This window comes from Crotalus tigris, unplaced genomic scaffold (assembly GCF_016545835.1).
Source record: "Crotalus tigris isolate CLP2741 ecotype Arizona unplaced genomic scaffold, ASM1654583v1 scf7180000024328.341495, whole genome shotgun sequence".
NCBI classification, from domain to species: domain Eukaryota; kingdom Metazoa; phylum Chordata; class Lepidosauria; order Squamata; family Viperidae; genus Crotalus; species Crotalus tigris.
This window is the reverse complement of record NW_024100499.1, coordinates 1-55,988: the sequence shown is the minus strand read 5'-3', so window position 1 is coordinate 55,988 and position 55,988 is coordinate 1. Positions and strand designations below refer to the sequence as shown.

At 51.2% G+C, this 55,988-nt stretch overlaps 1 protein-coding gene across 1 annotated transcript; it reads left to right on the top strand.

Annotated features, from left to right (window-relative positions):
- Nucleotides 1-9,243: 9,243 nt before the first annotated feature.
- LOC120299952 lies at nucleotides 9,244-46,025 on the top strand. Its single transcript, XM_039325328.1, has 6 exons — nucleotides 9,244-9,298; nucleotides 11,927-12,174; nucleotides 41,268-41,393; nucleotides 41,964-42,176; nucleotides 45,316-45,420; nucleotides 45,882-46,025. The coding sequence occupies exons 1-6, from the start codon at nucleotides 9,244-9,246 to the stop codon at nucleotides 45,909-45,911; spliced, it is 777 nt and encodes a 258-aa protein (XP_039181262.1). The 3' UTR covers nucleotides 45,912-46,025.
- The last annotated feature ends 9,963 nt before the right edge of the window (nucleotides 46,026-55,988 follow it).

Sequence of the window (55,988 nt, the reverse complement as noted above, 5' to 3'; positions counted from 1 at the left end):
CTGGGAGCGGGCATTGCAATAGCTGCCTCAAGAGCTGCTGAGGGTCTGCGAAGAGGGCTGTCAATCCCACCCTCCGCCCGGTGGTCTTTTCTCAAGGCGGAACCGCCCAGACCCACTTCTGGCCCCTCCCCAGGCTCTGATGATTCCAACCTCCTGGCCTCCCACGTGGCCCTTGGAAGAAGCTCCCCGACCTCCCCGTTTCTCCTTGAAGTCTGGAGCCCAGAACGGGGCAGGGTGAGGGGTCTCATCGTCCCGGGGGGGGAGGGGGAGGGAGAGGGCAAGGCACCAAAAGTCGCCATTTTCCTGCTTTGCGGCCACATCACGCTGCACAGACCGAGATCTTTCTCATTAAGTCAGGAATCTCCACCCGGTCCCTGAATGCGGCACCTGATTCCGCTGGGAAGAACTTTGACTTACGCTCCGCTAACGATCCCTCTCCCCCCCACCCCCACCCCCCCACCCCCGTTGTCCCGGTCGTTTAGCGCGTCTTTTTTCCTGGGACCTTCGCTCCCCCTCGCCCCTCCTTTGCCCAGGTCATTAATGCGTGGCCCGACTTTTGGGGGGGGCGCCCTTTCTCCTTCGGCATTCTCCGACCCAGAAGACCCCCCACACGGCCAGGGGCCAAGATGGAGGGAAAGCGCCTCCTGCCGGCCTCAAAGGGGGGGGGTCGGTTAGAAGGCAGCCCGACGAGGCGACTGGTGGGGCGAAGGCTGCCTCTCGGCTTCAGCCCCTCGCCCTGCTCCAGGCTCCTCCGGCGCGGCGGAGGCGTTCCGGGCACCAAGGCGGGCGCGTCCGGTCGAGGCGGGAGCTTTGCTTCCCGACAGCGCCTGACTTACCAGGTGCGCCCAGAGACAGCTCACGGCCAGAGCGCGGCCCGGAGCAGCCTCCCGGCCCCGGCCAGACGGCAGCGCCCCGCCCCTTCGCCGGCGGTCTCGTGGGCTTTCCTCGTGGTCTCCGATCCACCGGTTCCTCCTGCCGGGCAGCCGCTGCCGAAACCTGCCCAGCCTCGCCCCCCTCGTGGCGAAGCCAGCGAACCTTTCCAATTGGGTGGGTAGGAAGAAGAGGCGGGGCCTGTCGATGCCCACTTCCCCGGCCCCGCCCCTCTCCGCGGCAGGCACGTGGTCCGATGAAAGCTGGAACGGAAAGGAAACGCGGCAGGTTAAGTGGGCGACGTCAGCGAGTGGGACTCTCCTATTACCCCGCCCGTCAAAGACTCAAATGTCCCTCTGGTTCAAGGCCTTCATTAATGTTCGGAGGGGGCTTCGAGTCACTATATTTAGCTGATTTAATGGATTGGTGGCTTTGCTCATTTCTTTCCTTTGGCCGCGCCTCCTGTGGGACTGCTCCCCCCCCTCCCGAAACCCCTGGGGTCCTCAGCCTGAAAAGGTCGCCCCTTCCTCTCCAGAGCTCGGCCAGGCTTCACAGGGCACACTTCACCGATCCACTCGACAGCAATAACAGAATCAGAGGCTGGGAGGGGACCTTGGAGATCTTCTAGTCCAGCCCTCTGTCCAGGACAGGAATCCTCCTCCTCCTCTTTTGTGTATGGGCCTCATACACACACACCTCAGTGGGACTAGAACTCCCAGCTCATGGTTTTTATCCTGGTGCCTTTACTACCTTTACTTTACCTTTACTATCCTGGTGCCTTTACTAGCTCCCTATCCTTATGCTATCCCACATAGGTGGCTGTCAATCTTCTCTTTAAAACCTCCAGCTGTGCATCATTTCCCCCTCTGTGCACCCCAAGAGGCAGGCTATTCCACTGCCTCAAGTTTCCCATTGCCTCCTTATTGCAGCCTCTCTCTCTCCCAGTTGAGTTTCCACCCGTGGCTGCTTGCCTTCTCTTAGGGTACCTGCTGGATAAAGCCACCCCTCCTCTCTGGGAGATACCTTTGTCCCCACTCAGTTTTCTCTCCAAGGCAGGCCCTTGTCAATATGACTGGGGTCCTTCCCGTTACAGGGGGCTTCCAGGAGGGAGCCGAGCTGGGAATGGTGGGGCGTGGAGGCCATCAGCTGAGCAGGAGGGAAGCAGTGGTCCTTAGACTTATATACCGCTTGACAGGGTTTTGACAGCCCTGTCTAAGTGATTTACAGAGTCAGCATTATTTGCTCCCAACGATTTGGGTCCTCATTTTACCGACTTTGGAAGGATGGAAGGCTGAGTCAAGCTTGTGCGGATCAGGATCGGACTCCTGGCAGTGGGCAGATGTGGGCTGGGAAGGCTGGGGGCTCCGTGCTGGTTTTTCCTCGGCTGCCCTCCATCTGTGCTCCAGAGGCGGGGGGTGGGCCTTCCAGGCTGGGTTAGGGGTAGGGAGGGCCACTGTGGCTCCGATGGGATTTGGCAAAGAGTTGCTGGGTTGATCTGCCCACAAAGGGAGGGAGCAGGGGGCAGCCTCTGTTGTGCTTCTTAGCTCTGTTTCTCCCACTGGGTGGCATCCAGAAGTGGGCAGACTGTCTGCAGTGCGCCACAGAACAGAGCTGTCCTCTCCTGGGATTTTGACATGGCGAGGTTGGCAAGTGCTGAGACAGGTTCTGCCCGTCTCGCACCCGTCAAACACGGTTTCCTGCCTAATGTTGAACTTTGCTAATTTTTTTTGACATTGAACTGCATTTTGTTGGGCAGGGCCCAATGCTCAAAGCCAAACCTTGAGCTTCTCTTCTGAGCAACTGCACACACACCCTCCACACACACAGCTTGTGTAATCTGAAAATCCCATTCCCTCATCCCAAGTCATAGATAAAGACGTTGAAGAGCCCCAGGACCAGGACCGAGCCCCAGGGGAACCCTCCCCCTGTCTCTCCCCATGTCCTGCAAATGCGTTGACAGCCCCCCCCTGTCAGGCACAGCTGTCCAACCACCTGCAAAGCCGTCTTGCAGGAGGACCACCCTGCCCAGGTGTTCCGTTCTGTCCCCAGGGAGCCAACTGCTTCAAGTGTCTTATCAAAGTCTGCATTCATGATATTCAAAGCATTGCCTCGGCTTATTAATTCAGAGAAACAAGATTGGTCCGGCATGACTTGTTTTCAACAAATCGATGATGGTTTAACCCACTAATTACTGCCTTCCATACCTTTTAAAACTCATTGTGTTAGCATATTTTCAAGGATCTTCTAGATACTTTTCTTCCCCAAATGTAACAATTAGAAGGGAACTTGGAGGTCTTCTAGTCTAACCCCCTGTTCAAGCAAGAGGGGCCTATACCATTTTGGACCAATGGCTGTCCAGCCTCTTCTTAAAAACCTCCAGGGATGGAGCATCCATGACTTCTGGAGGGAAGCTGTTCCACTGGTTAATCACTCTTTCTTAGGAAAGTTCTCCTTAGTTCCAGGGTCTTAAACATGACAGGGGTTCCATTTGGGGTATTTTGGAGGAGCTGTGTGAATACGGTCACTCAGAGGAATTTCACAAGCCAGAGAGTCACAGATTCATTGAGGTGGAAGGGACTCTGGGGAGCTTCCTCCTGTCTTTTGAAAGTACTTCTGTCCAGGCAGCCTTCACAGCTGAGCTGAAGATCAGAAAAAGTTGGTCTGGCAGCACCTTTTCAGATTAGCACCTTTGACTCAGCGGCCTCAGCTTCCATGAGCTTCCGCAGCTCCGCAGACCGATGGGGAATTTAAATTGTGTAGACGCAGGGGAGGTGCGTGGGACAGATTGCTTTCCCAATCCACAGCCAGCCGTGATGTTGCCTGAGGCCTTCTGAGATGGGCTGAACCCTGGGGGTGGATGCTGGCTCAGCCTCCTCCCCCCCCCCCCCGTCCACCTAAAAGAGCTTTTTCGCAAAGGTCGTCCTGGGTGAGTCCGGAGGGACGTTGCCGGCAGGTGGGTCGCGCTGGAGGAGACAGGACACCTCTAGTTGTGGGTGGGTGTGAGGGTGCTGCTGAGGTGGACGTGGGGGCAAAGGAGACAGCTTGCTTTGCAGCGGGTTCTGCTTCCGCCCTGGCCTGGTTGTCCTTGAGTAGCTTGTGAGGATCTGCTTTGGTTGTGTGGCTGCCTGAGTACGATCCGGCAAGACACACACACACACACACACACACACACACACACACACACACACGTGTAGAGTGGTTGCCCAGCATGGGCTGCGACTCATTAGTGGTGCAGCTGAGCGGTTTGAGCTGTAAGTGAGACGTGGCGGTGTCTGCCCTGTTGTGCGGTAGGCCTTTAGTAGGTCATCTCCAGGCATTGATCCGGCTCTCGGTTTGTCCATCGGTCACACTGAGTGGGCAGTTCAGCCTCTGCCTGTCTGTTCTAATCAGTCAAGTGGGTCAGGATCCCAACAGGGGCAGCTGAGGGCCTTCCCTTCCCTCGGTGCAGCGGCTGAAGCGCAGCTCACAAGGGCCTTTTCACGAAATGGGCTGGTCAGCCAAGCCGCTCTCGGCTCCTGGTTTTTGGCTACCTTAGATTAACTGGGCTCTCTTGCAGTTTGACCTGATTGCGTCTGAGCTGACAGGAACCAGCACAGAGGAGGAATATAAAGGGGGGGGGGTTTAGATAGTTGGAGGAAATGGCCATCTCTGTCCAGGGCTATTGTGAAAATGCCAAAATGAGTCCTGAATGTTTTGACTGGGGCAACATTTGTCAAACACGTGTCAGGAATCGCTGGGAAAGGAAGCACAAATGAAGGGAGGATATCTGAGAGCTTTCGTATTGATCTGTTGTAAAAGGGACCCTGAAGAACCAGAAAACATGGAGGAAATGATCTGGGCCCTTTGGGAAGAGCTGTGTGTGTGTGTGTGTGTGTGTGTGTGTGTGTGTGTGTGTGTGTGGTCTTGAAGGGCACCAGAAATAATGACAGCAAAGAAATGATCTTCCTCGGCTTGAAGACACGGCTCTCCAATGAAGACCAACGACGGAGATTTAAGACAAACAGAAGGAAGGATTCTTGCTCTGTTAAGCTTTGGAATGACAGCCCAGCTTGGCTTGTTTGGAAGCTCCCCAGATTTCCCTGAAATATAGTGAGAAAATAGGCTGCCTGGGGGCTGGGGAGAGGCCCCTCCCAGGGTGGAAAGGAGGCCCCCCCCCGATCCGTCTGTCAGAGGGCCGGAGGACCCAATTAGTGTCAGTTGCCATCGTCTGGCTGAGCAATTCGCATGGAGCTGGCAGAGGGCACGGCTGGCCACCCTCCCGGAGGCTCTTGGGAGGTCCTGTGCTGCGAGGGGGGGAGGAACGGGGTTCTCTCTGCTCTCAGCCCCGCCCCTGCGGATTGGGCCCTGGCGGACTAGGCAGGTGGGCTGCACCCCCTCCTGCTCAGACACCCAGGCCCAGATCCTCCCCGGGTTACTGGCTCTGAGTTAATCTAGCGCAGTGTTTCTCAACCTTGACAATTTTAAGGCATGTGGACTTCAACTCCCAGAATTCCACAGCCAGCATTGCTGGCTGTGGAATTCTGGGAGTTGAAGTCCACATGCCTTAAAATTGTCAAGGTTGAGAAACACTGATCTAGCGGCACCATTAAAAACAAGAAACCGTGACCCAGCACGGCAACAAAGCTGAAGGCCCCAAATACGATAATGCAATCAATTCATTTCTCCTTTTTAACTTCTTTGGGTACCTTAAATATGAAAAGGTGAAGTTTTCTCCTCTCCAGTCGTGTGCAAACAGAGATTCAAGTCATCCATGCTCCTTCTGCAAAAGGGATCTTGCCGGAAGAAAAGATGGGGGGGGGGGAGGAAGGGCGAGCTGGGCCTCTCTTTCCAGGGAGGTCAGCAGCAGAGAAGCCAGTGTGGCCAGGGGTGGGTGGGGGAGGCATGGGCACCCCTGGGGGAAATCCAAGGCAGCCCGAGCACCCCTGCTGCCTGCCCACCCATGACCTCTCTCTCTCTCTCTCTCCCCCTCCCTCCCTCCCTCTCTCTCCTGCTAAACAAGGGTGACCTGCATTCCCCAGGAGAAGGGATCCCTGGCTAGCTGACCCAGGAGGCTGCCATCCAGGGGGGGCTGGATCCAGAACTGGCCCCCAGGATCCAGTCCGTGGGCCCCTGGCTCTGGATGGCCAATCTGCTTTTAATTTGGGCCAGTCGGGTTTTTGTCTCCCATTTGCCTTGTGATGAAGAGGCTGGGGCACATGCCCAGGGATGGGCAGCCGAGAGCCAGGTGCTCGGACGGTGCCAGGCCCATGCTGCCGCCTAGCCCGGGCTTTTCCCTGACTGCCACATCTCGTTCTGAGAGGCTGAGCCAGCTGGAGAGATTGGTGGACATCTGGAAGGGTGGAAAAGAGGAAGAGGAAGGACGGGCTGGGAGGGAGGAAGGAGGGTTAGACAATGCAGGTGTCTCTCAGATGAGGCAATTAACAGACAGAACAATTAGTGCTAAACTCAGCTTGTTTGCAGACAACAAACACAGGGAGATGAAGGCGAACAATGAACAATATTGCTGCAATTAACATTTTCTTCCACTTAACAGCTGTAAAATTAGGCTCTTGTGGAGAAGAAAGGCGGGTCCTCCCCACTTGCCAGGATCCGTCCCGCTGGGCTGCAGATCCCTCAGACTCAGCTGCCCTGGGAAAGGTGGCCAGTGGCTCTCCGGAATCGGTCCCTACCTGCCTCCAGGGAAGCTGCACAATTTGCCAGAGCTGACCAGGCGTTGGCAGGAGGCCCGCCTTGGTTTTTATCCATGCAGCCCTATCAAGGTTAGTGCACACCGTGCAGCCATTTAAAACAACAGTGCCCCTAAAATCCATGTGGTTAAAGCAGCAATGAGTAAAAATGGCACATTTAGGAAAAGGACGAGGCGAGGCGAGAGGCGGGATCCGGCTAATGCTGGGCCTGTGGATCTCCAAGACTCTCTGACCTTCACTCAGAAATGGTCCTGACTGCCCTGGAGGGACGGTATGGAGGTGGGGGGAGTGCTTGGGAGTGGAGGCCCCTCTGCTTCTCCACCTGCTCGTCCTCTGCTTTTGCTGCTCCGGTTTGCTCCTCTGCCTCGTCTCCAGCCCGTAATGAGCTGCCTGCCACTGGGTAAGGGCACAGAGGCCGGCATCCTCTATGTGGGCCTGGAGCTGCTTACTATGGTGGAGCAAAGGGCAGCCCGTAATGGCTCCAGGCGTGTGGGGAGCACTTTCTGGAACCGATCAGGGCAAGCCTCACATGTGTGTGCCTGAGAGGTTTTTCTGAATGGCCAGACCCCAGGGCTGGGAGGGGGGCCTGAGCATTTGCCCCCTCCCCATAGAGCAGTGGTTCTCAACCTGTCGGTCGGGACCCCATTTGGGGTCGAACGACCATTTCACGGGGGTCGCCAAACAAGGCTGTCCACCATTTTTTCCCCCTTTTCTTTGGCCAGGCCCCTGGCACCGGTGATGTATAAGTGGTTGGGGGTCACCACAACATGGGGAACTGTATTATGGGGTCGCGGCATTAGAAAGGTTGAGAACCACTGCCATAGAGTGTGTGTGTGTGTGTGTGTGTGTGTGTGTGTGTGACATCAAAGGGCCTGTGCCAACGCAGGGCTCCCTCCATAAGGGGGACTGCCAAAGAGCCCCAAGGGGTACGGAGAGGGTGCCAGACCAAGGGGGGCACAGCCATGGCAGCTGCAGGGTCCCCCCCAGTGGGCCAATGACAAGGAAGCAGCAGAGCCAGGATTCCTCAGCTGGGCTTCCCTCCCCAGGGGAGAGGAGGGAGGCCTTGAGGACTTCCTCCTGGTTTTCAGGAGGTTGTAACATTAGTTACAAAATTGCATAATTTAGCAAGCATCCAACTAGAAGAACCAGCAGCAGAACAAAACCTTGAATTAAAAAAGCATAAGGGAGGGGGGGGCAAATCTCAGCATCTCCAACCTGCCCAGCTCACAAGGCAGCAGCTGCGTCTGCATCACCTGAAAAAAAATCAGGCTTATTATTTGCTTGTTTGTGTCAAGCCCCCAAAGGCTTGCCATATGAACGGGGACGGGGGAGCACAGATACCAACCCACCAGCCCGGCCGGCAGCTGCGCAGTGTACCGCCACACCCCACGGCCGCACCGGGCGAGCCTCCACCGCACGGCCGTTTTCACAGGCTATACGACTGATACCAACAACATCGGGGGTGTTACCGAACTCGGGAGCGCCCGAGGGCCGCCTGCTGTCGACGAACCCGGAAGTCTGTGAATTGCGACGGCTGCCTGCAAACGGAATACCGGCGGGCTGGACCGTCTGGGAGAAGGAGGCCTTCGCGATTCGTTGGGCTCTGGCGATATGGCGGCATTTATTGGAAGGGGCCCAGGTGCCTTTCGAGGTGTGGACAGACCATAAGAACCTGGAGGCACTTCAGACCCCAAGAGGAGACCACTCCCACTGCTGACTTTGCCTTACTCGCATAATAAGTGCTTGTTGGATGTCAGTGTGTGCCGCTCTTCTTTGTTCCCGCTCTACCGGCGACGGCGGATACACTGATATATGGATTTTGTTGTAGAACTACCCGACAACCGGGGCTACAACGTAATATGGACCGTGATAGATCTATTCTCCAAACAGGCGCATTTTATCCCATGCAGAGGCCTGCCATCAGCGCGACGTTTGTCATAGAAGTCCCTATGCTGATGGGGTACCAGGACCGATCTCGGGGTCCCATTATGAGGTGCAGGAGGTCCTAGACTCACGAAAGCGGTATGGTAAAATCCAATACCTCCTTCGGTGGAAAGGATACCCGCTATCAGACGCAACCTGGGTGGGGGAGGAGAATATAAACGCACCTAACCTAATCCGAGCCTTCCACCGTAAGTGTCCGGCAAAGCCAGGGCGGAACAGGTGTAACACTGTGCATTCAATCCCTTCCTTTTCTTTTCCAGGGGGACCCGTGGTAGAGGGGGCCGCATGTCGAGCCCCCAAAGGCTTGCCATATGCCCGGCCGGCAGCTGCGCAGTGTACCGCCACACCCCACGGCCGCACCGGGCGAGCCTCCACCGCACGGCCGTTTTCACAGGCTATACGACTGATACCAACAACATTGGGGGTGTTACCGAACTCGGGAGCGCCCGAGGGCCGCCTGCTGTCGACGAACCCGGAAGTCTGTGAGTTGCGACGGCTGCCTGCAAACGGAATACCGGCGGGCGGACCACCTGCGGACCAGAGGGCCATACTCCGGTGGGCAGACCCAGCGTGGGAGAGCGGGGGGTTGTTCTCTAGCAGCCAGGACGTTCGGCAGGGCGAGTTTAGCGGCGGGCAGCTGGCGCGCGGACCGGACGCTCGGGCGACGGGGTGTGGGGGCGGTGCTCCGTCGGGGAAAGGGAGAGCACAGGGAAAGGGTGGAGCATTTATGCATATCGACCAGATGTTGGTTTGGGATCGGGGCCGGGTCCACAGGGTGGAGCACGTCGATATATTGCGTTGGGAGGAGACCACTCCCACTGCTGACTTTGCCTTACTCGCATAATAAAGTGCTTGTTGGATGTCAGTGTGTGCCGGTCTTCTTTGTTCCCACTCTACCGGCGACGGCGGATACACTGATAGTTTGTTTATTATTTATTAAACCTATTGGCTGCCCATCTTACCACAGGGTAACTCTGGGCAGCTTAGTTCCTGAGGACCTTGTTACCACTCGGTGCGGTAACTGGGTTAACCTCCTAAGTAACTAGGTTAATAAAGGAGAATATTTGTAGCTCAGGGTTGAAATGAGGTTTCCTTGGTGTTCTCTGAGCTTGGTTGCTTTCTTGCAGACGTATCTTGCTCAGCACGGATGATGTTGCCTAGCTGGGTAATAAAATGTCTGCAGGAAAACAACCAAGCACCAAGGGCCCCTCGTAACTCGGCTAACCTCGTAAGGCCAAGTGGCCGTGGATTTTGAGACAACGTGGGTCCAGATTTTCCATGGCTGATTCTCTGGAGAATTGCACTGCCCCAAACACTCAGTGGTAATTTGGGGGTCTCATGGGTGCCGCTGAAAAACCAGGCGGGCAGCTGTGGCCTGGAAAGCCTTTGCCTGGGATCCTCTTGTGCACTAATTGCATCAGACAGCGCCGGTCACGGACACCGCTCCTGCCTCGGTCCCCTCGCCACTGCATTATCTAATGCTTTCCACGTCGCAATAGCTGTAATTGCTCTCCATGGCTACTCCACACATGCTGCAGTTTGGAAGCATTTCCCCCCTTTACCCCTGTGGCGCTCACTTCCTAAGCTGCACTTCCCGCTATAGTTCCAGGCAGCCCTTAGCAAGGGCCCTTAGACTTCATGCTCTCTAAGGGGTTCACAGAGTCAGCCTGTTGCGCCCAACAATCTGGCTCCACCTTTTATTGACCGCGGAAGGATGGAAGGCTGAGTCAACCTTGAGCCAGTCAAGATCGAACTCCTGGCAGCCGGCAGAGTCAGCCTGCAATGCTGCATCCTAACCCCTGCACCACCACCTCCCCTATGTTGCTGTTGTTCTTGGCTATGAAGCCCTTCCTGGTACGGGCTGAGGCTACTCTTAGGCCTGTCTACTTACCTGTCCAGTAAATGCTGACCGCTTGCATACTTCAAGCCCACTATTAAGACCACGGGTCCTCAAACTTGGCAACTTTAAGATTTGTGGACATCAACTCCCAGAAACTGCATTCACACACGTTATACCTGCTCAGCACTAACTCTCTTAAGGGTGTGTAGAAGTAGTGCAGGAGCTACAGAAAAAGGCACCCCAAATTAAGAAATTCTACGGTGGCAGAGATGAGCAGCTGCTCCCCCCCCAAGTGGTATCAACTGTTGAAATGTGTCTCCCTCTTGGGAAGGGCTGCTGACCAAAGGGAGCCTCTCCAGTCCTGGATCGGAAGTCCTGGGGCTGCATTCTCCCTTCGCACGTTCAGGTTCCCCTGTGGCAAAACCACCATTCTGAGCAGAGTCCTTGGGGTGGATGCTTCAGCCCCTCCCTTTTCCTCCAGCAGCCCTGAAGAGCTCCCAGCTTCCACCTTCAGCTGGCCTGGTCTCTCCCTTCACCCACCCAGGGATGTTCTCCTTCAGGTGGCCCTTCAAGAGCGGAAGCCACCCAGCATTGGTGGGGGGATCAGAGGAGGCCCCTGAGTGGGGAAAATCAGCCTGGCTCCCTCAAATTCCTTGGAGAGCCGTGAACCAGCATCGCCTCATCTCTGGTCAACCCTTAGGGCTGGGCTCCTGTGATTGACCGAGGGGGCACAGGCCGGCCGGCCGTTCTGCTAGAGCAGGATGGGGCCAGTCTCAGGGCCAGGACCTGGAAGAAGACTTCAGGCTCTGGACTCCATGGGTGGACTCAGTTGTGATACAGAAGGACAGCGAAAGGTTGACGGGGGTCCTGGGGGGGGGGGCAAGAGGTGGTCCGTCTTTCCCACCTAAAGCCAAGCTCTTCTCCAGAGCCCTGGTGCCAGTCAGCCAGCCAGCCAGCCAGCCAGCCAGCCAGCAGAGCAGCAGGGGTGGACAACCACATCCTAAGGGCTGGAGTGGGTGAAGACTTCAGGCCCTCTAAAGCCCTCCTGGGGTCTTTGGAAGAACAGCCAGCAGGGCCAAGACTCAGCCCCTGCCAGCCCCGGGCAGGGAGGTGGAGCCTCTCAAGGCTCACCTTCCCCGTGGGGTCTTCCATAGCTTTTCCCCTGCTGGCTGGCTCAGGCCCAGGAGGCTGCACAGGCCCCACACTGCTGCTTGGAGGTCGAGAGGCTGCGGGGGGGGGCGGGGGGGGGACGCTCATCTGCTGCGGCCTGCCTGGAGCAGTTGCCTAGCCCCGAAGAGACTCGGTGGGGCTGGAGGCGGTCCGGGCAGCCCAACACCTACGGGACAGGGCTAGCAGCCTCCAGCCCGACTTCTGTCCGCCCGCGGCCGCCCCCATGGCTGCCTCCGCCCGGGTGCTCTCCTTCCTCCGGACCCAGTCCCCCCCCCCGCTGCCCCACGACGGTCTATCGGCGACTCCACTGGCCAGTGGCTGCCGGCTGCCTGTCCGGGGCTGACTCGGCGGATTGCTATTTTTAGCTGCTCCGTGTTTCCAGGGGAAACCTGGTGACGCAGTGACGTCAATGCAGGTCAGGAGCGGACGGGGTGGAAGCGCCGCCGCCGCCCGCCACCCAGGCGGAGACACCTCTCCGCAGAGACGGCTTCGGCCAGCGGACGAGAGGGTCGGGCTTCGGCGGGCAGCTCTGCGCCGGCCAGCTTTCCCGGACGGGCTGGAGAGATCTTCTTGCGCACCCACCGGCAAGGGCGCAGGAGAGAGCGGTGGGCAGGGTCGCCGTCGCGGGCGCCCGCCTCTCCGGCTGGATCCGTCGCCCCGAAGGTAGGTCCCCCTGGGCTCGGGCGGCAGTGTCGCTCTGCCCGAAGCAGGGAATCCGCCGGCGCGGCCCAGCCTGCCCGCATTCCCGTCGGGATCCTGTGGCTGACAGCGAATTTGGAGAGAGAGGGAGGGGCGCGAGCGGGGCTGGCGAAGCGCGCTATTCCAGCGGTTCAAGAGGGCTCGACGAGCAGCTCCCGGGGGTGGGGGACTCGCCGGCCGCCCCTCCACGCCTTCGTCCGCTTGAGGCTCGGTCCGGCGCCAGAGAGTCTCTCCCGATGCCCCCAGTCCAGCCACGCCTCGCGCCCTCACAGAAAGCCTGCCCCCCCCCCAGCGATGCTCCTCAGAGATATGGTCGGGGGGGGTGCATCCTTCCCGGGACTGGGCAGCCCGGAGCCTCTGGCAGGCTCCACCCCGCCCCGCCTACCAGGGCCGTGCCCGGGGCTGCCGGCCATGTCGGACCGGGAAACGGGCCAGCAGCTCCCGCAAAGGGCGAGCCTCTTTCCGCTCCCGCAGGGTCGGGGAAGGGCTCTCCCGCCCGCTCGACCGCTCCGCTTCAGCACCACGGGCGAGGACAGCTCCGCGGTGGCGTCCGGTGGGAAGCTGCGCCCCGCCCTCGGCAGAAAGGCGCTTTCCCCGCCGGGCGCGCTCCGCGGTCAGCGCCCGAGAGAGGCGGCCGCGCCGGACACGGGCCTTTCCCCCCGGGGGGAGCAGGGAAAGGCGCAGCTGGACCGGAGGCCTGAGCGCCGCTCCCTCCGCCTGCGCGCAAAGCGGGCGCCGCTCGGGCAGGACCCAGGCAGGGAGAGCGGCGACTTCAGGCAAAACTCCGGCTCCGCAAAAGCCGCTTTGGAGCTCAGGAGAGGCTCCTGCTTTAGGGACGGGCTCGGACACTGCCAGTTAGTGGCATTCAGGGCCCAATTCCTACGCGGCGCCTTTTTCATCACCTCGGGCCCCCCAGGCCAATTAGCACCTGACCCAACGGTGACCAGCGAGGGTCACTTCAGGACGCTCTGGGAGCTCCGGGGCAACAGGTGAAGGGCGGCCTGCAGTGGAGGAGCTCCTGAGTTGTGGTGGAAAGCCGAGGGGAGGGCAGCAAGCTCTTCTGGAGACCCCAATCCAGCCTGGGAACAATGACAGGGTCTCCAGTGGGAATCCTGCTAGTCAGCCCTCGTCTGGGGTCCCGCAGGCTGCCCAAGGCCTGGGATTCTCCCCTGAAACCCCGAGGGCTTGTTTCAGAGGGAGGTTTCTGGGCCCCCTGCCAGATGCAGGTTTGTTTTCCTCTCCTGCAAGAAGCGTCACCTCTGAGCAGGCGGACTGCGGTCCAGGCAGGCAGAAGAAAGGAGCAGGCTTCTGCCAGGGGCGTCTTCAGGCCTCTCGGGTGACATCGGTGGATGCTGGCTGGAGGGGTGGGGTGGGGTTGAGTGAAACGTGACTCCCAAATGTCATTTCTGGCTGCGTGGAGGGCCTTTCTCGGAGGCAGCCTCGCAGCCGGGCACCCCATCCTCACCTGTGGGGAATCAACCATTTTGCCCAGGTATGCAGTGACATCTGCCTGCGATGTGGGTTGCTGCTCCCCACAGAAGGGGCTGTGGTGCCTTCAATGCCACCGCTTGTTCCACCTTCAGTGAGGCTTGGCATGGAATGGCTTCTGCAGGATCTCAAGTGCCACCTCCCCGTCCAGGGAGTCGTGGTTGCCTTGCCCACGTTTTTCTCCCGGCTGGGCAGCCGCAGAAGCCCTTGGGGCCGCTCTCCTGGGGCTTCATGTTGGGAGGAGGGAAGGGCTGACTAACCGCTCATCTGACCCGTGGAAATCCGAAACCACCAGAGCTCGGGACTCCGCTCAGCTAGCTCCACCCTTGCTAACCCCAACCATCTCTGCCGAGTTTTCCTTCTCAGCTTTCTCCACGCAAGAGCGGCTGCAGCAGCCTTCGGAGCGAGGTGGGTTTCCGTTCATAAGTCATAAAGACTGATGTTTCTCAAGGAGGAAAAAAAAATCTTCTTTCAAAAGCTCCAAGCAAGCCTCTTGAAATAATTCAGGTGATAGCAGCTGATTGTGGCGGCTTTTCCATAAATAAAGAAAGGGATCCGTTCTTCCTTTTCCAGTTGACACTCCAGAATGCAGCAGCGTCTCAGATGGTCTTTGCAACGGAGCCGGATAAGAAGGAGGAATTCCAACCTTTGGATATATACATCCTTCCCGTAGATGAGCAAATCAAGGGCAGCTGATTGGGGTTCTGGGACCCCCTGATATAGGGCTTATCTAGGGTAGAAGAAGCACAATCTGCCTGATTCCCTAATGTTTCTCAGCATCTGGGCGGATTAGCCGGGCTCTCCTTTTAAGGGACGCTTCTGTGCAGGTTCTGTCTCTACAGGAAGTGTGGCTGGAACGTCAGCAGGACCAAAGAGATCGCCCTTCCTGTCTACTGACAGGAAGTCCAGTGGCTGGCCCATGGTCCTCCAGAAAAGGAGAGTCCACATCTTCCCAGGCAAATCACTTTCATCCCTGGCCATCAGAGGGTTCTCTCCAGCATGAGGTGGAAGCCATTAATGTTCGTTTATTGCATTTGACTGACAAGCCAGCTTCATAACCACGTCACAGTGGCAGGCACCAAGCCACTTGTCATCCTGGACTCTGTTGAAGAACAGCCACTGCACTGTCAAGGACACAAAAACTGGTCGCTCTGTGAAAAGGCACTCGGGCTAGTTGGGCCTGATTTATTCTTAGTAAAGCCATTGTGGTTTCTTCAGAATGCTTTTTCCTAAACACTATTGGTTAGTGATCTGCTCTGGAGTATTGATCTGCAGCTGATCAGCCTTTGTCATCCAGAGGCCTCCTCCCCCACTTTCCCCTTTGGACAGAAGACGACATTTCTCCTACGGTCTCTGGCACTCTGCTTCCCAGGCTTTCTCAGAGATCACCAAAAGCAGCACCAGTGGAGACATTTATTTGTTCCTGGGCCCTTAAATTCATCACAGTAGTCAGAGAAGCCCACTTCTTCTCTAGTCTTGCTGAATCTGGTCCTCTCGAAATCCTGGGCTGTGCTTCAGCTGTGTTTTCTGTAGCCTCTTGACTCTGAAGACGACACAGGGACCTTCCCCCAAAGTTCCCAGTGTTTCCCTCCCCCGCTCTCTTCTCCAGCCTCTGGAAGGTCACAGAGTGATTTCTGGGGCCTTCCAGTCTTAGATCAGGTGGTTTTATAACCAATATCTGGGTAAAGTGGTCCATTATGAGTCCGTCTCTGCTCCTTGGAAGTTCTGCAGTCTGACCTAAGGAGGCCCCATCCAGGTCTTCGGCCTGCTTGGCAGTCTAAAGTAGCTTCTTCAGCCTAGATTGCTTTCCCTTCTTTGTCTTCTTGCACAAATTCCCCCGTCGTCGCCTCTCACACATCTCTGCAGTTCCTTCACAGGGGAAGCTGCAGCTGCCACAGGCTGCCTTGGGTGCCAGTCTGCTGCTGGTTCACGTCAATGTGCAGGTCGTGACCTATCAGGCCCTGCCTGGCCTGAGGCGGAGCATTGAGGGACGGCCTCTCCCCAGTCACATCTATCCCTTCCATCAGGTCTGCTCCAGACTCAGCCTGCTCGGAAGGGCCGACCCTCCCCCAGAGATCAGATTGGCCACACCCTCGCTTGGCCCTTGGCTAGACCCTGAACCCCAAGTGTGGGGAGCCAGGTGTGTGCTGGTTGTACAATTGATGGTTGCTCTCTTTTCACCTTGTGTGTGTGTGTGTGTGTGTGTGTGTGTGTGTGTTTATTGTTTAATAGTGTTTTACAGTGTTGCTAGCAACCCAGAGCATTGAATTTGAGTTGGGAAACCCATATCAATGGAATAAATAAATACCCTCCTCCTCCTTCTCCCAGTTTTCCTGGCCTGTTCTTTTCAGATCAGTCATTGTCTCCATTGCTGACATTCCTCTTGTGTTTATTGTCACTGGCAATAAAGCCTATTTGCTTTCCTGCCTTCAGGCTTCTAAGAAACCTGCTCTTTGTTCCCCAGAATTCTCCATATCTCAGCCACATCTGCTCAACTCTTTGCGCTTCTTGATGTTGCCCCTCCAGACGCCACCTCTGTCCAGCTCAAGAAAGCCCTCCCCATCTCTGATTAGCTGAGGAGCTGAAGGCTCTGGCTTTTTCCCTCCGCCTGTCAATTGGGAAAGCAATCAGGTTGGCCTCTGATGCATCTCTGAGGAGGATTCCCAGTTGTCCCCTCTCAACCTCCATGTTCTTCTGAGGAAGGAAGGAAGGAAGGAAGGAAGGAAGGAAGGAAGGAAGGAAGGAAGGAAGGAAGGAAGGAAGGATTCCCATTTGGCCTCCATCCAATTCTAGTTTGCTGCCTCAACTAGCCAACCAACAAGCAATTCTCCAGCCACACAAAATGGGCCATCACAAATGCACCAGTGATGACAGGCTGGCCCATAATTGCCTGAATCTCCCCCCCCCCTTTGAAGACAGGGGCAACCCCCCCTTCTGATACGTGTTATTGAGAAGGATTTCTCAGTGATAACACATAGAAGTTTAAACAGAACATCATCAAGTGTCTTCAGTATCCGAGAATAACTTTTTCTGGAACCCATTTGGAACGAAGGAATCCGTTCACTGAGTTTCTTTCTATCCAGCCTCTCTCCTCCTTCTTGCTCTTCACAGTGCTGGGGGGTCAGGATGGTTTTACTGGAGAAGACCAGGCCGAATCATTTCCTTTATTACCCGTCTGTTTTTTCCTTTCCTCACAGATGGGCTGATTCAGGGATTCCCTTCCTTTTATCTGCAGCATAAAGGCAGCTGCCTCTGCCCAGGGTGAGCTGCCCTTCGGGGGGCCTGGCCACGGCTCCGTGTCAGGCAGCCTGCAGGACAGAGAACGGGCTTCCCTTTCCCCTGCTTTGCAGATTTTGAGAAGGACGAGCACCTTCCTCTCCCACTCAGATCAGTCGTTTTCAAGGCCCCCGCCCCCAATTTCTCCTTGTGAATTTCCACTTCTCAGATCCTTTTCTTCCTCATTTTCGGTGGTTATCCTGGCAGCTGCTCAGCAAGGAATGGATCTTGTGAAGAAGCCCTGGGGCTGCTCTGGGGCTCCCTGGATCCGGGATAGCAGCGTGGCCCGTGCGTGTCGGGATCGGTTACTCTCAGGGGTTGATCTTTGCAGGGAAATTCATTTGCTTGGGCCTCAACATTCGTGGACTCCAGTTCATTCCTCAGAGCAGGGATCCCCAACTCTGACTGACTTTAAGACTTGTGGACCAACTCCCAGCGTGGCTGGCTGAGGAATTCTGGGAGTTGAAGTCCACAAGTCTTAAAAGTGGCCAAGTTTGGAGAGCCCAGCCTTAGAGGCAGGACCCATTTGCCTCAGCCTCAAAAGAAGTGGAAAAGGAAGTCAGGAGCCTGTGAAGGGCGAAAAGGACGGAGAATAAAAGCTCCCCAGTGACCAGTTTGTGGTTTTGGCCTCTCCTCGGCTTTATCTTGCCCTCAATGTGTTTCACAGCAGGAGTATAAAGATGATGACTGCCCAGAAGCCTCTTTGGCGATAAAAGAGTTGAGCTGTCAGAGGACTCTTTATGGAGCCTCCAGCAGCAGCAGCAGCAGCAGCAGCAGCAGCAACAGGAGAGTCCGGGGTCCTCCTCAGAGTCCGGGGTCCTCCTGACGCAGACCCAGGGCTGGACGCTCTGAACCCCACAGGCTGCCGAGAAGCCTTTCTTCAGCACAGATGGATTGGAAAAATAACAGGCTTGCGAGTTTTCTGACTCTCCTGAGCCGATCTCAGAATTACAGCCATGCATCAAAATTTAACGGGAAAAAGCCAAAGCCACATCCACACATTAAGCACCGCACAATCAGCCAGTTCCATCCATAACAATTAATTCAGTATCATCAACAATAAAATTACCAGTCTGTAACCATAACACGTTGTGCAACAAATATCCATTGTTCACAGCCACTAAAAATGCAATTAATTTTAATTCATACATAATAAAACACTTCTACCAATAAATCAAACGGGGGTGGAAGGAGATGGCTGGCGCCTGAAGAGGCTGCTGCTGATACACGGCCCCCCTCCCACCCTTCCTGTATTTCATGCACCCCCCCCAGGCTGCCACTAGCCCCCCTCCACTGCCCTACCAGGCATTCAGGGCCCCCCCCCAAAGCGTCTCCTCCTATCAGGGCAGATCTGGCAGTGGGGAAGGGGCGGGGGGGGGCTGTTTCTGCTGACCTGCCAAGGCTCTCTGCATGCCAGTCAGGCCTGTTACTCTTCCCATTCGATGGCTGTAGCCACTCACTTCACAGCCCTTTGGCTCATCACCAAGCCTGGGAGCCCCAAGTGCCTCACAAGGAAGAGACCAGATGGGGGTCATTCCTAAAAAGGGGTGGAGCCTGTTAGAGCGGCTGAGTCTCAGCGTGGGAATCCCTGCCGTCCTTTGCCCATCTCGGCAGCGGCCCTCTGCCCGCTTCCTTTGGCTTGGCTGTGCCACATTAGGATCCCCCACCCCCAGATGATGCTAAACATCGCCCACGCCTTGCGTGGCAGGGCCCACGTGATGCAATCTGGGCTTCCTCTTGGGAGCCCTGCCACCCCACTTCGCTTGAGTGGGCAAGACCCTCCCAGGCTCTACCCAACCGAGGGACCCATACTTGACCTGCGGGCTGAGAGGCACCTTCCTGGCAGGTGATTGACACCGGGTCCCGTGTTCGGTTGGGGTTCCCTCGTGTTCCTCCTGGCCAGAAGCCTCTCCGGCCTAAGACCCCTTGTATGAGGGGGTTAGTTTATGACAACTCACCACAGCCAATTCCCCAAGGCCAATTCGCCACGGGACAACTGGCCACAGGACAAGAGTTACACTAATATCAAAAAAATAGTGCAATGGAATCATTAAAGAAAAGATGACCAAAGGAGGGACGAAATGTGAATGACAAAAATTTTAAATTTTTTAAAACTATTTTAAATAATTAAATTGAACTGTTGAATTGTCCCATTCCATTCTGGGGGATGATCCTTGCGCCCTGCGCTTGTGGCTCAGCGCTGGGCCGAGGCAAAGGGCCCGGCCTCGAGTGACAGCTTTGCCAGGATGGGCGGCCCGTTGCAGACCCTGACGGAGGCAGCAACTGCTTACTTTTTGGGGGTGCTGGAGAAGTTATGGGCTGCCCCTGATGGGGGACGTGGCACCTCAATTCCCTCCAATCACCAGACAAAAGGCTTGGTGGGAAAAATAGTTCCCATCCATTGTTTCTTATGCTGCCTTCTGGAGCTTTGGAAAATAAGTGGACCCCCTCCTCTTTGTGGCAGCCCCTCATATACTGGAAGACTGCTATCATGTCCCCCCTCCCCCCCAGTCCTTCTCTTCACTAGACTAGCCATATCCGGTTCCTGCAACCATTCTTCATATGTTTTGGTCTCCAGGTCTTTAATCATCTTAGTTGCTCTTTTCTGCACTTTTTCTAAAGTCTCAACATCTTTTTTGTAATGTGGTGACCAAAACTGGATGCAGGATTCCAGGTGTGGCCTTACTAAGGCTTTATAAAATGGTACTAATAAGTTTAAGATTAAGCCTCCCTCTGTTTTGGCCTATCCCATCACTTCCCACCTCCAGATGTTACAAAAGGTCTCTGGCATCTGCTGTCCATCCCAAGGTGGAGATTGGCAGGCCGAGGGTCCGTCTCCCCTGGTGAAGCCCAGGGGTCTCAGATGAAGCTACGGGGGACCCCTTGTGTGTCTCTTATAGGCTGACTATGATGTGACAATGAATAGAACAACAGAGTTGAAAGGACCTTGGAGGTCTTCTAGTCCAACCCTTGCTCAAGCAGGCCACCCTATACCATTATGGACAATTGGCTGCCCAGTCTCTTCTTGAAGACCTTGGGATGGGGCACTCACAACAACCGGAGTCAAGTCCTTCCACTGATTAATAGTCCTAACTATCAGGAAACGCTCATCTACATCATCACTATCTGCAAAACGGTGCCTGAACCCTCACAGTCCAGAAGAAAGTATGGACAAAGGTATCAAAGAGCTCTGAGAGGCCCAGCAGGACCAGAATTCCCTCCTTCCACCCTGCCCATCCTCCAGAGTTGTACACAAGAGCAGCCAATGTCGTCTTAGCCTTGTGTTCAGATCTGATTCCCAGCTGAAAAAGGCCTGGATAAGTCTGATTTTTTTCCTCTTGATCATAATCGCTGGGACCATGAATGGTCAAAGAGCTGTGATGGGCAGAGAGAAAGCCATCACGGCAGCAGGGTAAGGAAAAATGGAAGTTTATAGGCCATCCGCCAAGCTATGCCTGAAGTGGATCCATAGAGTCCTCCCAAGGACACCGCAGGACGGAGGTGCTGAGGTTTGGCTGCATGAAGTCTTAGTGTTGTGTTGCAGCACATCACATGGTGTCACCTGGGACCACAATCAGGTTGGGCATGTAACTGTGAGCTTCTCCTCATCCCCACCATCTGGATCCCAATAAAGATACGATGACCAGTGATTTATGTTATTTTGCCTTCACTTGCACTAAAACTGCAGTTCTGAAGAGCTGAAGAAGCTTTTGGGAAGCTTTTGGAAAAGCACCTTTGGGACATACCTGTTGACAGCCCTTCCTCTCCTGGAGGTACGTGACGGATGCATCTTTTAGCTCCTGAGGAACAGATTCCTCCTTCCAAAAAGGCTGGAACAACTTGGGGACTCTCTCTACAAACACAGGAGCCCCAACCTAGAATACCTGCGCAGGCGTGGCGTCCGATCCTGGCTCTGCCCTTGGGTGGGGGGCTAACAGCATCGGTGTTCAGCTCTCACAGCAGGTCCCTCGTGGCGCTGCTGATGTCAGCCTGGGGAACCCGGCCTATCGGCTCCTGGTTAGGAGAAGGTGGCCAGTGGAGGACAGCTCCAAAGTGTCTCTGCAGGATCTGAGCCAACTCTGTGAGGAGAGTTGTGCCATCTACACCAGGAGGGGTGAAATCCCAGGCGACTGAGGCCTGCAGAGAGTGTTAAAGGCTTCAAAGAACGTTTCAAGTCGTTTATATCAGCATATCTCTGTGTTTCGCCTGCCTTGGCGCTCAGCCAGGAATCTTGCATTTTTCACAGCTTATTCTGGACTCTCCTAGGAGCACTGGGGAAGGCACTTTTCTTGGCAGCTGACGATAAGTCGTTCTGATGGACACGATGAAGACGATGCTTTTCAACAAGTAAAGCCTGTATCTCCTCATCATTCTCACCCAACCAGTCAGGCTGCTTGCGAGGAGAGGGGAGGCGGGGGGGGGGCAGCCTCAGCGCAGATAAATGGGGCAGCCTCCTCTCTGAAGCGTTTCCAGCCGTCAGCAGGATAGAGGTCAGCAAGCTTGGCTTCCCAGTCGGCAGCCTTCTTCGTTTCACAGCCTGGCTTCCTCATGGGGGCCTCCTGGGTGGGTGGGGGGCTTTGGAGACCAGGAGCCTGGGACCTGTACAATGGCCGGCATGCACATGGCCTGGATCACCCAGTCATCTCGCCTGCAGTGACACAGTCCATAAGATGCCAATGACGCCTGGAATTGGGACGCATACAGAATTGTTATAGGCAGGCAGGTGGGAAGTTGTACTGGTGATGGGCTGGTTGTGCATAGGTCTTCAGTAAGATTAGACCGCTATCGTCACATTGGCTCCCTCTCCCAAGGCCTCTTTGCCAGGGTGCACAATCCTGCCCTGCTCTTCCATAAAGTCACCAAGCAAAGCAGTCCGGCTCACTGCAGATAGCAAGGTTTCCAGAATCATAGAATTGTGAGGTTGGAAGGGATCTTTGACGTCTTCTAATCAAACCCTATGCGCAAGCAGGAGAGGCCTAAGTGGAATATTCCTCCAATGGGATTTTCCCATGTATTTTATCAGGAAACATAGATAGGGCAGCCTATAAAAGTCAGTGCCTTCCTAATCATACCCAAGCACTCAGAATGTGTTGCAGGTGTACATTTTGCTCTTTGAGTTCATGGTGACCTAACCCTAACCCTAAGTGGAATTTTCCTCCAATGGGGTTTTCCCATGTATTTTATAAGGAAATATAGAAAGGGCAACCTATAAAGGTCAGTACCCTCCTATCCATGTCAAGGAACTCTGAATTTGTTTGCAATGTCCATTTTGCTCTATGAGTTCATGGTGACCTAACCCTAACCCTAAGTGGAATTTTCCTCCAAAGGGATTTTCCCATGTATTTTACTAGGAAACCTAGATAGGGTAGCCTAGAAAAGTCAGTGCCCTCCTAACCATACCCAAGCACTCCGAATTTGTTGGCAGTGTCCATTTTGCTCTATGAATTCATGGTCACCTAACCCTAACCCTAAGTGGAATTTTCCTCCAAAGACATTTTCCCATGTATTTTACCAGGAAACCTAGATAGGGCAGCATAGAAAAGTCAGTGCCCTCCTAACCATACCCAAACACTCCGAATTTATTGGCAGTGTCCATTTTGCTCTATGAGTTCATGGTCACCTAAACCTAAGTGGAATTTTCCTCCAATGACATTTTCCCATGTATTTTACCAGGAAACCTAGATAGGGCAGCCTAGAAAAGTCAGTGCCCTCCTAACCATACCCAAGCACTCCAAATGTGTTGCCAGTGTCCATTTTGCTCTATGAGTTCATGGTCACCTAACCCTAACCCTAAATGGAATTTTCCTCCAATGGGATTTTCCCATGTATTTTAGAAGGAAACATAGATAGAGCAGCCTAGAAAAGTCAGTGCCCTCCTAACCATACCCAAGCACTCCGAATTTGTTTGCAATGTCCATTTTGCTCTATGAGTTCATGATGACTTAACCCTAACCCTAAGTGGAATTTTCCTCCAATGGGATTTTCCAATGTATTTTACCAGGAAACATAGATAGGTCAGCCAAGAAAAGACAGGGCCCTCCTAACCATACCCAAGCACTCCAAATGTGTTGCCAGTGTCCATTTTGCTCTATGAGTTCATGGTGACCTAACCCTAACCCTAAGTGAAATTTTCCTCCAATGGGATTTTCCCATATATTTTACCAGGAAACATAGATAGGGCAGCCTATAAACGTCAATGCCCTACTAACCATATCCGAGCACTCCGAATTTGTTGGAAGTGTCCATTTTGCTCTATGAGTTCATGGTCACCTAACCCTAACCCTAAGTGGAATTTTCTTCCAATGGGATTTTCCCATGTATTTTATCATGAAACATAGATAGGGCAACCTATAAAGGTCAGTACCCTCCTATCCATGTCAAGGCACTCTGAATTTGTTTGCAATGTCCATTTTACTCTATGAGTTCATGGTGACCTAACCCTAACCCTAAGTGGAATTTTCCTCCAATGGGATTTTCCCATGTATTTTATCAGGAAACATAGATAGGGCAACCTATAAAGGTCAGTACGCTCCTATCCATGTCAAGGCACTCTGAATTTGTTTGCAATGTCCATTTTGCTCTATGAGTTCACGGTGACCTAACCCTAACCCTAAGTGGAATTTTCCTCCAATCGGATTTTCCCATGTATTTTATCAGGAAACATAGATACGTCAGCCAAGAAAAGACAGGGCCCTCCTAACCATACCCAAGCACTCCAAATGTGTTGCCAGTGTCCATTTAGCTCTATGAGTTCAGGGTGACTTAACCCTAACCCTAAGTGGAATTTTCCTCCAATGGGATTTTCCATGTATTTTATCAGGAAACATAGAAAGGGCAGCCGATAAAGGTCAATGCCCTCCTAACCTTATCAAGGCACGCTGAGTTTGTTGGCGGTGTCCATTTTGCTCCATCAGTTCATTGTGTCCTAACCTAACAATAAGTGAAATTTTCCTCCAATTGGATTTTCCCATGTATTTTACCAGGAAACATAGATAGGGTAGCCTATAAAAGTCAATGGCCTCCTAACCTTATCAAGGCACGCTGAATTTGTTGGCAGTGTCCATTTTGCTCTATGAGTTCATGGTGACCTAACCCTAACCCTAACCCTAAGTGGAATTTTCCTCCAAAGGGGTTTTCCCATGTATTTTATCAGGAAACATAGAAAGGGCAGCCTAGAAAAGTCAGTGCCCTCCTAACCATAACATGGCACTCCGAATATGTTGGCGGTGTCCATTTTGCTCTATGAGTTCATGGTGACCTAACCCTAAGTGGAATTTTCCTCCAAAGGGATTTTCCCATGTATTTAATCAGGAAACATAGATAGGGCATCCTATAAAAGTCAGTGACCTCCTAACCATTCCCAGGCACTCTGAATTTGTTGCCGGTGTCCATTTTGCTCTATGAGTTCATGGTGACCTAACCCTAACCCTAAGTGGAATTTTCCTCCAATGGGATTTTCCCATGTATTTTATCAGGAAACATAGATAGGGCAGCATATAAAGGTCAGTGCCGTCCTAATCATATCAAGGCACTCTGAATTTTTGGGCAATGTCCATTTTGCTCTATGAGTTCATGGTGACCTAACCCTAACCCTAAATGGAATTTTCCTCCAATGGGATTTTCCCATGTATTTTACCAGGAAACATAGATAAGGAAGGCTAGAAAAGTCAGTGCCCTCCTAACCATCCCAAGCACTACGAATATGTTGCCGGTGTCCATTTTGCTCTATGGGTTCATGGTGACCTAACCCTAACCCTAAGTGGAATTTTCCTCCAATGGGGTTTTCCCACGTATTTTATCAGGAAACATAGAAAGGGCAGCCTAGAAAAGTCAGTGCCCTCCTAACCATAACAAGGCACTCCAAATTTGTTGGCGGTGTCCATTTTGCTCTATGACTTCATGGTGACGTAACCCTAACCCTAAGTGGAATTTTCCTCCAATGGGGTTTTCCCATGTATTTTACCAGGAAACATAGATAGGGCAGCTTAGAAAAGTCAATGCCCTTCTAACCTTATCAAGGCACGCTGAATTTGTTGGCGGTGTCCATTTTGCTCCATCAGTTCATGGTGTCCTAACCCTAACCCTAAGTGGAATTTTCCTCCAATGGGATTTTCCCATGTATTTTATCAGGAAACAAAGATAGAGCAGCGTATAAAAGTCAATGGCCTCCTAACCTTATCAAGGCACGCTGAATGTGTTGCCGGTGTCCATTTTGCTCTATGAGTTCATGGTGACCTAACCCTAACCCTAAGTGGAATTTTCCTCCAATGGGATTTTCCCATGTATTTTATCAGGAAACATAGAAAGGGCAGCCTAGAAAAGTCAGTGCCCTCCTAACCATACCGAAGCACTCCGAATTTGTTGGCAGTGTCCATTTTGGTCTATGAGTTCATAGTCACCTAACCCTAACCCTAAGTGGAATTTTCCTCCAATAGGATTTTCCCATGTATTTTACCAGGAAACATAGATAGTTCAGCCAAGAAAAGTCAGTGCCCTCCTAAGCATTCCCAAGCACTCTGAATTTCTTGCCGGTATCCATTTTGCTCTATGAGTTCATGGTGACCTAACCCTAAGTGGAATTTTCCTCCAATGGGATTTTCCCATGTATTTTACCAGGAAACATAGATAGGGCAGCTTAGAAAAGTCAATGCCCTCCTAACCTTATCAAGGCACGCTGAATTTATTGGCGGTGTCCATTTTGCTACATCAGTTCATGGTGTCCTAACGCTAACAATAAGTGGAATTTTCCTCCAATGGGATTTTCCATGTATTTTATCAGGAAACGTAGATAGAGCGGCCTATAAAAGTCAATGCCCTCCTAACCTTATCAAGGCATTCTGAATTTGTCTGCAGTGTCCATTTTGCTCTATGAGTTCATGGTGACCTAACCCTAACCCTAAGTGGAATTTTTCTCCAATGGGATTTTCCCATGTATTTTACCAGGAAACATAGATAAGTCAGCCAAGAAAAGTCAGGGCACTCCTACCATACCCAAGCACTCCAAATGTGTTGCCAGTGTCCATTTTGCTCTATGAGTTCATGGTGACCTAACCCTAACCCTAAGTGGAATTTTCCTCCAATGGGATTTTCCCATGTATTTTATCAGGAAACATAGATAGGGCATCCTATAAAAGTCAGTGACCTCCTAACCATTCCCAAGCACTCTGAATTTGTTGCCAGTGTCCATTTTACTCTATGAGTTCATGGTGACCTAACCCTAACCCTAAGAGGAATTTTCCTCCAATGGGGTTTTCCCATGTATTTTATCAGGAAACATAGAAAGGGCAGCCTATAAAAGTCAATGGCCTCCTAACCTTATCAAGGCACGCTGAATTTGTTGGCGAATTTTCCTCCAATGGGGTTTTCCCATGTATTTTATCAGGAAACATAGAAAGGGCAGCCTAGAAAAGTCAGTGCCCTCCTAACCATACCCAAGCACTCTGAATTTGTTGGCAGTGTCCATTTTGGTATATGAGTTCATAGTCACCTAACCCTAACCCTAAGTGGAATTTTCCTCCAATGGGGTTTTCCCATGTATTTTATCAGGAAACATAGAAAGGGCAGCCTATAAAAGTCAATGGCCTCCTAACCTTATCAAGGCACGCTGAATTTGTTGGCGGTGTCCATTTTGCTCTATGAGTTCATGGTGACCTATCCCTAATCCTAAGTGGAATTGTCCTCCAAAGGGATTTTCCCATGTATTTTATCAGGAAACTTAGATAGAGCGGCCTATAAAAGTCAATGCCCTCCTAACCTTATCAAGGCATTCTGAATTTGTCTGCAGTGTCCATTTTGCTCTATGAGTTCATGGTGACCTAACCCTAACCCTAAGTGGAATTTTTCTCCAATGGGATTTCCCCATGTATTTTACCAGGAAACATAGATAAGTCAGCCAAGAAAAGTCAGGGCCCTCCTAACCATACCCAAGTACTCCAAATGTGTTGCCAGTGTCCATTTTGCTCTATGAGTTCATGATTTCTTACACCTAACCCTAAGTGGAATTTTCCTCCAATGGGATTTTCTCATTTATTTTAGTAGGAAACATAGATAGTGCAGCCTATAAAAGTCAGTGCCCTCTTAACCATACCCAAGCACTTCAAATGTGTTGGTGGTGTCCATTTTGCTCTATGAGTTCATGGTGACCTAACCCTAACCCTAAGTGGAATTTTCCTCCAATGGGATTTTCCCATGTATTTTACCAGGAAACATAGATAGTGCAGCCTAGAAAAGTCAGTGCCCTCCTAACCGTCCCAAGCACTCCGAATGTGTTGCCGGTGTCCATTTTGCTCTATGGGTTCATGGTGACCTAACCCTAACCCTAAGTGGAATTTTCCTCCAATGGGATTTTCCCATGTATTTTACCAGGAAACATAGATAGGGCATCCTATAAAAGTCAGTGCCCTCCTAACCATCCCAAGCACTCCGAATGTGTTGCTGGTGTCCATTTTGCTCTATGGGTTCATGGTGACCTAACCCTAACCCTAAGTGGAATTTTTCTACAATGGGATTTTCCCATGTATTTTACCAGGAAACATAGATAAGTCAGCCAAGAAAAGTCAGGGCACTCCTACCATACCCAAGCACTCCAAATGTGTTGCCAGTGTCCATTTTGCTCTATGAGTTCATGGTTTCTTAACCCTAACCCTAAGTGGAATTTTCCTCCAATGGGATTTTCCATGTATTTTATCAGGAAACATAGATAGTGCAGCCTATAAAAGTCAATGCCCTCCTAACCTTATCAAGGCACGCTGAATTTGTTGGCGGTGTCCATTTTGCTCTATGAGTTCATGGTGACCGAACCCTAAGTGGAATTTTCCTCCAATGGGATTTTCCCATGTATTTTATCAGGAAACATAGATAGGGCATCTTATAAAAGTCAGTGACCTCCTAACCATTACCAAGCACTCTGAATTTGTTGCCAGTGTCCATTTTGCTCTATGAGTTCATGGTGACCTAACCCTAACCCTAAGTGGAATTTTCCTCCAATGGGGTTTTCCCATGTAGTTTATCAGGAAACATAGAAAGGGCAACCTAGAAAAGTCAGTGCCCTCCTAACCATACCCAAGCACTCCGAATTTGTTGGCCGTGTCCATTTTGGTCTATGAGTTCATAGTCACCTAACCCTAACCCTAAGTGGAATTTTCCTCCAATGGGATTTTCCCATGTATTTTACAAGGAAACATAGATAGGAAAGCCTAGAAAAGTCAGTGCCCTCCTAACCATCCCAAGCACTCCGAATGTGTTGCTGGTGTCCATTTTGCTCTATGGGTTCATGGTGACCTAACCCTAACCCTAAGTGGAATTTTTCTACAATGGGATTTTCCCATGTATTTTACCAGGAAACATAGATAAGTCAGCCAAGAAAAGTCAGGGCACTCCTACCATACCCAAGCACTCCAAATGTGTTGCCAGTGTCCATTTTGCTCTATGAGTTCATGGTGACCTAACCCTAACCCTAAGTGGAATTTTCCTCCAATGGGATTTTCCCATGTATTTTATCAGGAAACATAGATAGGGCATCCTATAAAAGTCAGTGACCTCCTAACCATTCCCAAGCACTCTGAATTTGTTGCCAGTGTCCATTTTACTCTATGAGTTCATGGTGACCTAACCCTAACCCTAAGAGGAATTTTCCTCCAATGGGGTTTTCCCATGTATTTTATCAGGAAACATAGAAAGGGCAGCCTATAAAAGTCAATGGCCTCCTAACCTTATCAAGGCACGCTGAATTTGTTGGCGAATTTTCCTCCAATGGGGTTTTCCCATGTATTTTATCAGGAAACATAGAAAGGGCAGCCTAGAAAAGTCAGTGCCCTCCTAACCATACCCAAGCACTCTGAATTTGTTGGCAGTGTCCATTTTGGTATATGAGTTCATAGTCACCTAACCCTAACCCTAAGTGGAATTTTCCTCCAATGGGATTTTCCCATGTATTTTATCAGGAAACATAGATAGGGCATCTTATAAAAGTCAGTGACCTCCTAACCATTACCAAGTTCTCTGAATTTGTTGCCAGTGTCCATTTTGCTCTATGAGTTCATGGTGACCTAACCCTAACCCTAAGTGGAATTTTCCTCCAATGGGGTTTTCCCATGTAGTTTATCAGGAAACATAGAAAGGGCAGCCTAGAAAAGTCAGTGCCCTCCTAACCATACCCAAGCACTCCAAATGTGTTGCCAGTGTCCATTTAGCTCTATGAGTTCAGGGTGACTTAACCCTAACCCTAAGTGGAATTTTCCTCCAATGGGGTTTTCCCATGTATTTTATCAGGAAACATAGAAAGGGCAGCCTATAAAAGTCAATGGCCTCCTAACCTTATCAAGGCACGCTGAATTTGTTGGTGGTGTCAATTTTGCTCTATGAGTTCATGGTGACCTAACCCTAACCCTAAGTGGAATTTTCCTCCAATGGGGTTTTCCCATGTAGTTTATCAGGAAACATAGAAAGGGCAGCCTACAAAAGTCAGTGCCCTCCTAACCATACCCAAGCACTCCAAATTTGTTGGCCGTGTCCATTTTGGTCTATGAGTTCATGGTGACCTAACCCTAACCCTAAGTGGAATTTTTCTACAATGGGATTTTCCCATGTATTTTACCAGGAAACATAGATAAGTCAGCCAAGAAAAGTCAGGGCACTCCTACCATACCCAAGCACTCCAAATGTGTTGCCAGTGTCCATTTTGCTCTATGAGTTCATGGTTTCTTAACCCTAACCCTAAGTGGAATTTTCCTCCAATGGGATTTTCCATGTATTTTATCAGGAAACATAGATAGTGCAGCCTATAAAAGTCAATGCCCTCCTAACCTTATCAAGGCACGCTGAATTTGTTGGCGGTGTCCATTTTGCTCTATGAGTTCATGGTGACCGAACCCTAAGTGGAATTTTCCTCCAATGGGATTTTCCCATGTATTTTATCAGGAAACATAGATAGGGCATCTTATAAAAGTCAGTGACCTCCTAACCATTACCAAGCACTCTGAATTTGTTGCCAGTGTCCATTTTGCTCTATGAGTTCATGGTGACCTAACCCTAACCCTAAGTGGAATTTTCCTCCAATGGGGTTTTCCCATGTAGTTTATCAGGAAACATAGAAAGGGCAACCTAGAAAAGTCAGTGCCCTCCTAACCATCCCAAGCACTCCGAATGTGTTGCCGGTGTCCATTTTGCTCTATGGGTTCATGGTGACCTAACCCTAACCCTAAGTGGAATTTTCCTCCAATGGGATTTTCCCATGTATTTTACCAGGAAACATAGATAGGGCAGCCTAGACATGTAAATGCCCTCCTAACTATACCCAAAGACTCCGGGTTTGTTGGCGATGTCCATTTTGCTCTATGAGTTAATGGTGACCTAAACCTAACCCTAAGTGGAATTTTCCCCCAATGGGATTTTCCCATGTATTTTACCAGGAAACATAGATAGGGCATCCTATAAAAGTCAGTGACCTCCTAACCATTCCCAAGCACTCTGAATTTGTTGCCAGTGTCCATTTTACTCTATGAGTTCATGGTGACCTAACCCTAACCCTAAGTGGAATTTTCCTCCAATGGGGTTTTCCCATGTATTTTATCAGGAAACATAGAAAGGGCAGCCTATAAAAGTCAATGGCCTCCTAACCTTATCAAGGCACGCTGAATTTGTTGGCGAATTTTCCTCCAATGGGGTTTTCCCATGTATTTTATCAGGAAACATAGAAAGGGCAGCCTAGAAAAGTCAGTGCCCTCCTAACCATACCCAAGCACTCTGAATTTGTTGGCAGTGTCCATTTTGGTATATGAGTTCATAGTCACCTAACCCTAACCCTAAGTGGAATTTTCCTCCAATGGGATTTTCCCATGTATTTTATCAGGAAACATAGATAGGGCATCTTATAAAAGTCAGTGACCTCCTAACCATTACCAAGTTCTCTGAATTTGTTGCCAGTGTCCATTTTGCTCTATGAGTTCATGGTGACCTAACCCTAACCCTAAGTGGAATTTTCCTCCAATGGGGTTTTCCCATGTAGTTTATCAGGAAACATAGAAAGGGCAGCCTAGAAAAGTCAGTGCCCTCCTAACCATACCCAAGCACTCCAAATGTGTTGCCAGTGTCCATTTAGCTCTATGAGTTCAGGGTGACTTAACCCTAACCCTAAGTGGAATTTTCCTCCAATGGGGTTTTCCCATGTATTTTATCAGGAAACATAGAAAGGGCAGCCTATAAAAGTCAATGGCCTCCTAACCTTATCAAGGCACGCTGAATTTGTTGGTGGTGTCAATTTTGCTCTATGAGTTCATGGTGACCTAACCCTAACCCTAAGTGGAATTTTCCTCCAATGGGGTTTTCCCATGTAGTTTATCAGGAAACATAGAAAGGGCAGCCTACAAAAGTCAGTGCCCTCCTAACCATACCCAAGCACTCCAAATTTGTTGGCCGTGTCCATTTTGGTCTATGAGTTCATGGTGACCTAACCCTAACCCTAAGTGGAATTTTTCTACAATGGGATTTTCCCATGTATTTTACCAGGAAACATAGATAAGTCAGCCAAGAAAAGTCAGGGCACTCCTACCATACCCAAGCACTCCAAATGTGTTGCCAGTGTCCATTTTGCTCTATGAGTTCATGGTTTCTTAACCCTAACCCTAAGTGGAATTTTCCTCCAATGGGATTTTCCATGTATTTTATCAGGAAACATAGATAGTGCAGCCTATAAAAGTCAATGCCCTCCTAACCTTATCAAGGCACGCTGAATTTGTTGGCGGTGTCCATTTTGCTCTATGAGTTCATGGTGACCGAACCCTAAGTGGAATTTTCCTCCAATGGGATTTTCCCATGTATTTTATCAGGAAACATAGATAGGGCATCTTATAAAAGTCAGTGACCTCCTAACCATTACCAAGCACTCTGAATTTGTTGCCAGTGTCCATTTTGCTCTATGAGTTCATGGTGACCTAACCCTAACCCTAAGTGGAATTTTCCTCCAATGGGGTTTTCCCATGTAGTTTATCAGGAAACATAGAAAGGGCAACCTAGAAAAGTCAGTGCCCTCCTAACCATACCCAAGCACTCCGAATTTGTTGGCCGTGTCCATTTTGGTCTATGAGTTCATAGTCACCTAACCCTAACCCTAAGTGGAATTTTCCTCCAATGGGATTTTCCCATGTATTTTACAAGGAAACATAGATAGGAAAGCCTAGAAAAGTCAGTGCCCTCCTAACCATCCCAAGCACTCCGAATGTGTTGCTGGTGTCCATTTTGCTCTATGGGTTCATGGTGACCTAACCCTAACCCTAAGTGGAATTTTTCTACAATGGGATTTTCCCATGTATTTTACCAGGAAACATAGATAAGTCAGCCAAGAAAAGTCAGGGCACTCCTACCATACCCAAGCACTCCAAATGTGTTGCCAGTGTCCATTTTGCTCTATGAGTTCATGGTGACCTAACCCTAACCCTAAGTGGAATTTTCCTCCAATGGGATTTTCCCATGTATTTTATCAGGAAACATAGATAGGGCATCCTATAAAAGACAGTGACCTCCTAACCATTCCCAAGCACTCTGAATTTGTTGCCAGTGTCCATTTTACTCTATGAGTTCATAGTGACCTAACCCTAACCCTAAGTGGAATTTTCCTCCAATGGGGTTTTCCCATGTATTTTATCAGGAAACATAGAAAGGGCAGCCTATAAAAGTCAATGCCCTCCTAACCTTATCAAGGCACGCTGAATTTGTTGGCGGTGTCCATTTTGCTCTATGAGTTCCTGGTGACCTAACCCTAACACTAAGTGGAATTTTCCTCCAATGGGGTTTTCCCATGTATTTTATCAGGAAACATAGAAAGGGCAGCCTATAAAAGTCAATGGCCTCCTAACCTTATCAAGGCACGCTGAATTTGTTGGTGGTGTCAATTTTGCTCTATGAGTTCATGGTGACCTAACCCTAACCCTAAGTGGAATTTTCCTCCAATGGGGTTTTCCCATGTAGTTTATCAGGAAACATAGAAAGGGCAGCCTAGAAAAGTCAGTGCCCTCCTAACAATACCCAAGCACTCCGAATTTGTTGGCCGTGTCCATTTTGGTCTATGAGTTCATAGTCACCTAACCCTAACCCTAAGTGGAATTTTCCTCCAAAGGGGTTTTCCCATGTATTTTATCAGGAAACATAGAAAGGGCAGCCTATAAAAGTCAATGGCCTCCTAACCTTATCAAGGCACGCTGAATTTGTTGGCGGTGTCCATTTTGCTCTATGAGTTCATGGTGACCTAACCCTAACCCTAAGTGGAATTTTCCTCCAATGGGGTTTTCCCATGTAGTTTATCAGGAAACATAGAAAGGGCAGCCTAGAAAAGTCAGTGCCCTCCTAACCATACCCAACTCTCCGAATTTGTTGGCCGTGTCCATTTTGGTCTATGAGTTCATAGTCACCTAACCCTAACCCTAAGTGGAATTTTCCTCCAATGGGATTTTCCCATGTATTTTACCAGGAAACATAGATAGGAAAGCCTAGAAATGTCAGTGCCCTCCTAACCATCCTAAGCACTCCGAATGTGTTGCCGGGGTCCATTTTGCTCTATGGGTTCATGGTGACCTAACCCTAACCCTAAGTGGAATTTTTCTACAATGGGATTTTCCCATGTATTTTACCAGGAAACATAGATAAGTCAGCCAAGAAAAGTCAGGGCACTCCTACCATACCCAAGCACTCCAAATGTGTTGCCAGTGTCCATTTTACTCTATGACTTCATGGTGACCTAACCCTAACCCTAAGTGGAATTTTCCTCCAATGGGGTTTTCCCATGTATTTTATCAGGAAACATAGAAAGGGCAGCCTATAAAAGTCAATGGCCTCCTAACCTTATCAAGGCACGCTGAATTTGTTGGCGGTGTCCATTTTGCTCTATGAGTTCATAGTGACCTAACCCTAACCCTAAGTGGAATTTTCCTCCAATGGGGTTTTCCCATGTAGTTTATCAGGAAACATAGAAAGGGCAGCTTAGAAAAGTCAATGCCCTCCTAACCTTATCAAGGCACTCTGAATTTCTTGCCGGTGTCCATTTTGCTCTATGAGTTCATGGTGACCTAACCCTAAGTGGAATTTTCCTCCAATGGGATTTTCCCATGTATTTTATCAGGAAACATAGATAGAGCGGCCTATAAAAGTCAATGCCCTCCTAGCCTTATCAAGGCACGCTGAATTTGTTGGCGGTGTCCATTTTGCTCTATGAGTTCATGGTGACCGAACCCTAAGTGGAATTTTCCTCCAATGGGATTTTCCCATGTATTTTATCAGGAAACATAGATAGGGCATCCTATAAAAGTCAGTGGCCTCCTAACCATTCCCAAGCACTTTGAATTTGTTGCCGGTGTCCATTTTTCTCTATGAGTTCCTGGTGACCTAACCCTAACACTAAGTGGAATTTTCCTCCAATAGGATTTTCCCATGTATTTTACCAGGAAACATAGATAGTTCAGCCAAGAAAAGTCAGGGCACTCCTACCATACCCAAGCACTCCAAATGTGTTGCCAGTGTCCATTTTGCTCTATGAGTTCATGGTGACCTAACCCTAACCCTAAGTGGAATTTTCCTCCAATGGGGTTTTCCCATATATTTTATCAGGAAACATAGAAAGGGCAGCCTATAAAAGTCAATGGCCTCCTAACCTTATCAAGGCACTCTGAATTTGTTGGCCGTGTCCATTTTGGTCTATGAGTTCATAGTCACCTAACCCTAACCCTAAGTGGAATTTTCCTCCAATGGGATTTTCCCATGTATTTTACCAGGAAACATAGATAGGAAAGCCTAGAAAAGTCAGTGCCCTCCTAACCATCCCAAGCACTCCGAATGTGTTGCCGGGGTCCATTTTGCTGTATGGGTTCATGGTGACCTAACCCTAACCCTAAGTGGAATTTTTCTACAATGGGATTTTCCCATGTATTTTACTAGGAAACATAGATAAGTCAGCCAAGAAAAGTCAGGGCACTCCTACCATACCCAAACACTCCAAATGTGTTGCCAGTGTCCATTTTCCTCTATGAGTTCATGGTTTCTTAACCCTAACCCTAAGTGGAATTTTCCTCCAATGGGGTTTTCCCATGTATTTTATCAGGAAACATAGATAGAGCGGCCTATAAAAGTCAATGCCCACCTAGCCTTATCAAGGCACGCTGAATTTGTTGGCGGTGTCCATTTTGCTCTATGAGTTCATGGTGACCGAACCCTAAGTGGAATTTTCCTCCAATGGGATTTTCCCATGTATTTTATCAGGAAACATAGATAGGGCATCATATAAAAGTCAGTGGCCTCCTAACCATTCCCAAGCACTTTGAATTTGTTGCCGGTGTCCATTTTTCTCTATGAGTTCATAGTCACCTAACCCTAACACTAAGTGAAATTTTCCTCCAATAGGATTTTCCCATGTATTTTACCAGGAAACATAGATAGTTCAGCCAAGAAAAGTCAGGGCACTCCTACCATACCCAAGCACTCCAAATGTGTTGCCAGTGTCCATTTTGCTCTATGAGTTCATGGTGACCTAACCCTATGTCACAGGTTCCGAATAATGAAGCACTTCAAAGAACTTTCAGGCATGTTTCCTAAAGTCTTTATTACAGAGCTACAATATTGCCGGTCACCATCATGGAGGTATTGATGCCAGAATCTGACTTCCTCTCGATGGCATCAATCTTTTCTTGCTAAACCCCTCCCTTGTCTTGCAGTCACAAGTCACATTATCCAATTAGTGTGAAGGTCAAAAGTTTACTTCCTCTTTCTTTCTCCGGGCTTTCCCCCCTCCCCACTCTAAGCTATGTATTAACCCAGTAATTACCAGACAGTTTTTCATATTGTCAAAGCAAGAATATACAGTATTTGCAGCATTGACACCCTAACCCTAAGTGGAATTTTCCTGCAATGGGATTTTCCCATGTATTTTACCAGGAAACATATATAGGGCAGCTTAGAAAAGTCAATGCCCTCCTAACCTTATCAAGGCACGCTGAATTTGTTGGCGGTGTCCATTTTGCTCCATCAGTTCATGGTGTCCTAACCTTAACCCTAAGTGGAATTTTCCTCCAATGGGATTTTCCCATGTATTTTATCAGGAAACATAGATAGAGCAGCCTATAAAAGTCAATGGCCTCCTAACCTTATCAAGGCACGCTGAATTTGTTGGCGGTGTCCATTTTGCTCTATGAGTTGATGGTGACCTAACCCTAACCCTAAGTGGAATTTTCCTCCAATGGGGTTTTCCCATGTATTTTACCAGGAAAAATAGATAGAGCAGCCTAGAAAAGTCAGTGCCCTCCTAACCATACCCAAGCACTCCGAATTTGTTGGCGGTGTTCATTTTTCTCTATGAGTTCATGGTGACCTAACCCTAACCCTAAGTGGAATTTTCCTCCAATGGGATTTTCCCATGTATTTTACCAGGAAATATAGATAGGGCAGCCTATTAAAGTCAGTGCCCTCCTAATCATACCCAAGTACTCCGAATGTGTTGCTGGTGTCCATTTTGCTCTGTGAGTTCATGGGGACCTAACCCTAATCCTAAGTGGAATTTTCCTCCAAAGGGATTTTCCCATGTATTTTATCAGGAAACTTAGATAGAGCGGCCTATAAAAGTCAATGCCCTCCTAACCTTATCAAGGCATTCTGAATTTGTCTGCAGTGTCCATTTTGCTCTATGAGTTCATGGTGACCTAACCCTAACCCTAAGTGGAATTTTTCTCCAATGGGATTTTCCCATGTATTTTACCAGGAAACATAGATAAGTCAGCCAAGAAAAGTCAGGGCCCTCCTAACCATACCCAAGCACTCCAAATGTGTTGCCGGTGTCCATTTTGCTCTATGGGTTCATGGTGACCTAACCCTAACCCTAAGTGGAATTTTCCTCCAATGGGATTTTCCCATGTATTTTATCAGGAAACATAGATAGGGCAGCATATAAAGGTCAGTGCCCTCCTAATCATATCAAGGCACTCTGAATTTTTGTGCAATGTCCATTTTGCTCTATGAGTTCATGGTGACCTAACCCTAACCCTAAGTGGAATTTTCCTCCAATGGGGTTTTCCCATGTATTTTATCAGGAAACATAGAAAGGGCAGCCTAGAAAAGTCAATGATCTCCTAACCTTATCAAGGCACGCTGAATTTGTTGGCGGTGTCCATTTTGCTCTATGAGTTCATGGTGACCTAATCCTAACCCTAAGTGGAATTTTCCTCCAATGGGATTTTCCCATGTATTTTATCAATAAACTTAGATAGGGCGGCCTAGAAAAGTCAGTGCCCTCCTAACCTTATCAAGGCATTCTGAATTTGTTGGCGGTGTCCATTTTGCTCTATGAGTTCATGGTGACCTAACCCTAACCCTAAGTGGAATTTTCCTCCAATGGGATTTTCCCATGTATTTTACCAGGAAACATAGATAGGTCAGCCAAGAAAAGTCAGGGCCCTCCTAACCATACCAAGGCACTCCAAATTTGTTGGCAGTGTCCATTTTGTTCTATGAGTTCATGGTGACCTTACCCTAATCCTAGCATTCCAGATAGATGGTTGTCCAGTCTCTTCTTAAAAGACTCCAGTGATGGAGCACCCTCGACTTCATTCCACTGGTTAATTGTCCTGCTGTCAGGAAATTCCTCCTTAGTTCCAGGTTGTTTTTCTCTTGGATGAGTTTCCATCTGTTGCTTCTTGTCCTGCCTTCAGGTGATCCTCCCTCTTCTTGGTGGCAGCCCCTCAAATGCTGGAAGACTGCTGTCCTGTCACCCATGGTCCTCTTCTCTTGACTGGCCATACCCAATTCCTGCAACAGTCCCCAAACAACCGCCATCTTTCAGTGTCTGAAGAGTTGAGAAGTGTGAATGACAGTAATGGAACTGTGTGCCAGGCAGGCATGGCACACAGGGAGGCGTCCATCTCAGGCAGCAGGACCTAAGGGCTACGGGGCCCTCCATGGGTCCCAACTGGAAATACACTAGTGATGGGATGTGGCAATCCTTGGTGGCATCAACAACAGTATTGTGTCGAGAGCAAGAGAAGATGCTGCTCCCTTCTCCCTAGGCTGGTCAGCCACCCCCGGAGTAGGGCAGCCAGACAGCTCTGTTGGCATTCATTCTGGCACATTCCAGGAAGGAGAAGCACCCTAGTTTATGATGTTCAGTCTGGGCGGGAAAGAGCATGTCCAGAGTTGATGGGGATACGTGGTTTTTTTCCTTCTTCTGTGGCTTCCTTCCCGTCCTCCAGCTTTCAGTCTTTTCTCACCACTGTTACTATCACTGATACTGTAAGCCACTATTTCTAATAGAAACCATGGTTTACTTAGTGCTTGGGAACAGGGTACACACATAAGGAAAAATCAGAAAGATAATCCTGAGTTTCTTGCATTGCTGTTTCTACCCAATGATGATTAAACAGGAGCAGTTTATCCTAGCGACAAGTGTAAGTAAGTGGATGAAGGCTGAGGGGAGGCGTCAGAAGCCAGGACACCTGGCTGGAGAGAAAACTGGAGGCAGAACTGAAGCAGAACGAAGAACTGAATTTCCTGACCTTTTTATTCCTTCTCTTTAACTGACTTGGCTGAAGAGTCTCCGGGGCGCTCCAACCTGCCGTTCTCAGTGGCTCCAAATCTGGAGGTTACTGGAGTTTAAGAAGAGGTTGGGCCCAATGGTTTCCTTCTGATCTCAGGATCTGATCACAACAGTTCGTAATGTCGGAAAGCATGCTTCGCTCTCCTGTCTTCCAGCCGGGTGATGCCCACCTTTAATGCAGGTCCGGCACGGAGCGGCCTCCGGCTCTGCCCTGCTCATTCTGGCGTGACTTAGGACATCGCTCTCATTTGCAAATGAGGATCTCATCCCAGCATGACCTTTCCTCCGTGGAACTCATCCTGAGTCATGTAGCAAACAGTATCGGGATGTGTTCACAAAGAAGGCTTTCTGCACAAACCTAGATGTTCCCTCAGATGTTTTCGAGTTTGTGAGAAATTCACAAAAGGAATTCAGTCAGAACTGAAGAAGCTTCTTGGATGGGAAGCGAAAAGTTGTCAAAGGAAAAAAACCAAGAAATTCCAGCTGCCTTTTGGGAAAAGCGCCTTAGGGACATATCGTGACCCTGGATCATCATCGTGGGGACTCTCCAGAGACATCGAAGGAGAAAGCGGAAGTCAAGATCCTGTCTGGATCTGGGCTGAGGGACGGGCAGCCTCCCGCCGGCTGTTCTGTTCTTCCTCAGGTCACAAAAGGGGAGTCAGCAACAGCCCTCCTGCTTGCTCAATGAAGACGGGGGGGGGGACCCCGATTATTTCGTAGCAATATCATTAATTACTCCTGTGCGTTACGCTGGAGGATCATCAGCAAAGCAGAAAAAAGAGGGGGGAAATTGCCCCCCCTCAGTGGAGGAAAAAATCAAACAGCCAAGGCACCGAGCAATCAATTCATAAGTTAATTAGTGCACAAACTGATTAGAAATCTCTGAGCAAAACGAGAACTGAATCCTCCTGCTGGATTTCATTTATGAAATTCACCAATCAGCACTGAATTTTTAATTCAAACGGGCAGTTGCAAAATTGGCTAACTGTGTTGCATATTAAGTCCTCTTCAGATACTTGCTGAAAACCCTAATTATTAGTTCAGTGGAACTCAAAATGAAATGCCTCCTGATTTGGGGAATGGGACACACCCGTATCTAAGTAGATGCAGGCTCCGTTTTATTTCCTCGCTTCTTCATTTGTGGGGACTTTTCCCTGCTCGGTGCTTCCCGTCTTCCTAGGGCCCGGTTCTGTCCTAGTCGGGCCATCAAACTGGCAGTCCTTGACCTACAACTGCTTGTTTAGTGACCGTTCAAAGTCAGAACGGCACTGAAAAATGTGACTTATGGCCACGTTTCACAGTTACGACCTTTGCAGCATCCCTGTGATCGTGTGATCAGAATTCAAATGCTTGGCAGCTGATTCATACTTACGACCATTGCTGTGTCCCGGGGGGAGTCATGGGATCCCCTTTTGCGACTTTCTCAGGAGCAAAGCCCAGGGGGGAAGCCGGGTTCACTTAACAAGTAGGCTACTAACTTATCAACTGCAGTGATTCACTTAACAACTGGTGAGACAGATCATAAAATGGAGCAAAACTCACTGAACAAATGTTTCACTTAACAACATACATTTTGTGCTCAACTGTGGTTGTAAGTTGAGGACTTCCTGTCACTCCATTGTGGTATGCAACTTATTAAAGTATTTGTAAGTCAAATTTATAAAGCGACCCATAATAATTCTGGCTGGCATATAGGTGAAACACTCACAATACAGTGAAAGAACAAAGAAATTGTAACTTTGCGGGGGGAGGGCAGAGATAGCATCACAAGAGGGCCTGGGGGGAAGACAACTCTTTGAGGCCCTCTTCCGAGGCAAAGAGCATTGATGCCCTGCCCCCCCCCCGCAAGGAGGGCCCACGGGTGCCCCTTTGAATGTAGACCCTGAGAAAGGAGGGCTATGAACTGGCCCAGCCAGTGATTGCCCAGCTGTGGGTCAGAGCCAGCCCCTCCTCCTGGAAACCATGGCCCTTGTTCCCCAGCCTCTCCGTCTGCTTCCCTGCAGGCCAAAACGCACCCAGAGCACTGGAGGTTTTTAAGAAAAGACCAGAGAGACGTTTGTCTAGGATGGTACAGGGCCTCCTGCTCGAGCAGGGGGGTTAGACTAGAACAGGGGTCCCCCACCCCCGGGCCCTGGATTAGTACCGGGCCGCAGCATGCCAGCAACTGGGCTGCACAAACAAGCAAAACCCCATCCATGGGATGCAGGCAGCACACAAAACCACGCACCCTCCGGTCCGCAGAAGAACCTCTCTCCATGGAACCGGTGATCCCTGGTGCCCAAACAGTTGGGGGCCTCTGGACTAGAAGACCTCCCAGCTCCCTTCCAGATCCGTTCTGACTGCTTTCTTTCGGGAGAGCTGCACCGTCTCCAGGCTGAGGCAGATCTGGATTCCCCGGAACTGGGAGGCGAGGGCAGCCTTTTGTGCCCATAGGAAGCTGCTCCAACTGGGTCTGCGTCTGCGTCTGCGTCTGCGTCTGCGTCTGGGTCAGGCCTCCTTCCCGGGCTGAGCTGAGGGAAGCCGGGCGAGGCAAGGGGTCAGCCGGCCGGCTGCCACCACAACGACTGCGCATTTGAGGCCTGCGGGAGGGCAGCACGCTGGCTGCTGCTCAACTGTGCCAGGATCACACAGCTGTCACAGTGTGGGAAGGCTGGGCTGGGGATGGGACTCGCTCGGGCGCTGACAGCTTCCGACAAGTGGTAGCTGGAGCTGCCTCCTGTTCCTCCTGCAGGGGCCCCGGCTGGCGAGGGAGACCACTGGAGCATCCGTCTGCGGTGGTGACGGAACGTCGGGAGGCTTCGGACAGCTGGCTCCCTTCAGTTCTCGGGAGCTTCGCAGCGTGAAGCAGGGAAAGCCGGTGAGAAGTAAGCGCACTCCCGTTGGGTCCGGGGGAGCCACAATTTGGTGCTAAATCAACCGATTAATCTGTGATTATTAGGACTTTGAACGTGGCAATGTCTCCCTCCCACAGTTTGGCCTCAAAAGAGGAATAAATGTCAAAAAGCAGAATTAGCTGCATTTCTGCCAAAGTGCTGGAGGGAAGGGCCGAGCACAATCTGTCTTCCGAAGCAAAGTGAGAAGAACGTCCGCCCAGGGCGGGACGGCCCAGCTCGGTCCCCGGGGAGGCTGGGGCTAGAAACCAGGACGAAGGGAGGCTGTCAAGGCCCTGGGTGGAGCGTCTGGATTTCTGAGCAGAGCCTCTTTCTCTGATCATGAGTCTGGACAGCCGGCTGCCACTCCTTCCCCACCTGCCTCTCGCTCAGCCAGAAGCCTTGCTTGCATGTGACTCAAAGATGTTTTGCAACTCCACCACCCCAGGCAGGCTGTCTAAGAGCATCTCCCAGGGGGGGCCCTGCTAGCAACCACGGGAGGTCCTAAGAGCTCACTGCCAGTGACCCCCGCCGTAACCACTGCCTCTTTCTTGCAGGTCATGCCAAGGGAGCGGCTGTGGGTCTCAGGGCGCCAAGGCCCAAGGACATCCCCACTCTCAAAGACCGAGCCTGGGGGGTCTTCGTCCTTTCAGCCACAACCCTTGAACCCTGGGGCTGGCCGCCGACTTGCAGGAGGAAAAAACCGAAGATTCCGGGACAGGAAGGAGCGGCCAGTGGGGACCTCGGCCCTTGAGGAAGCACCTCAACTGGTAAAGGGCTTTTACAAGCTTGGGATGGAGGCCCATTAGCCCCCTGCTGGGTCTGGAGCAGGAGGGCAGGCTGGGCTGGAGGTCCTGGGGAGCCGGCTGGCCAGAGGAAGCCTCTCTGATCAGCACCAGGGGGAGGCCATGCTGGCCTGCGGGCGCCCGTGATGTTCCCCAGGAGGCGTGTCCAGCAGGGCAGTTCGGCCTCCCTTCTTCTGCTCTCAGCCTTGGCGGGGGGGGGGGGGTTTCGGGATAGAGATGTGAAGGGAACATGGCTGCCCACCCAGGTGTGAAGAAGGCTTGCATTTCCAAGGTGAAAGAGGTGACATTTCTCTTGTGGAGGCAGAGCTGATGAGGAAGGAAGGGCAGCAAGCAGGCCTGAAGCTACCCAGGTGGGTCAGGTGACGGGCAGGCTGCTCCTGAGCCCCTCCAGGAAGGGCCGGACCTTCCCCAGAGAAGCAGCCGAGGAAGCAGCAGTGAAGCCTCTGGAGAGCCTGGAGCGAGGAGGAGGACGAGGCTCCCGGGCCCATGCTCCCCTCCCTCCTACTTCACCTGATGGATCGGGAGATTTTCTCTCTCGGATCTTTTTGCGGTCTGGGCTTGCTGTTCCTCCAATAAGGAGCCAGGAAGCCCTTACCCCAAAAAGTATTTGCGAGGGATCACGTCATCGGACGAGAAGGGCCGGGGGGCTTTGAGGGAGGTCGCCCACCTCGAGGTCTCGGAGAATGACGACAGTGCCGGTGCGGGATGGAGGACGCTTCTCGTGAGCATGAGCTGCCCCTCGGCCCACCGCCCGGCTCCCCAAAGGCAAGAGGCTTAAGAGAAGACCCTCCTTGCCGCAGGTGGGACGACGGACAACTGCCCAGGTGAAGCCGAGGCTGCTAGGAGGGTGCAGCCCTCACCGACGGTGGGAGGGGGGTCTGACGTTGGCTCTTGAGTCCCACTGGGCAGTTTCAATTTCTACTAGAACGTTCATACAATGTTGGTTTCATAATGAAGGGTACCACCCTAATCAGGACCTTCTTCTTCCCATCATAAAATAATGTTTTTTGTACCAGAAAACGCCTTGCAGGCTTCAGATGGCTGCGCTCCTTTAAGCCCAAGGCAGAGATGGGATATAGGCCACTCGGAGCCGTTTGCAGCTGGAGCAGCCTGGAGCTCAATAAATAAAGGCAGAATAAATAAACAAATAATGCAACAATTGGGGTAGTTTGCTCATTACAGAGATGTGTCTAAAGTTACTTCAGTGTTTATTGTTGCATTTCGTAAGCTTCAGGCTCCCTAACTAGGCCCTCTTTCCCAACTGCATGGGAGTATCACTGCCAATGGGCCATCCCCCCCCTTGCCTGAACCCCCCCCTGCCTCCCTGGGAAGAACCGGAGGGAGACTCTGGGGGGCAGTCAGAAGGGCCAAAAAAGGACCCCGGAAGCTTTGGCGCAAACCACCCCAAAGTTTCATTATAAAAGTGATCAAAGGAGGAATTATTAAGCACCAGCCGAAATGGATTTAAAGAAATTCTGCCCTCCTACGGAGTCCTGGGATACTCAGAGATATTGCTGCATAAGAAGGATTTGCGAGGGGCCAGAGGGCGAGGGGTCAATAGGTGGGAGGGTTTTAAATCAGAAAGAGGAGCTGAGTTTCCAGATTACCCCCCCCCCCTCCTTTAGCTGAGCTTTCCAGTCCCTGCATTCCTGAAAAAGCAGCCGGAGCAGAGAGTGGGAGCGTGTCCCTCGCTGCCTGTTGTGTGAGAAAGTGCCTCTGGGCTGCCGAAGGGCTGCTGAGAAGGGAGGGTGACCCTCCTGCCCCCCCCCATTCCCAGAGACCTCCTGGCTTCTCCTGGACAGGTGAGTCCTCTCCCTATTGCCAGCAGCTCCAGGCCTGGCTGCTTTCGGGCGGCTGAGAATAATCGGAGCTGGCATTTTGGAGACCAGCGGCCGAAGGGGAGCGAAAGGGTTTCTCACCCTTCAGGAGAGCGGCTGTGGTGGCGGAAGGTAATGCTTGATAAATGGCTCGGCCAGGAAATTTCAGGCTCCGTTGCTCACGTTTCCTCTCTGGGCAAGAACGCCTCGGATGGGCCAGGGAGAAGCTGTCGCTGCACAGCCTGTCTCTCCGCCTGCTCAGCTCCAGAGCACCAGTGCCCCGGCCGTGCACCCCAGAAGGCCATCAGGCACCAGGGAGGCAAACGGCCAGTGGGCCAAGCTCAGGGGTTTTCTGGCCTTCTTCAGAGGGGGAGCTTCACGGGGCCCACAGCATCTGCCGCCCTGCTTTGGCCCACCCCCCACAAGGGAGGCCAGAGTGGAAGGAGGAGAAATCTTTAATTAAAATGCCCCCCTTCCCCCCCACCCTCCTGGGGGATCCTCCTGCCCTGGGCAGCTGCAAAGGCCCTTCTCCAGTCGGTGCTTGGATGTTTGGGGTGGGGGGCAAGTAGGACCTTTGCTCCCTCCTGGGGTTTTCTTCCCTGGTGATGCCAGGTGCCCTGACCTACCCTGACCCTGGTGCGAGTCCTACCACTATTTATTTATTGGCCGATTTGTTGCAAACAGTATTGCATCTCGCTCTCATCCGACTCCAGGTGGTTTACAACAGAAGGTACCATGGGGAGGATTCAAGCTATGCCAGGGAACACCCACTTTACCAGTTCAAAATCACCAGAGGTTTAATGCCCAAATGTAAAAACAAGTCATCCTAAAACCCCACAAGGGTGAACTGGCCAAACGGCCAGTGGGACACAGCTTCTCCCTTGACCCTCAGGAACATCGTTGGGAGAGCTCTGACCCCCAGCAGCGCCTGGTCCACAGTGGGGGGGCAGCCATCAAGAAGGGGCTCCCCCAGGTTCCTGCCTCCCCTCAGAGCGGCAAGCTCTCCTGGGGGGAGGCTCCCTAAGGGGAAAAGGGGGCAACCCCCGCAAGCTCTGCAGGGGACGCACAGAAATTGAGTGGAAGGCAAAACGGGGGCTGGATTGTTGACCTGGGCCAGATGCCATCCCCGGTGGCCTTGAGGCGATCAGACTGCGGTACTCCAGCCAAGAGTGATGTGGGCAGCACCCACCATGGCCAGGGTCTCCCCATCCCAAAAGAGCCCCAACTAGTTCCCGGACGTGGGCAGAGGCCCTCCTGGCCACAGTCTCCATCTATTCTCCTGGTAGGACGGCCAAATCATGGAGGTGCTTCAGGGGAGTCCAGAGTCGACGCTGGAACTGAAGCAGAAACGGGTTCAAGCTACATCTTTGCTCTACCCACAACATCTGGAGGTGAGTCGTTCCACTAATTAATTGTTCTCCCAGTCAGGAAATTCCTCCTTAGTTCCAGGTTGTTTCTCTCCTTGATCAGTTTCCATCCTTCGCTCTTTGTCCTGCCTTCTGGTGCTTTGGAGAAGAGGTTGACTTTCCCTCTCCTTTGGGAAACCCCTGAGATATTGGAGCACTGCTATCATGTCCCCCTCCTCCTTCTCTTCATTAGGCTAGACATTCCCAATTCTAGCAACCGCTCCTGATATGTTTTATTTATTTATTATTTATTTATTTAATTTTATTTATATGCCGCCCAATCCCAAGGGACTCAGGGCGGCGTACAAAATTAAAACAATAATCTAACAATAAAACAATATAATCATACAGCGTGTCCGATCATATCCCGCCCCCCTCCCCGGGGACATCATTTTAGCCCCCAGTCCCCTGATCATCTTTGCTCCTCCTCTCTGCACTCTTTCCAGAGTCTCGACATCTTCTTTACATCGTGGTGACCAAACCGTGAAGCCCAAGGACCCACTCCATCCAGGTAGCTCTCCAGCTAAAGCAGAGGACTCAAAGAGCCCACCCCCCCCCACCTCCATGCCTCTTGCCAGCCACCTCCCAGATACGGCCTCCCATCTCAACTGCCGGGAGGAGCCACGTGGGACCTGGACTAGCAGACTGAGGTTGGGAGACCTCCGCTGTGGAGAACCCCCCCCTCCCTCCCTCCCTTCCTGCCGCCATCAGCCTTAGCTGCTGGGTCACTTTGCAAGACGTTGCCAGCCGCCTCATTAGATGTTGTCCAAGCTGCGCCAAGCTCAGTGTGAATCTGAGCAATTTTATCTGCGAACCGTCAAGTGAGAGTGTCACAAAGGCCTGCAGGAGATTAATCCTGTCTGCTTTCCTCCCAGAGAGGATTAATGACTCCTTTTCAGCTCTGGTGCCTTGAAGCTGTCGTGAAACTGCAGGGGGAAGATGTGGCTGTGAAGGTCATGCAGACACTCCAGCGCCCCTGAAGGCACCGAGGGGGGTGGGCTCTGGAGCCCCCCCCCATGGATTCTGGGATCCTGTTAGAGCAGAAGAGGCTGAGGATGACTCCTCTCCTGTTCCCCAGATAGGGACCTGGATGCCTGCTGACTTCAGAGTGTGGCTGAAAGGGAAGCGCCCTAAAACGCAGCCTCTTCTTCCCTGAATAAAAGACGGGCATTGCCCTACCTTGTCTGGTCATCTGTGGAGAGTCTCAGCTATCCAGGCCATGGTTGTCCCAAAGGTCTGGTTACCTTTTTGAGAAAAAAACACCTTTGGGACCACCTCACCTGGGGAAAACTGGCATCCGAAGGGGATGGCAAAAAGGGCTCCGGACCAAAGGCTGGGAGACCCCACTCTGTGTAAGGCCGGGCAGAGCAGAATCGGAGACGGTGGGTCCCATCCGCGGATTTTCCCTTCTCTCTGCTCCTTCACGGAGGTCAGCACTGGGCAGCAGCCCCGAGGGGGAGGCGTGGAGGGGGTCTTGTGTGCACCACCTGGACAGTCCGATGATGGCACCCATATCACCTCGGCTTGGTATTCAGGGGTGGGCAGTTTAGGGTCCTCCCGAAATGTGGGGCTCCCCACATTCATCGCGTGGCCAAGATTACGAGAGGCCCATCTTCCTCCTGACCCCCCACCTGGGGTTCCCTTCCTTTGAGCTCAACCTGGCTGAAGCCCAAATTCAGAGGAGCCCCCTCTTCTTTCACAGGGTCCCCTCCCTCCCCGTGCAAGAGACAGGGTGACCTGGCACCCAGTGAGAGCTCTGGGGTCACTTCCTGCAACAGGGAGGGGGACTGAGTTGTGTTATGGAGCAAAACAGTGAGGTGAGCTGAGCCTCACCAACCACACAAGCTCCCTCGCTTTGACCCAGCTGACCTCACTCGGGGGGGGGGGACAGAGGAGAAGCAGGCGGCCATCTTGGCCCGGAGCCCGGACTTTGTCCCTCGGGGGGGCTCTTTTCCTGCTCCTGAGAAGCCCACCTGGCTCTCCAAGGGGGTCTGCAGGAATCTTTGCGGTGACCGATAGCAAGAAAAGCTGACCCTGGACCCAAATGACAGAAGGAAACAATACAGGTAGTCCTCGGCTTATGACCACAATTGAGCCCAAAATTTACATTGCTAAGTGAGAAATTTGTTGTGAATTTTGCCCCATTTTTATGACTTTTCTCGCCACAGTTGTTAAGTGAATCATTTCAATTGTTAACTTAGTCACACGGTTGTTAAGTGAATCTGGCTTCCCCACTGACTTTGCTCGTCAGGTCGCAAAAGGAGATCACGTGACCCCCGGGACACACTGCGACCGTCATAAACATGAGTCAGTTGCCAAGCGTCTGAATTTTGATCACAAGACCGCGGGGATGCCGCAACGGTCGTAAGGATGAAAAACGGTCACAAGTCACATTTTTTAGTGCTGTTGTAACTTTGAATAGCCACCAAATGTTGTAAGTTGAGGACTGCCTGTACTTTTAGAATCCCAAGTAAGCGGCACTTAGACCACTCCTGATCTGAAGAGCTGTAGCAGGAGGGAGAAGCGGGGGGGGGGGGCATCACCCAGCTGGCTAAGGAAACCCCCTGCAAGAAAGCAGCCAAGCTCAGAGGCCCCCAAGGGCTCCGCGGGACATAAATAGTTTAAATAGTTTAAATTGCTTAAATTGGACACGGCACATCAAGCAGAGCTTGAACAGGCAGCAAGGGTCCTCAGCAGGATTGTCTCCCAGTGACCTGTTTTCTGGGAGGGGGGGCTCCATGGTATCCAAAGCAGAACATCCAGATTCAGCCACAGTTTTGTTCCACACAGGATAAACCCGGTGAACTCTCAAGCTTCCTCCTTCCGCTCTGCATTCAAAATGGACAGTGATGGGCAGTCTTAATTTGTCTATTTTTATTGGTGCACAAATAAAATGTTGAAGCGAAGACCTTGCTGGTTCCCCCATTGGGGACAAATTGCTGGGAAGGAGGGGAAAGCAGCCCCAGCCTCCCCAGAAGCCCCCTCCCCTGCTCTCCCCTTTTCCTAGGCTGGGAAAGCCCAGGAAAGCTGCTGACAGCAACATCTCTTTCACCCCCCTCCCCAGACCTCAGCCTTGGTCCCTCCGAGCCCCCCCCCTACAGTTGCTACCATGATGGCATTTCAGATGGAGGCCGAGTCCTTCTCCCTTCTGTTTTTTTTGTAGCTGAGCTCTGACATTGCTCCAGGTGCTGGATACGTGCTGGAAAAAAAGAAAATTTATTCCTGTTTGATTCAAACAAATTGGCTCTCTCAACACTGCGAACATGGGATGTTCTTGCTTTGACAACAGATGGAAATGCAGCCATTTTCCTCTATTGCTTTTAGAATCAGTTGCTGCTGGGAGGGGGAATGCGGATGACAGTCCAGCTAGTCATAACAATAATAGCTCAGCCGTGGGAACCCAAGGTCACTGGGCCCAGAGGGGCTGGAGAGCTGGGGAGAAAGCCCACACTTCAAGCTAATTGGGGAATGTGATTTATGACTGTTTATTGGAGGAGGGAATTGTGCTTTGATACTTTGTATCCAGAGGAGGGGGATTCAGTTTTTGGTTTTGACTATGTAGTGCCGATACTTTGTTTCTCGATACTTTGTTTCTCGAATAAAAGATTCTTTAAGGTAAACAATGCCTCCAAGTTCTTCTGAAGAGTTTCATCTACGGGAACCATGACAGGCTCTTTGGAACTGCCAGAAACAAAGGCTGGCCCAGAGGAGGAGGGGGAGCAGCCTGTACAGCAGCAGCTGATGGAAAACAGCAGGCGGGAGACCAACCGGCTCTGTGGGTAGCTGTCCCTGGTCACAGGCCAGGCAGGTGAGAGGCCATCCCCAGTCTCTGCCCTCCAGGGGCCTTTGGGAGGTGCCCTGCCTGAGCAACACAGGCCCCAGCCCTCCCTCCGTTTCAGCTCCCCACGGGTTGCCTGACCTCTTGCATCAAGGGATTTACACACACACACACACACACACACACACACACACACACACACGGGAATGAAGGGAGTGTTTTTTGAGCATGGTGGTTTTCTTGCAGACATTTCATTACCCAATTAGGTAACCTCATCAGTCTGCAAGGAAACAAGCCAGGTCAGAGCGCACCAAGCACCCTCATTTCAACTCTGAGCTAAAAATACCCCCCTTTATTGGTCCGTGTGGGGATGTCTTCTCCAGGTGGTTCCAGTCAAGATGCTTGATGACCCAGCCCGGAGAGGAAGCTGATGAGGCCGCAGGTGCTCTCAGCGGCCAGGCAAAGGACCTCCTCAGACACTGCAGCCACCTGCTCTTGCTGCTGACCACCTGCCACCCAAGGGGCTTCCTTGCCGGAACACCCAAACTTCCCTGAAGGCTCCCCAGCCGTCCGTTTCCCTCCAGGCCGCAAGGGGTTCTGAAAGGGGGAGAACTGCAAGGACCCCCCTGTGGGAGTGGCCCTCCTGGCTGGAGGTGCTTCTAAGAAAGGGCGAAGAAACGGCCTGGGCTCCACCTGTGGAGGGAGAAAGGAGGAGCATTCAGACAACAACTGGAGGCACGCACAACGGGGGGGGGCAGCTTTTGGGGTGGGAGGGATGATTTGCCTCAGCAGCCAAGGAAGTCCCCTTGGGGCATCCCTGGGAAGCTGGTCCAGATGCTCACAGCTTTCCATTCCAGCCTTCGGTGACCTGGCAGAAGAGCTTCCCCCCCCCCCCCGCCGCCCCGTTGCTGGCAGAAAAAGCCCCCCCCCCCGTCCGTCCAGCAGGGACATCTAGCAGGAGGGATCCAGGAGAAACCGTCACCCTCCAACCTCTGACCTTGTGCCAAGGCTGAAGACCCCAGAACCCCTTTCTAGCCACCCTCTCTCCGTCCGAAAGTCGCTCCAGCTGCCCGGGGCTTCTCCCCCTTCTCGCTTCTCCATGAAAGCGGTTTTCCGCAGGGAGCAAAGGAAGCACTTACCGAATTATCCTCTCCATTACGCTGGTTGCGAGCGTCATAAAAATTTCATCCCGTTTAAACCGCCCGAATGATAGACTTGGGTACGCAGAAGCACACAGGCAAATCCTCCCACTGGGCCCCTCCGCCCGTCCAGCTCACCCCGGGGCCGTTCAGCCGCTTCCCCGGGCCTCGGCAACCCCCAACAACGCGCTGAGGGTCAGGGGGGCTCACTCAGTCACTCACTCGCCCAGCCCCTCCCTCCTTCTCAGCCCCTGCCGTTGTTTGGAGCGGACAGAGGGTCGGTGGGGGCAGCCGGATAAAGCGGCTCAGTTTCAAAAACTCCCTCCCCCCGTCTCTCTCCGCGTGGGGTGTGTGTGTGTGTGTGTGTGTGTGTGTGTGTGTGTGTGTGTGTGTGTGTGTGTTGTGAGTGCAAGAAGCGCTTCTTTCCGCGTGCAGAATCCCCCAGGGTTTCCTTGGCTGGAGCTGCTGTTGAGTCCTCTGGTCGGATGCGGTTCCACGTTCCCGCTGCTCCCGCCAACCGTCCGCACCAACGCCGGGCAGGGAAGCCGAGGACCGCAGGAGAAGCGCTCCGGGGAGAAGGGAAGAGCCTAGCTCGCTCCAGCGGCCCTGGGGGTGGGGGTGGGGGTGGGCGGAAGAGACCCACACTTACCTGAGCATTTTAGCTGGGGGGGGGCGGTCAAATCTTGCCTCGGAAGCAGGGCATGAACCCCAGGCTGGCAGGGACTTCGGAAGAGCCTTTCGCTTCGGGGCAGGTTTGGGTAGAGCGCTCTGGGAAGAGAAGCCGCAGCGAGGCTGCCTTTCCCCGCAGCCTGAGGGTCAGCCGGGGTCCTGGGTCTCAGAGCCGGGGGGGGGGGCGCGCCTCGGCCTGGCTTTGCCGAGAGAGCTGGGTGTGGGCGCGCGTTTTCCTCCGCTGCTCCCCCCCCCCCGGTGCCTCTAAGTGATGCAGCCGCACGTCGCTCCCTTCGGAAGCTTTTGCCCCGACCATAAACTCGCCACTCACCTCTCAATCTCGAAGGATGATCTCTCTCTTCGCCAAGCCCCAGATCCCGGAAGCGGGTGGATTCTAGAGCTGGAGCAGGAGCGACACCCAGCGGACACCTGTGGGAATGACCGTGTGGGATCTTCCGGGAGACTCGTCTCACCGAAGGGACGCCGGTACGGCATCTCCCGCGCTTGTCTCGCTCAGCGCTGAGTGTAGGAGACGGACTGGTCTAGGACTGGTAATCACTGGGAGGCAACTGGGCTGAAACAAATTCAAGCTAGCGAGAAGGAGTGGCTATGCTCCGCCAACTCCAGTGTCGTCTCTAAAGCAGGGCTCTCCAAACTTGGCAACTTTAAGACTTGTGGACACCAAACTCCCAGAATTCCCCAGCCAGCCCTGCTTGAATTCTGGGAGTTTGATGTCCACAAGTCTTAAAGTTGCCAAGTCTGGAGAGCCCTGCTCCAAGGGGGGGGGGGCTGTCCTTGAGGAAGCAGGTCTATAACCTGCAAGGGGAGGGGGGAAACGGGTGCAGTCCTCCTGGACTTGTGATGCCTGCTAGAGGAGCCAGGAGGGGCTTCGCTCAGCTCTGGCTGACCCACCGCAAAACCTCTCCGTGGGCTGCCTTTGAAGACCCCTTGAAAACTGCAGTGGGTTCAAAATGCAGCTGCCTGTATATGTTTTGGTGCCAGTTAGATGCTGGATTCTGCACACCCATACAGGATACTAAAGGCACGGCTCCTTGGCATCATACTGGCTCTTGGTCTGGTCAGCAGGACCATTCTTACATTCTAAGGATGACCCTTTCAGAGGTAGAACAGCCTTTAACAGAGTCTTGTAACCAATGGAGCTTGGGGTTCTCAGCCATCCCTTGATCAGCCCCGTGCCGGCAGAGCATCTCCACAGAAAGATCCCATGAACCTCTGGGACTCATATGGGAAAAGATATGGGGCCAGTTCCAGCAATGTTCTTCATGAGTGATCTTATTGTCCACAACGGAAAGTCCTGTTTGTAGAAGAGTTATGAAGCTCCACTGATGAGCAGAATCTTGGTGTGGAACAGGACATAAGGGCATAATTCACGTTACCTGTAAAGACAAGTATTTTAATTGCTCCTTTCTTTTGTCCTGGAGCTGCCATGTTTACCTCTGCACTGGGTCTGAACATGTCCCCATAAAGCTCTGGAAACCCACAGGAGAGAATCTGGACCTGGGATGCCTTTCCAGAACGCGTGATGTGCTCCACAGGTTTCAGCTGCCCCTCGAGTAAGATTGCCCCTTTCTTTCCTGATGCAAAGAATTCCCCAAAGGCCAAGTGCCCCCCCCACCCTCTGGCGTGAGATGTACTCCACTGTAGGTGAGGGACCTCCTGGCCACAGCTGTGCCAATGGGGGGGGGGGACTCTCCTACCTCTCGGATTGAGACCTGCTCAGGGCCAAGAGGAGATCCCTTTGGGGCAGGTGACCCACCTCCATCACCGGTCTGAGACTGCTGGGTAATGCTGATGGGGGTCTTCCCTCTCCCGCCTCTCTCCATTCCACTCCATTCCAGTGCTGGCCATGGGCAGGGTCTTATTTTCAGGGAACAAAACAGCTGCCAGCTTTCTCTCTTCGAAGACAATCCTGCCAAAGATAACAGCAGATCATGCAGAATGTTGAACTGCAACTGACAGTTTATTTTGCCTTCTGAACAGATTGGATCACCGTCTTTCTTGCTGATAATGGCACCGTGCGAGTCACCTCCGCCAGCGCCTGGGAAAGCGTTTAGCTGAAGTGATGTGAGAAAAAAAAAATCCTGATCTTTCAAAATCAGCTAGAATGTTGACCTTATTATATTCTTTGTCAATTAATGTTAGTAAGCATTGTAATTACAATAGTAAAACTAATTATACAGAGCTGTGGAGGGGGGCCTAGTGGTGAAGACACTCACCTCCCACTTGGAAGGTTAAGAGTTTAATCCTAGATAGCAGCAGATGTTTCTCTCTTGGGGCACAAGAAAAAACATCTGCTAGGAACTCCCTGTAGGTGCCAGGAAGGGCATCCGGGCAGTAAACATTCAGCTCCATTCAGTCGCTTCAACTCTACCCCGAATCAAGGGATTACAGTGTCATCAAAAGGGAGTAAAACTAGCACACACTAAAAGAAAGATGGAAAAATAGAATAAAAAGTGCAAAGGAAAACATTGGAAAAATTACATAATAAAAAGAAAAAATAGAAATAAAAATAAGAAGGTAGCAAAGAAACACACACACACACGTGTGTGGGGGGGGGGTTTGTATGTGTGATTCCTAAACTTCATCACAACAAATATAATTTTATTAACTTGTCACCTCTTCTTAAAGGGCAACACATGTGCTCATCTTCCCATGTTCCATTTCTTATGCATAAACCAATCGACATTGTCTTTTCTATCCTAGTTTCAGCAAAACTCCATTAAGGATTATCAGAAATAACATCATATCTATTTTAAGGTTGATCAAATAAATCAACTTTATATTCCTTCCCTGTTTTTTAGCAATCTTAACCTTTAGCCCAAGTAATATCATGGAATTTGATTTTTCATTTTTTATTTGTCCCTTTTTATGATATTCTCAAAGCTTTAACAAGCCTTTTTTGTATATCCAACATAAGAAAATGATTCAGGTTTATTATCTTCTTGGTTTATTGTTCTGATGAATGACAGCCACCGTGCTTGAATCTGGCTTCCCCATTGACTTGCTTGTCAGAAGGTTGAGAAACAGGATCACATGACCCCAGGACACTGCGACCATCATAACTATGAGTCAGTTGCCAAGAATCTGAATTTTGATCACGTGATCATGGAATTGCTGCAATGGTCGTAAGTTTGAAAAACGGTCAAAAGTCACTTTTTTTTCAATGCTGTTGTAACTTTGAACAGACACTAAATGAACTGTTGTAAGTCTAGAATTACCTGTAATTTGGGGCAAGCGGGAGAGAGAGGTGGGGAAGCACACGCAGCACAATCAAGAGCAGGATGGAGCCAGCGGCACCTTCACCGAACGCAAAAAGCTGTGGTTGTGACTGTGGTTAAACAGGTTGCACAGACATAGCCTGCTTGTGGTTCAAAGCAGAAATTGGTGCAGATATATAATTTTTAATTAACTTTCACCCTGATTTTAAATTCATCCTTGCCTTATTAAACTTTAATGTTTACATACTGTTTTTATGTTTTAATATTTTATTTGTACACTGCCCGACGTCTCTCTGTGAGGGAGATGGGTGGTTTTAAAATGTGATAAATAGATAGACAGATAGACAGACAGACAGACAGACAGACAGACAGACAGACAGACAGACAGACAGATAGATAGATAGATAGATAGATAGATAGATAGATAGATGGATGGATAACATGTTAACCTGGTTACTGAGTCAACCCAGTTTTTGAGCTTGCACAATACATTAAATGGAGGGAAGGTAATAAAAGAAGGATAATCCACCCTGGCTTGTTTTGCAAATCCCCTGATAATCCTGTAAAGCACAATCAATAAGTCCCACAGTTATGGGCTCAATTAAGTCAATATGACAGTTGTAGGTCTTCTGGGTTCAGAGTCAATGCCCAAAAAATGGCCATAGAGAAACACCCCCTCTGCGGATTAGGAGTGAGCTGGAGAGAAGCTGAGAATGAAGCCTCACACTGTGGGGTCCTTGGTGCTCTCTGAACTGGGTTGTTTCCTTGCAGACATTTCATTAGCCAATTAGGTAACATCCTCAGGGCTAGAAGGGAAGTGGGGTCTACAGAAAGGAGGAGGAGGAGGAGAAGAAGAAGGAGGAGGACAATGACGACAACAACAACAATGACAACTGTGGGGTCCTTGGTGGTCTCTAAGCTTGGTGGTTTTCTTGAAGATGTTTCCTGACCAAACTAGGTAGCACCATTAGAGCTAGAAGGGAGTGGGGTTTGTGGAGAGGAGGAGGAGGAGGAGGAGGGGAACTGTGGGAGTCCTGGTGTTCACTGAGCCCAGTTGCTTTCTTGCAGATGTTTCATTTGCGATAGCAGAAGTACCTGGACTTATAGACTGCTTCACAGTGCTTTACAGCCCTCTCTAAGTGGTTGTCAGAGTCAGCCTCTTGCTCCCAGTGATCTGGGTCCTCAATTTTACTGACCTCTGAAGGGTGGAGGGCTCAGTCAACCTTGAGCCGGTCAGGACCGAACCCCTGACACTGGGCACCGCCATGGCTCAGGTGACCTCAGTGCTAGAAGGGAGCTTCATATGGGAATCGGGTCTCAGAAAGGTGTGCTGGCCTCAGGCCCCTCTTGCGCACTGCTTTGCAAGGAGGCGGCCATTTTCAGCTGAAGAGAGGAAATCAAAAGCTGGCGGCCTTTCAGAGACAAACGGGATGATTTTTTTTTTTTTTTTTTTTGGCCTTTTTAGGCTTCTCAGCAGGTCAACACATCTGGCCTCTAGATGGCGCTGGTGAAGTACACGTGCCTATGATCGTCCACTGCCGGTGAGATCCCATTTTTGACTGACAGCACACCCCCCCCTTCTGATCTTGTATTTTGAGCTTTGGACAGGGGGATGGAGAGCTAAAGTTGTGTCTTCAAGTCATCTTTTGACTCCTGGCAACACCCCGTGTGGTTTTCTTGGCAGCATTTTTTTTTTCAAAGGATTTCCCTTCTTCCTAGGGCCCAACT

Coding starts and splice junctions, on each gene's coding strand:
- LOC120299952 (XM_039325328.1), top strand. CDS start 9,244: ATGTTGGTTTGGGATCGGGGCCGGGTCCACAGGGTGGAGCACGTCGAT. Junction 9,299..11,926: donor GGAGCACGTCGATATATTGC/GTTGGGAGGAGA, acceptor ACGTCAATGCAG/GTCAGGAGCGGACGGGGTGG. Junction 45,421..45,881: donor TCTACCCACAACATCTGGAG/GTGAGTCGTTCC, acceptor CACTCTTTCCAG/AGTCTCGACATCTTCTTTAC.